At 43.0% G+C, this 72,089-nt stretch overlaps 1 protein-coding gene across 10 annotated transcripts; it reads right to left on the bottom strand.

Annotated features, from left to right (window-relative positions):
- Positions 1 to 3,128: 3,128 nt before the first annotated feature.
- Positions 3,129 to 39,230, bottom strand: TANK (TRAF family member associated NFKB activator). Of its 10 annotated transcripts, none has more exons than XM_083579437.1 (10): positions 39,079 to 39,230; positions 34,311 to 34,413; positions 27,600 to 27,761; positions 23,779 to 23,887; positions 22,886 to 22,986; positions 15,823 to 16,002; positions 14,663 to 14,736; positions 13,497 to 13,615; positions 10,951 to 11,519; positions 3,129 to 5,861 (listed from the first exon to the last, which is right to left on the bottom strand). In XM_083579437.1, the coding sequence occupies exons 3-10, from the start codon at positions 27,696 to 27,698 to the stop codon at positions 5,688 to 5,690; spliced, it is 1,425 nt and encodes a 474-aa protein (XP_083435563.1). In that variant the 5' UTR covers positions 27,699 to 27,761; positions 34,311 to 34,413; positions 39,079 to 39,230; the 3' UTR covers positions 3,129 to 5,687. The 10 variants fall into 10 exon arrangements, with proteins under 10 accessions (XP_083435563.1, XP_083435560.1, XP_083435568.1 ...); XM_083579434.1 differs by lacking the exon at positions 39,079 to 39,230 and adding an exon at positions 37,020 to 37,374; XM_083579442.1 differs by lacking the exon at positions 39,079 to 39,230 and adding an exon at positions 37,020 to 37,174 and having other exon boundaries at positions 13,530 to 13,615.
- Between the last annotated feature and the right edge of the window lie 32,859 nt (positions 39,231 to 72,089).

Consider the following 72,089-nt stretch of genomic DNA (forward strand, 5'->3'; position numbering starts at 1 on the left):
GCATGCAGCAGCGCTCGCAAGCCCGGCTCCATTGTTTTAACACCTCCCCTCTCCTCCGCGCCAATCTGTCACCGTTCAGCAGGCGAACGCGGCTGCCTCGAACGCGGCTGCCTCAAATGAGACGGATAATTAGCTGCCCCGCACGAATGGCGCACTCTTCTCACCCCTGATTGCTATCACCTTCTTGCTCCTGGCAGTTTTGACACCTCGTAATCAGCCTGCTGCTTTTTCCTCTTTTCTTTCCCTATTTCTGATTCCGTCCCCCCCACCCACCCCCGTTTTCCTTCAGGTTCCCCCCTCCCCTTTTCTTCTTTTTTTAAATAATAAAAAATAAATAAAAAAGTAAAATAAATGCAACGCCAGTTGCCATTTGGATTGAGCCTCCTCTGCTGAGTTAACCTTGCATGAATCGTAAGGAAAGAGGAGGGGAAGAGGATGTCGGAGGGCGACAAAAGCGCTTCTCCTCCGGGGCGCGCGCGTATTTTGAGGTGGCGCGGGCAGCTGTGTCGCTCGGCTGCTTGTGCCTGGTAGCCTCGGCGACTCGGGTAGCGGAACAGGCTTTTGTGGTGTCGTGGTGGTGGTGATTGTGATGACCCCCACCCTACGCCCCCTGCTCAGCTTCCCTCTCCATGTTCTGGGGGTCGAAAGAGAAAGGCTTGGGCCTGTGCGCGCCAAAGGAGAGAGTGAGAGCCAGCTTTCCGCAGCGCGCCCCCTTTAGTCGACAGAGCGGCGCTACAAGCGGGGAGAGAAAGGCGCGCGCCCGCGCCTCCGCGCGCCCCTGCACCAAACCCCTGGCAAATGTCAAATGGCTGATTTAATCTAATCTAAAGTTTATTGGCGGGCTCCGAAGGCGAAGGGGGAAAAAGAAGCCCAAGCTGAGTGTGGCAATAAACAGACTGCAGAGGGAACCTCCAGAAAAGGACAGAGCTGAGACCTCAAATTAATGTACTAAATTTCCCTTCGAAGATCGCACCCCCTCGATGAACTAGTGGAATCTGTCACAAGTGTGTTTCCCTCGCTCCTCTAACGAGCGGTGACAGTCTAATTACTGGAGCTACAAGCAGCTGGCGAGGTAGCCAGAGAGAGGGAGAGAAAAGGTGTGTGTGGGAGAGCGAGCTCACACATGCAATAAATACATATATGCTAAAGGAAAGACCTGTGCACGGAGCAGCCACGGTTGTGGGAACCTCACCTCAGCACCAGTCTCTCCTCTCCCACTGATGGGAAGCCTAAGTCAGCTCTGGGAGGCTCAAATCCACTGGCACCTGAAGTGTGCTTTGTGGGTCCAACTATGGTTAAAAAGATGCACATGTCTCTTGTGAGGTGTGGGGAGCAAAAAGGAAGACCAGCACCTTTGAGAAGGTGGAAGAAAGCAGGGACAAAATGTCTTTTTTTGGCTCTGCCGCTCCCACTCTGCTTTCCTCCACTACTTGAAAAAATAATTTGTATCCCTGTTGGGCTCAATCCTCTTTTTCGGAGTATTAGTGTTTCCTACTGCCTGCGCTTCCCCTGGTGAGCATAATAAAGCAGATGTCCCCGCTGGCAGCAGTAGCAGAAATAGTCATTCGCCCTCAAAAAGTTGCGTTAGACTGGAGGGTGCTCAGGGTGCAAATTTACTTGCCCACCAGCACCTAATTGGAGCAATGTATCAACTTTCCCCAGGCATTTGGGTAATGCCAATGATTGAATCCCCCCATCTACTTATGTTCTTAATTATGCTTACGTATTTTTATTATTGTACTTTACTTTCTGCTATAAATTTCTAAGCGACTTTTTATCATGAGAAGCGATTCATAAATTTAAATATGCAGCATTCTAAAAAGATGCAAAATTTGCATTGTATGGAATTTTGTATAAGCTAAAGATGAAGTAGCTGCTGTACCCTCATAGCATCTGATTTTAAGATGCCTAAGCTTACTTATTCTTTGCTTGCTTGTTAGATCCGCTACCAAGTTCACTCAACTGAAAGGGAGATGCCAGAGGATACTTTGAGGCCCAGATTCAACTAATGCAGTGTGCAGGTGGAAGCCTGCAAAAGGGTTCCTGCTAGTAGTGCAATGGGTCTTTCCCCCTCCAAATCTGCTCCAGCGGGGAGAACCCTCCAGAATACATGTGTGTGGGGGGGGGGACCATTCTTTGCAGCATGGAGAAATATGCTGACTGAAAGATCAGAAGAGCACAATGTTGACTTCCTCTCAAATATAAATTAAGTCAACTGCTTTGCAGCCCTTCCTTGATCTTTCATACACTGGACTGTTGGTGTATCTTAAGAGCTGGAAGATGAAGAAGGAATGTGAAAGCTTCTAGAAACTGATATGCAACCAAGTGTTTCACCCCTAACAGAAAAGCTCCAGTACAGAGCTTCAGCTAGTCAGCCTTGCAGGATACTATCTAAGCCAGCCTTTCTCAACCTGTGGGTCCCCAGATGTTGAACTACAACTCCCATCACCCCTAGCTAGCAAGGCCACAGCTCAGGGATGATGGGAGTTGTAGTCCAACAACATCTGGGGACCCACAGGTTGAGAACCGATGGTAGGGAACCTGTGACCCTCCCTTCAATTGTTAAAATACAATTTCCACCAGCTAAGGGAACTAGGCAAGCAGATGGAATAGGAGTCCCAACAAGAAGGTCACAGATTCCCCATCCCTACACTTAAGATGTAAGGGGGCCAAAGCAAGCAAGCTCATTCCAGCCCATTTTCATTTTTTCTACCTAACTCTCAGTGTTTGTAGTACCTTACTGGCCTGTTTCTATTTGTTTTCTTGTTTTGGATGGGGAATCCCCCCCTTTAATGCTGTGTTTTTGAAAAACATTTTTAGTACTTCTGGGGATTCTGCTATCCCACTTGTTTCTGCCAGCTCTGTTCCTTCATGTAGAGAGAGTGATATGTGCCAGCTCACAGGAAATATAGGAAGGGAATATGTGTAGAGAGAAACCTAGGCAATGCAAAATACATGACTTAAAAAAAAATAATCCAGTTAGCCCTTTATTATACTGCCATCACATCTTACTACTTTTAAATTCAAGATGAAGGCCCTTTTTCAAGAAATTTGGTTCGTTCTCTTTCCAGAGTACACCCTGAAGAGCACAATTCATAAGCAAGTCTAAAGAAAAGTCTCAGAACGTGTTATGTCATACATGGATTTGTAAAAGGCTTGGCCTGGTAGTTTTATCGGAGTAAGACCAAACACACATTCTGGGTCACACCAGAGCCAAAACCCTGCACAATGCAGTTTATTTTAGCACAAAGGCAGTTAACAGTTTTTCAGAAACAGATGAGAGGCCGTAACCAAAGTTGTACAGAAATGTCTATATATCCAAATGAGTTAAAATTATGCAAGACATCCGGGTTTTCTCCATCCTTTCGATTTGCAAAATTGGGACTTTTATGTAAATACTAAACATTTGGGAAAAGTGAAGAAATTTAGATATTAACAGCATATACAGACAGTTTTTAAACTCCTAACTATATAAAATTATTACATCTGGACAAAAAAAACCCCCAACAGTCCAAGATTATCACGTTGCAAACATGATCAGCTTGTTGAAAAATATTATACTGTTGGGGGGGGGGGGGCTTGAAGTGTCTCAGGTAAAGCCTGATGGCTATAAAACACTCAGAATTAACAACTTATTTCACCTCTAAAATGGGAATGTTTTGTTTTTTTAAAAACACTCACCACAAACCTCCCCATGCAATACCCCAATAAAGCTAAATGTTTGTGTACTCATTATATATTATGAAAGTCTTATACAATGTTCATCTCAGTCCCACTTAACTGGCAAGACATGTTTTTTGACGCAAACAGGGCCATCTACTGTTCTGACATTAACTACTTATATTGCCAGATCATTGACAAGCCTAGTCCAATATTGCCTCTACTGTCTGGCAGATGATGTTCTCTGCTCTATTGCTGGCTTACGGCTGCTCCCTGCAACTCCTGGGCCCTTCATCTACTGACAACTCTGGAGGCCTCAGGTCCTCCCACTGCCCACCAACACCAAGACTGGCAGCCATTTCTGCCTGCTCAATTGGCAGGAATTAAGGCATGCTTCCAGCTTCCTAAAGCTGGGAGAGGGGGATAAGGAAGGGGTAAAGGTAATGGCGAGGAAAATACAAAAGAGCTGCCTGGGAAATTAGGGGCTTTGTGAAGGATGGACCTAGGATCCCTAGCTTCCCTCAAGATGCCTGGGAAGGTAAGTATAGGAACACAGGATGCTTCCTTATATCAAGCCATACCACACTCAGTACTGTTTGTACTGACTAGTACTTATTTGCCACGTTTTTCAGCCCTATCAGGAAATGCCAGGGATTGACAGTGGTGTCTTCTGCATGCCAATAATATGCTCTGCTATCGCGCTACCACTTTTCTCCACAAAGTTAACATTTATTGCAAGCAAATGCTATTATCCTCTACTGATACTTATCAACTATACCGGATAGGGGAATGGGGAAATCCACATAGAAACAGGTTCCCTGTGTGAGACTGCCTTCTCCACACCCAAAATTAAAGAGCTTGATTACACATCATCGCAAAGTCAGTGACCTGGCTTACACAGTTTACAAATCACAGGGTGAATTTGTTTCAGTTTAGGCACCATCTTCTTCCCTTTGCAACAGGGACTTTTTGTTTTGTTTTTTAGATTGGAAGACACACAAACACTGATTGTGCGAGTCCAATATTTATGGGGTAAACACGACACCATAGGTCAGTTTGAATATTCTATGCTAGCCTTAAACAATGGAATTTATGTTTCAGGAACAGGAATCCGCATTCCCAGAGGCAGTTTTGTTACTATAGCAGTGATATAATTTAAGTGAGATCACCTATGTGAGACCACTCACCAATCCTGAAAAAGGACAAAGCGAAACAGCAAAGCCCTGCTCTAGCTAACTTTTTATTCTGCTCCAAACATCCTCCTAGAAAATTGCTTGATGGCCACTAGTCATGGTTAATGTCTTTACTAAAGGCGCTGATCCATTTATGTGGAGCACTGGCACACTTAGGACCAGTAGCCAAGAAGGATGGGCCACTGGGCCACTAACACTAACTGCAAATGAGCCAGCCCATATGGCAAATGCATTTCTATGTGATAGGATCAGCACAGAATAAGAACACAATTAAGGGTGCAATTCTAAACCAGGTGGAAAGTGAAGCTCCATTCTGGACACCTCTGACTAATTCATCTTCCCAAAGCCCCCCCTCCCCCTTACAAACCTGGTGCACGGGTGGGGGAGCTGAATTGCTCTGAAAGCACTGCATCACATCTGTTTCTAGCTGGAGTTCAGTACTGTATCATTCACGATGGCAAAAGTAAATATTTGTTTCGATGGTCAAAAAGATTGCAGTGAATAAAAGTGAAAGCAAAGGCACAATGGTGTTATAGTTACAAAGTCAAGTCCTTCTCCCCCCCCCCTCGACCAGATAGTCACAATCTTCAGTTCTTCCCAACCCCTGTTCTCAGGAAGATATGCCTTTGCTGGTGGCATTGCAGTTATTTTCCTTTTATGCATTTGAAATTGGCTTAAATCGTATTAACACAGCTCCGGGTCGGTTCTGGTACAGACGTTGCGCAAAGCTCTGGAATTACAATGCGCAGTTGGGCTGGAATCAAAGTACAGCAACACCTGGTTTCAACAACAACAGCAGCAGCAACAACAACAAAAATCTGTACTCCGGTGACACTAGGACTTCAAGTTGAAGTGTGAATTCAGATGCCTCAGAAAGTCCTCTGATGTACTAGATGGCGGAAAAACTTTCTGACAGAATTCACATATTCCAGTCTGATCAAGTTCCGAGTCTGCAGAAGGAAGTGCCAATACATCATTGTCTTGAGTGTGATATGGCTCCCAGAGCGGCTGTAAGAAGCAGAGGGTAGAAAAAAAAAGAGTTATGAACACAAATATTTCACCAGCTAGGGATGGCTGATGTTGCTGCTACGTACATCTAAATATGCGGCCTTTCATTTGACTAAAGAATGTGCTTTGTGTTTAGAAAAACAAAGCAAATGAATGCTCCTAGAATGAAATCTTGCCAATATTTTCATCAGCTAAAACATTTATTCTTGATAATTGTGGATTGATAAATGCATATACTATACTTTCCTATTTCAATGCATGTTTATATCAGGGCACCGATATTCAAATTACATGAGCATTACGACTGAAGTGGTACCCCCATTTTAAAAATAAACACCAAGAAAATATACCTTACCAATCACTTTGATCATGTAACTTATGAGGGCAGACAAGCAACTTGGATTTGGAGCTGGAACAAGCAACTCGGGCTCAGAAGGCTTTTTAAAAATAAAATGTATATAATTTATATATCTAATGTGTGAACGTGTGCATATGTACATGTGAGTGTGAGCATACAAAGCCTCTATGTCATTCATATGTACCAGTATCTGAAAAATTCTGAAGCAAAGTGGTTTATTAAAAAAAAAGGGGGGGCACTCACAATTTCTCTGAGTAATTTTTTTGTCTAAACAATATTTAATACTGGCCACACCACAACGCCTTAGCAGATTTCTATTGTGGCCTTTTTTCTTTTTACTCTGGTCAGTCATCAATCCACGAAGAACACAGGCTAATTAGGTGTAATTACACCAAGTTCTAACAAACAGTCTACTTTTCTGTTGGTGTAAATTGCTTCGGAAACCTGTCTAGGCACTGACGCATGTTTTAAATATCACTGCGGAAGTGTGCTTTTAATTACTTATTTGCAACTCCACCTTGATTTAAACTGGCAGTTTTAATAACTGTAATAGGAGTCATGACTAGATGGCCACAATATGCATGCTGTATTTGAAATATTTGATCAAATTCACACCAGCTGGAGGGCCTTAGCTTGCAAGTGTTTTACTCACTGAGTTTTGAGCTTGATTCAGGCAGGTTCTACTGCAGGGCTGTTGCCTAACACACATTTATTCACGATTTTTATTATTTTATTGTAGATGGCATTCAGCTGCTACTGTAATTTTTATTTTGGATCTCTGCTGGTAATCCCACCCAATAAAAGTATGGCTATGAATATTTGCAAGAATGTTATTGTTAGAAGTGTGAACCAATTAATTATATGCCTTTTAACTGACTGAAGTTGTGGTAACATGAGAACTGATTGGATTAATCAATGCCGGTGCTTATTTTTAAGATACTGAAGAAAGCATGCACTTAAAAACATGGCTTTCAGTTTGTGAGCTAAGCTACAGGCGCTTGCAGTCCTAAAGATGAATTATAGCTCAAAATAAATTAAACTATGCAACCTTCCCCCTGCCAAATAACACTCGTGCAAATGTTGAAGTGTTGTGTTGAACTGGAGCTACGTGCACACATTTACATGGATGAAAATGCTCTTAACGTTTGTTTGTCTCAAAATCAGGAGCCCCGCTTGCTAGACTAGCTCCCCAGACGACACAGAATGAAGGGATGAATCAAAATCCTAATTCTTCAATTCAATCTCTACTCCTGTTTTCAGTATTACAGTTTTCAATCCAGGTGTTTAAGAAACTGCTATATACTAAGGAAGCAGGCTCAAGTTTTTATATTTAGTGTCTGCAAGGAAGAGCTAAATTTATTACATCAGCTGAGAGCCACAGCTCTAATGACTTACGGTTGCCAATTACACTGCATTAAAGTTTCCTCTCCTCGTTGTTATTTGTTAACGCATGTACTAAATGCATGACAGAAAGCTCTTGTCTACAGGAGGGGTGGGAGAGAATATCAGGCAAGTAAGATGGCACTATCAGGATGTCAGCAATGGTGAATAGTATAGAACAAGGACTTATGTGTCTTCAACCTGGCCATTTTTTACCATGCAAACAGGATGGTGGGCTGACCCAAGCTGTCTTTGTGTGAAAGTGAAGCTATGTTCTCCATCAGGAATTGCTGTCACTGTCTTACAAAGTACATTTCAAATCAGACCCTGCAAAGGTTTTCAGGCCAGCTCTACAGTTCGTATGGGCAAGCATGAGGCTATCATCGCAGCTCTCTCAGTAACAGGCACAGAGCCCTTTTAACATGCCTTGTGAATTGGGACCCTTATTTTTAAGCAAGTATTTTGTGACTCCATTTTTCACATTTTCCCTACTGCTGCTATAAAAAAAGGGGGGGGGGGCTAAGCACACATTTTCAAATGATGGAAACTTTCTGCAACCTATTGCTAACTGGACTCGAAGTGATGAGATTTTGCATCTGTTAAAAAAAATCACCCTTAAACTATAAAGGTACGAAAACATTTAGGAAGCAACAAGAAAGGTAACAAAATGTTTAGCAAATCTATGCAGCTGTCAATTTAGAAGATTTTAAAGGAACAGTGGCTTTTTTTTGCCTAGGTGATTAGAGAAAATGCACAACTTTAATCAAAGACCTTCCTGTATACAACGAACCAATATCGGAAGTATTTTCTGTCACCAGTTGTCTCTCCAAATGTAGACACATAAAATATCAAGGCTTCCTGGCTACTACTAAATTATAGCACAGGCCACTTATATTTTAAAATGTAAGCTTTTCCTTATTTTTCAAGTATATGAATTTTTATAGTCTCACGCCCTGCACATTCTGACAGTTCAACACCAATTCTTATGCACTTTTAAAGCTGCATGCTTCTCTATCAACTTGCAATCACATACCAGCTGTTTCACATGCTTTAATATACAATGCAGAGTGCCATCTACTGAGAAATGAATAGTTAAAAAAACAAGCAGGAGACATGATGGAGAAAAAGAGGAAGAAGAACGAACAGATGATTTACAAACCACAGGAATCTCAGTGGTAACAGAAGAAATAGTTTCATTTGCTTTGATCCAGCCCAACTCAGAATTTGGTGCGGTAAAGACAAAAGCAAAAACTATCCAGGCATCAAATAATTCAAATGCAAAATCTAGAGCCCTAATATAGGATGAAAAAGGAAACTAGTATGAATGTATAATAAATAGTGCATTACCAAACTGCAGGTCATCATTATTATTTTAGGATGTAATAGACTGAAGGCACACTCAGGAATTTGGGCATATGTGTCTAAAATTAAGAATGCTACAATGAACTTGGGAAAAAGTAAGAGGTGTAGCTCATTAAATCTTCAATAATTTGTAGCAAGGATCCATTACTCATAAAAGTGGTGACTGTAATTCATGACTACATTAACACTACGCAGTGTGATCAATATGCCTCTTAAAACCTGCGCACGCTTGCACTTTAATTCATCGGCTTTCAACAGGGTTAGTCGATTTAGATGACAGTAACGCCACGGTAAGTATGTTAAGCAGATCACAGCAGAGTTTTTAAGAGGTATTTACAAAAAATGACGGGCATGCTTATCAGTTTTAATATGGATCATTTCAGATCAAATTGTATCCTCTCATTCTGTGACTGCCAAAAATGGCAGATCACCATCAAATAAGTTCACATGGGTTTAAACCAGATGCAGCACATGGGTTTAAACCTGCCAAGTTCCAAGGGGTTAACTTCCTATAAGTGTGTATAGGATTTCAGCCTAAAAAACCCAAAGGAGGTCCAATCTGTCACTAGCAACAGATCTTGAGAGGCCACCTCCCTTTTTCTTAAACATTAGAGAGGCAGTGCCATGAGGGAGGAGAGAGAGAAAGAAAATAAGAAAATTGGGGGTAGGGGAAGAAGCAGCCTGCAGTGCGGGGTGGAAAGAAAGGAGTAGACAAATGGATGGGAGAATAGCAAGTAGCCAAATAACTTTTTTTGGTGAGGTTTGAGGAATCCAAGACGGAGTCACTTCCGAACTGAAGCCATACACATTGCCTGCTCACAAAACTGCCTAATGTGGAAGGATTACATGCACACAAAAATTCAGCAGAAAGCTAAAATAAACAAACATTGGTTTTGTACATATGAAGCATGAACATTTATCAACTTAGAACTGACCCTGGAACACGGAAATGTGCGTGCACGTGTCTTTCATCAGCTTCTCGCTCCATATTAAAAAAGCAGTTGTGTGATATATGCAAGGGCTTTTTTTAAAAAAAAAAAATCCTCTGTGCACATAATCCACAGCAGACTCCCAAAGCATGGATGAGAAGAAGCAGTGTGCAATGGTTAGAGCGACAGGTTATGGCCTGAGAATACATTGAGTTCAAGCCCCCATTCAGCCTTGACTCTCGGTCACTTTCTCAGCCTAAGCTACCACAATGGGCTAGGAACATAGGAATCAGGCTCCTACTAGATCAGACTATTTGTCCAAATAGCCCTGTACTGGCAGCCCTGTACAGTTTGCCGGGCAGAGATGTGTCTTTCCCATCACCTTCTTTTAATGGGAGGTGCCAGGGACTAAATCTGCGAACTCCTGCATGCACTGAGCTATGAGATGATAAAAGGGGTGGGAGAAAAACATATAGGCACAAATAGAGAAAAGGCAGAATAAAAATGTAATAAAAAACCAAACAAAAAGAGCTTCCCTGTTTTCTACAATCCCAGAGATGACTATGCACACGCACCTACAATGTGCACACAGAAATGCCTGGAACCGGTGCACAGCAAGAAAACCTGCACTGACTGGAAGAGAGGTTTGTACAACAGACTGCCTGTGTGGGCATTTGGCCTGGGGTCTACATACAAGACACGAGCTTAAATATACTCTTCAGTCATTCAAATATCCCTAGTTAGAAGGCCCAAAAAGATTAACTTGCAGCTTAGTTTCAAAGCATGCTGCATCAGCAGATGGAAGGCTTAGAATAGGGAATACCGGCTGCCGGTCTAAACACAATATCACAAATTATGACATTACAGTGGTGGCACAATGATATCAGGCCGTTGTGCTAATGCAAACGCTTTGAATCAGAGCAGCGGACTGATGGGATAATAAATATTGCACCGGGTACACAGTAGGTTGAGCAAGTTCAGCTACCTGCTCAGTTTTACAGCTTTACAGAATCATCACCATCATATGTAAACACAAAAGGAAATGGGAAACAGCAGATACCTGCTGAGGGACTCCAACAGGGCTCTTGTTATCTTCTAAAGACGGAAGTTTTATTTCAGGGATATCTTCATCTGGAAAGACAGTGGCTCCAAAGTTGTATGCATAAGGCACTTGAAAACACAGAGGGCTGTCCAAAGGACTCTGAACGAGTGCGTTTGTGTGGGCGGCTGAAGATTTGGCTGGCAGGTTATGTGCGGCTGAAGTGCTTGAGTCAGTGCCATGGCCCTCAAACATGTTGCGCTTCACCTCGCTGTAGCTCTTGTCCTGGTCTCCAAGGTCCCTATGAAACGGCTGATCTGGGAGCATGTTCTCAGTCATCACAAGGCAAGGGATTCTTGGAGCATCCGGGGTGCTCTCCAAGAAAGCAGCATCGTTGTCTATGGGCGGGAACTTGACATTAAACTGAGAAAGGGACTCCACAGAGTTTTCTTCCTCATCCTGCCCCATCCCGCTTGGAGTGGTGGGTGGGAAGTGTGGGGCACCTCTGTTTAGATCCTTTTTAACCCAAGGATTACAGAGGTCATCTGCTTGTTCATCAGTGCACTGGATAGGCGTGGAGAATGGAATTTCTGTAAAGACAGGTGAAAAGGAAATGATTAAACAGTACCTAAGTCTCTGGTTTAAAGCACGTAACTTCAACTGCCTGACAAATTTAATTTCCCCAAAGACCAGCACGGTCAGTTTATCAGTTTGACACACCACAGACTGATACTGTGACTCTTCCATGCCAACTCATTGGCTCTCCTATACAAGAATAAAATTTGCCAGAACTCTTGTTTGGGGCCAAAATTTCAAGCCCTGCAATTGCCCTTGTGCCTTGCCATCCCCAACGCTCTCCACTAACAAGATTTATATACCGCTTAACCAACAAAACTTCTAAGCAGTTTCCCTAAAATGTTAAGATTTAAATTTTAGATACACTATATTTCATTTCCATAAACTATTAGATAATATTAGATATTTAAAAACAAGTTAGGCTAAAACTTTCAAAATAAAATCCATTCGCCAGACTTGTTTTTCAGGAGGGTGGCTGGGTCTCTCTCACTACTTAAGATAGAATATAATGATGATATTTATATTCCATGTTATACAGAAAGCATTTTCTAGACACTATGAATAACTCTACCTATTATTGTGATTTCATTTTGGCAAGAATTGGGTTGCGTCACAGATAATTTGTCTCTAGCTGAGGAATGACAGGTGACTGGATTGGTGTGTGTGTGTGTTTCTTAACAAACTGTGGCTTATGCAACCATTTCAACACACGCCTAGTGTCTAGCCGTGCACATCCATTTGCCACAGGCTGCCTTCAGCCCACTTTTGGCAAGCTACAAAAAAAGCAACTTAAATGTAGGTTAACTGTGGCGCACCGAAAAGGCAAACCTGAACTGAACTGATCCCTCGAGTGAGCGGTACATGGCTATCACCAGCTCAACACATGCTGGCCTCCTCCTATGGATGCTGCACAATGAAGTTAGCTGTAAATGCCAGTACTAGAAATTAGGTGCAGTTACTGTTAGATGGCAAAAGTGTGGCATACAAGGTTTTGAGCAGCAACAAAACCAGTGGTTTAGATCAAAGATGCTCCCCAGAAGCCTCTAACCAGTCGTTGTTGGGAGTGCTGGTGTTGGTCTCTTATGAGAAGGATTGAAAAATGTTTATAAAATAAAGACATTAAACAGAATTAGGCTGCAATCCAATACCCAGTTACCTGGGAGCAAGCCTCACTGAACTCAGTGGGGATTCATTCTAAGCAGACATGCCTAGCACTGCATGCCTTCATCTCCAAAACAAAATGCATTAATTCAAAGTGCATGCAATGAGCTCAGAGCATTGCTGCACAAGCCCTGCCGAAATCAGTTTACATTACAGACAGGTGCTCCGCTCTCCTGCTTCAACAGAAATTGAGCATCTAAGGTTGTGCGGCAAACCGCAGCGAGGCATACACAAAGCAGATATTAAAATGCACTCCGATAGGTATCTGCATCCTCGCCTTTCCACACAACAGGCCAAAAACCTGCCGTATAAATTCCGATCTATATTTTTGCTCCTAGCCAGATAACTAAAGGCAGCGTCACTGATCATGTTGTTATCAAACGGAGGTGATCTCTGTACGACAGATAGGTGTGTGAGAGAGAGAAAACAGGGGCAGCCTTCACTGGCGAAGGGAAGAAAGAGAGTTCACTGTGTTGCAAGCAGATAGGTAAAAAAAAACAAGGCAACCGGCAGCTTCTCAAGACATGCACTCGCAGCAAAATGAACAGTCACATCACACTGCACAAGTGGCGTGTGTGTGTGCGCGCGAGCTCTCTCTCTCTCTCTTTTTCTATCAGACACACACACATTTCTTTTTATATTTCGGTCACCAGGGTTATTGCAATGTAGGACCATTTCATCAATTATAGAGCGCCACACAGAAGTCAGGGCAAGTCCCGGGTAGCGTTGGAAAGCGTATGCATCATATAGATCACATTCCAAAAATGAAGCATGTTTTCCCCCCCAATTGAAACAGCTGAATCACAGTAAGAGCTGCAGTAAAGCGATACCAGTTACAGGTTCTCTCCGTAGTTTAAATTTACTCAGCTGGTCCGTCTGTGCTTTAGCTAGTGCGCGTATGTGATGAAATTCTTCCTTCATGCCCCAGAAAACAGCCTCAAGTTCATCCCTTCCAAAAATAAAATAAATAAAAATACATTATTTCAGATATAAAGCACCACGTTCTGTTCCACTCTTTTGTCTTTATCAAGCCTAACCCTGGGAAATTTTGGCACCCGTTATACCTGAAAGCCAGACTCAGGGAATGGAAAAAGACGTGATGTACGAGATCTGCGACCTGATATTGCAGCATTGTTGTTTTTTTATAGAAAAACAATAATCTGTAAAGCAGCCGGCATGTGTGTTGTTGTCTCCCATTTTGACTGCATTTAACCATTTCCCCCTGCACAGTCTCCTCGATCTAAATGGCTGCTATGACCCCCTCTGGGGAAAACAAACATATAGGCATGGCATAGGTACTGCACTCATCTTTTTTTCTCTCTCTCTTTTTCCAATAGGCCTTAATACCAGGGACTGGGAGCCAGTTTATACTAGGGAAACGGTGCAGATAGATGTGTGCTAAAATCGCAAGCACCGTTGCTCTGATTAAAACAACAACAACAACACAGAGTGCTCCAAGAACGGCTGTGTGCACCTTTCACAAAGCAGTCTCTGCCATGGATGGAGACAGACAAACCCTGAGCAGGGCTGCACAAGAGGCCCTAGTAGGGCAGGTAGTGGCAGACTTTGCCCGTTCCCCCTCCATAGTGATAGAAGCTCTGCATTGGGGAGCTCCAGCTCAGCTCCCAAGTCCCTCCTTGAGAGAATGCCCAGGTGAAAAGAGGTTCATGAACACTAAAGGGGGCAAGCGAGGGCACAGGGAGCCAGCCACTTGATCTTCCATCCTGACTTCACATTCAGGGGACAGAGAAAGGGATGAGGGCGGTGCTGAGGCACAGGGTGCAGCCACTCCTTTGACCAAACCTGCCGATGCTCAAAAGTGGCTCTAGATACCTTTTTTCAATATTTAGCAGTGGCAAGGGAGAACAGGAGCGCTCCTGACTTTTTAAAAATCAGAAAACAAGGGTAAACATGAGATGACTACTAAAAAGAAAACAGGTTCCTTAAATAAATAAATAAATAAATAATAAGGGGGGGGGGAATAAGTGTGATGTACCTTTCACAGGCAGCCGTACCGAAGGCCCCCGGAGATAATTCCTGCCTAGATGAAGCATGTTTTCCATTCCTTGCCTTTTAAAAAAGATCGCAAGTATAAACAAAGGAAGAAGCTTGCATTTATAACAGCCTAACAAAATGAATCAACACATTAAACAGGCGCGTACAGTAGCAGCTTAACAATAGCACTAGCCTTCCCCTCCCCTTTTAATATAAACAAGTAAAATGCAATCGTTCTAAATAATGGCTTGGAAAATGTCTTAGATGGAAATTGAACATGTCCACATCCTCATTTACATGAAGGCACCAGAAGATTCCCAAAGTATTTGGGTGGATGTTGAGATGAGTGGGAGAGGCTATATACACTGATACAGAGCTTACACAGAGGACATAGTTAATCTGCAGCTCCAACAATTAATTCTCTGAGCTTCATTTCCTTTCCATTAGAAGATTTTGTCATTATTCACCCCCCTTTTTATGGAATATTTTTGCTTCAATGTTTTCTGGTATTTGATCCAATCCTCTTCAAACAAATGATAAAACTGGGACAGAGAGCCACATATTCTACACATCAAATCATAGCCATATATATATATATCTATATATATATATATATATATATATATATATATATATAGCCAGAAAACTATCAGCAGAGACTCTACTACATACCTTCAATAAGCTGGGCCAGGGCTGAGACCGTGTGTTTTATCATGCATGAAGAGAAGTTATTATATTTGACTACCACCTTGTGGGTTAGCACAGTATTACATGGGCGTTTTATTCAAAAGCCTGAAACTGAAGTTCTTACGATAATCCGTCTTTTATATGGCTTTCAGAAACTTTGAAAGGTTGTCTGGCAAAATGAAGCTAACGTATTTGTCTCTGAAGCACAAACACAAAAGGCAAGGCTGAATGTGCACTGGCTTTCCAAAACCATACTCCGCAACAGGTAGAAAAGCATTTGAAAAACGACTGCTTCCAAATTATATGCAAAAAGGGGGAGGGAATAGAGCATGTGCATAATACACATGCGCCAAAGAGCCCAAATACATGGCCTAATCCTCATTCTACAAGGATCATCTGCATGAACAATTTCCATATGCATACAGTGTTATTTATAGGGAGAGATTTGGGTCTCCCTCCCTTTGATAATCTTACCTCTTTCTCGTTTCTTGGTCCTGGCATGGAAATTTGTGCCTCACTTATTTCTTTCAGCTGTTTCTTCAGAAGCCGTATTTCATCTTCTTTGATGGCGATAATAGATTCAAATTTCTTTTCTTTTAAATTGCTTTCCTCTTCGGTTTCTTTTAACTTTACACTCTCACCGTCCAATTGTTCCTGAAACAGAAAGAAGCACATACAGCACAGTTGGCTAATTTCTCAGTCTTTGAGGAATGCCGTGACAGAATAGACTACTACAGGCTAAATTAAGTCTTGGCAATCTGTGAAAAAGGCAAATTCCACGTCAGGGATCATTAGGGAAAGGATCGAAAACAAAAGCTGCCAAAATCACTAACACCTTTGTGCAGATGTATGGCCCCACCCAGTACAGTACTTGGAATCTGGCATACAGTTCTGGCTGGTGCACTTCCAAAAGGATATTGCAGATCTGGGAAAGGTTCAGAAAGGGGCAAGCAAAATGACCAGGTGGCTAAAGCAGCTCCCCTATGAGGAAAGGTTACAAGATTTGGGAATTCAAAGTATGGGGGGCAGTGGGGAGATAGGCAAGTGAGGTGTATAAATTTATTTATTTAGTTTGACTTACATGCTGCTTGCTTGTAAAGAACCTCAAAGTGGTTTACAAAAGCATTTCGTTTCTATGGGAAATTTCCAACCAGTGTGGTCTTGTAGCTATTTCGAATTCAGGCCAGTTTTAGCTTACCTTACTTCACTGTAGATGTTACACATGGGTGAAAACAGCACCCACCTCAAACATATAATTAGTTGTGGTACTCAAAATACAGCCTGATCCACACACTCGGATACCCTTGGCATTTTAGCAAATTTCCATCTCGTGTGGTGGAGGAAAATACTCTTTCCCGATAGATACCCTCCAAAAGCCAAAAATCATAAATATTCACTGGAGCAGGGGGACGGGATTTCTGAATCGAAGAAGTCTAATAGTTTGCTAAAAAATAAATACTATGGAGAAAGTAAGACAAAGAGAAGTCTTTCTGTCTCTTTCATAATACAAGAACGAGGAGGCCATCCAACAGAGGTGAACGCTGGGAGATTTAAAACAGACAAAATGTGCTTCCTCATAGAATCCTTTTGTTTAAATAACTGTTTTGTTGCAGATGCCTTTGTCACTTTGTGTGAAACACACAATTGAGCTATGGAATTTGCTATCATGATGGCCACCTATTTAAGATGCCTTTAAAACAGGATTAGACAAATTTGTGTATGATAAGGCTCTCTTTGGGGTTCAGCATGCCTCTGAATACTAGTTCATGTGGTGCCACAATGGGAGAGGGGTGAATGCGTTTGGGGGTTTCCTATAGACACCTGGTTGATACCGTAGCAAAAGAGATGCTGGACTAGAATGGTCTTCAGTCTGATCAAGCTGGTTCTTTCTTTATATATCCTTAAAATGAATTCAGCCCTGTACGCACTACCCCATCAGGTTAGGCTGAAATAATTAATAACCATTTATGGCAGCATGAAGTTACATCTCATTGTGGACAATTATTCAAAACAATTGTGCGTTATTTTGAATACTGAAAATAGTCACCGTAGCGGCGTGCATATTAGTGCCTATAAATGTGGGAAATGTTGTCTCATTCCATTTATACACTCTGCTCACTAATATTTAATTAGTTTTAGGATGTGCTGGAATCAAGATAAAGTACATTTAAAGAAGGTGACAATAGTCTTCAAGGGTTCTAATTTCTGGAACAGTTGGAATGTAGCTATTTAGCACTTAATGACTTAGGATTTTTGCAAGACTCAAGCTATAAAACTTCAAAAGGGGAGAAATTAAGGCTTTTAAAAAGTCGGCTCCTGTAATGTTAAACCATTAATTTTCTATATAGGATGACATTCTATACAAAAAGTGGGGGGGGGGGGGGAAAGACTCAGCAAGGAGTTGGGAAGAGAAAAACCATGAAGTTATAGCAGCAGCAAAACTGTCTTTTTTTTAAAGGCTGAATTTTCCAGCTCTCAAGGGTGTATGACATTTGTCAGTTTTTTGTTTTGTTTTTTACAAAAGGGAAACAGAACCATAATTCACTCAGCATGTGTGTGTAAACTCAATTTTATTTTTTTTGCAGGGTAAGTGGGAAAGAAAGGCACATGCAAGGCATAGTCAGAAACGAGGAAATAAACAGCGCCCTAGATTTTAAAAAATGACACAAAATCAGGGAGCTGATGCTGCAAAGGAAACTTGAGAGGTGTTGTGCTCCCATAGGGTTTTGTCTGTTTATACAATCACAACTAAAATATCTGAAATAAACTTGCTACTGCTCAAACTCTGAAAAATAAAACGATATTATCAAAATAAGCAACGCCCTTCACCAGACACTTATATTTGGTTTAAATAAAAAGGTTCATCTGACCGTAATGGCCCTTGATCCAGAGTGTGTTATTTGGCCAACACCGCTTACAGCTCATCCCACAATGCTGGTAAGTCCCTCCACTGAGAGCTGAGGGAAAGATTTCTTGCAGGAGTTTTGGCTCTCAGTCACACCATGCTAAATACCGTCCTTTTGTTATTGCTGCACTCCATGCCAATGGCAAAAATGACAGTAGCCTCATGAGAGATTTGCTCTTTAAGTGTAACGCAGGACCAAACGTAAAGGTTCTTGCAAGCAAGAGAAAAAGAGGGCTAGCAAATGTTCTTATAGCACCACCCTCTGCCTCATGAACTCCTTTTCCTTTTTGTGACTTCTACTGGGCTGAGGGGCCAATTCAAACACTTCATAGGAATGAAGGCCGCCAGCGTGTCTACCCAGTGTTAGGGGAAAGCGACTCCACGGAGCCAGCCGAGCTTGGTGCATCCCACACCCCACTCCAGGAGAGCCAGAAAAGGACCTTGCTGAGAAATACTGTTCTTTTTTGCGTCTAAGACAAGGTTTTTTCATGTTAAAATAATGTGGAAAAATTGGGGTCGTTGTATACATGAGTAGTGCAGAGGAGACAAGGGATTGTTTCCTACCGCGACCAGGAGATTGTAAGTGGTGATAGTGCGGGTGATTGGTGGCTGTGGCAATGGCTGCTGCTGAGGCAATTGTGTGGGTGATTTGCGGTGGCTGACGGCAAGCGGTCAGACGATTGGTGGCTTCTGTGTCGCATGCTATCGGAAGTGTTGGTCAGGCGGGTCAAGAACTCTGGGCAATCCTCCCCCCCAAAAAAGCTCAACAACTCTGGGCAATCTCCCCTCATTTTCTTAATTCTGAGTCTCCAAAAATAGGGGGCGTCTTATACACGGGGGCATCTTATACATGGGAAAATACAGTAGCTAAGCCCTGCCCATGCACCCAGAGCCCCACTGCCCCAGGCCATTGCTTCTCAGGCTTGTTGCTCCATGCGCAGCCCTGGCAGTCAGAACGGGTCTGGTGCTCAGCCAATTCTAACAGCGACAAAACAAAACAAAAGCGTACTCTCAACAGGAAGCCTCGGCAATCTCATCTCTCTCTCTCGGTGCCATCTCTCTGACAAGTGTAGCTGTTTCTAAACACCTGTTGGCTGCATTCACAATTTATATTTTAGGTGCGCTCTTTAAAAACGCAATGTGCGAAGTAATCCTAAGGCAATTACCTTCAATGACTCAGTGTCAGACGGAAAGAAACTCGGTAAGGTTACTAGGGACAGACGTGGTTTGATGCAATAGATGAAAGGGGCTTTTCTCTACAGTCACCTGTGGCTGCCCACTTAATCCCAGAGGTTTGATCACCCAAGCAATTTTCAGCTGGAAGTCTAGAAACGTGGCATCAAAGCACCACCCGTGTTCCATTAAAGTGAGCACAGTCGGACCTTGGTTGTTGAACGCCTTGGCACTCGGACGTTTTGGCTCCCAAACGCCGCAAACCCGGAAGTAAGTGTTCCAGTTTGCGAATGTTTTTCGGAAGCCAAACATCCGTTTCGCCTGTTGTCATTGTTTCCGGGACCAATCAGCCAATCATAAGCCGCACCTTGGTTTGCATCTGTTTAACAACCAAGGTATGACTGTATTGAAATGTTACAAGATCACACTTTCATCTCCAAAATGTGGTGTAGTGGTTAAGAGTGGTGGACTCGTAATCTGGTGAACCAGGTTCGCGTCTCCGCTCCTCCACATGCAGCTGCTGGGTGACCTTGGGCTAGTCACACTTCTCTGAAGTCTCTCAGCCTCACTCACCTCACAGAGTGTTTGTTATGGGGGAGGAAGGGAAAGGAGAATGTTAGCCGCTTTGAGACTCCTTTGGGTAGTGATAAAGCAGGATATCAAATCCAAACTCTTCTTCTTCTCTTCAAAGAGCCTTTGGCCATCGTGGCAAATTGTAGTCTTACCAGGAGGACTTAAATGGATTGCTCTAAGGCAGGCATATCCAACTGGTCAGTCGTGATCTACTGGTCCATCATGGGGTGTTCCTGGTCAATCTTGGGATCCTTAGCAATCACCAGCCCCCCCCCCAAAGCTTAACAACTCTGTTCTCTCCTCCTAAAAAAAAGCTGGGCAATGACAATGGGTAGCTCACTGCCAGTTTTATTATACCGGGAGTAGATCGCAGTGTCCAGATAGGTAGATGTGCCTGCTCTAAGACATGCCTTATGCGGCAACTCTTCCTATCTCAGTTCAGGGTTTTGTGGGCTACCACGTGATGGAGGTGAGCAGCAACTCCTTCTGGATTCAAGTCATTGTAACTCCAGTTTTATAAATCATATTTAGCAAGAAAGCTGTGACTATGTTAGCCTTCCCCCCCCATTAAACTTCATTGAATTGTTTTCATTATACACATAAAAACCCCAAAAATCTAAATAAAACCAAAACCAAAAAAAGGAAAGAGAAAATGCAAAGTCTGCTATCAAAGGTAGAACTTAACCCTTGTCTCCTACTATTAGCCTTTGAAAGCTTTTGTGAAATTGAAAATGGACATCAAGACTGGATTCAGACGTGGATCTAGCAACTAAGCACCATTTTCCCAATATTGGATTGTATGGGCCCATGTGCAGTCCTCTTGATGCATACAGAGTAAGGTGCATGCACATATCTTCCATCCTTGTCTTCCATCCTTTCTACCTTTTCTAAATTGGGTGCACAGATATCCATATTTATGCCTGTACAGATGTCATACCATGTGTGCGACCTGGGGGTGAACACGTGACCCTTCCAACATATTTATAGTATCGCTGATTTGTAACTGTGTAAAAGACTGAAGAACAATCTCAAAGATAAGCAAACAAAAACAGAATCAGAAGCGAAAAGAAGATTTTGGCACCGGAGTGTTCAAACATTATGCCTTGCAACCCAATCTGAGCACAACAGGTCTTAATTAAAAAAAAACAAAACACGTTGGAAAGAAGAACTTCACTTCCTGATCTGGTGTCATAAGAAAATTGTGTGTGTAGGGGGAAAAGGGGGGGGGGGAGAGATGAACTAGCTATAGTAAGTCAAGTCAATAAAAATTTAGCAGGTAGCACTAAAAAGCAAAAAAATGAGTACCCAGTGAGAACGAAAAAGGACAGAATGCTGGTTATAGGACACACTGCCACAGAGTGTGAGGAACTGTAAATATCACTGGTACCTTGGTTTATGAACAGTCCTGTTTACGAACGATTCTGTTTACAAACTCTGCAAAACCGGAAGTAGTGTTCTGGTTTGCAAACTTTACCTCGGTCTACGAACAGAAGCTGAATGGAGGAAGGGCACCAGCGACAGGAGGCATCATTAGGGAAAGTATGCCTTGGTTTAAGAACGGATTTGGTTTAAGAACGGACTTCAGGAATGGATTTAGTTCGTAAACTGAGGTACCACTGTATATGCATTCGTGAATAGACTTTGCATTTTCACAGAGCATTCTATGCACATCCAAAGCCAGTTGACAGCTTGCCATTTGAAATAGTGCAACTATGTAGGCAACTATTAAAGAACTATGTTGCTCCCCGCTGTTACCCACGTAACTACTCTGTTCTCAACTCATATTGCTGGCTATTCAAAGGTTTTTAGGAGGGCAAACTGATAGACTTCATAGCAGAGTGAGTCAAATGACGAGTGTCTTCAGCAAAACAAGGGTAAGAAAAATACACTTATAAAACGACACACTATCCATATCTGTATGAGTGCTGTGCCAAGAGTCTCTCCTGATTTTTCACTCTTTATCAATCAATGAGAAGAAAAGTTGCATTTGAAAATTATCAAAGGAGATAAAAACGTTGGTGAAAAATCTCGTGGGTGGGGTGCTTACCTTATCTTTGGGGTGACAGAGGGGCGTTTGTGAGCATCTTCTCTTTCATTCTACATCATCTCACTAATGGCCTGCATTCTGAAGTCTCCCCAGCTTCCCAAGTGTCAATTAAAGCCCAAGAAATGTTCCCATGGGACTTTTTCAAACGTGGAAGTGCGGGCAGCCAGGGAGGCTGCAGCACACTGGAGAAATGTTTATGGGAAAGAACAATGCACACACACCACCCCTTGGCCAGCTCAAAATGACAAGCTCAGCTGAAAACCGTGCACCACCTCAAATTCCAAAGAAATTTTCAAGTGCCCAGAGAAGGCAAAGAGAACTGGAAGCCTTTTCTGCAGAAGAAAACCTCGTTCCAGTTCCCTCCATTGCCAATTCTGCATTATCTGTAGCAACAAGATTTCTCATCTGCTGAACAAGCTGGAGACTTCAATGCCATTCAGATACGTAAAAAGAACACTGAAAAGAGTCACAGAACCAGATCATCAACTCTTCCACGTTGGCATAACTTGGGCAACTTCACCGTAAGCGCAGAAATTTACCAGGCTTAATCGATGATAAAGGAACAATAACAGGCACAAATGTGGATGTTGCAATAAGTCCCCCATCCTGACATGACTGCAAGGAGGTTGGAAGTTTTCACTTCCTTTTTAATTAACCATAGTTTGTGTGCCATCCGTACCCTAAGCTGTGCGATCTGTCGAAGCAAGCTCATGGTTTGAAGTTGGCTTGTTTCTAACAAACCATAATTACGATTCATCACAGTTTGTCTAGTTCAAATGTGATGCTTATCATGCCATTATTATTTTTATTTTAGAATTATCTTGTGAAAAGCATCCTACCTTTAAAAGCTTCTCTCTTTGCATTGCCAACTGCAGCTTTTCATACAGCTGATCAGCATTCAAGTTCAGTAACGTACCATTTCTTCTGGTTTCGCTGTCTTCTGGTAGGTGGTCATGCACATATGAAAAAAACCCAAACATAATGGTATTATCATACATGGCGTTTCACACATGGCATACAATAGGGAATCAAATAATGCAACTTCCACAAAATCAGGTTGGGATTGTTTTCGGTACACGCAGATAATCTCTATATAGGAAAATAAGTGCACACTAACATTTGAAGTACAGTGCAGTTTCCTCCTTAGATAGACAAGGCAGCAGTTTTGAGACTTGAGCATGCTTAACACAGTATAGCACTGCAATCTTCTTAAAATGATGCCTTCTAGGAACTGAAGAATGCCATGTGATATAAGTATTTATTTTCAACCTGCTCCTCTTAAAACTATTCAAACCCTTCATCCCCCATTCCTTTTTTCCTATGGAATGCTTTTTCTTTCTTTTTTCTCTCCCCCTTTATTATTTAGCTTTTTATACTCCCATTTTCTCTTTTCATACAACTGCCCACTCCTCTCTCCCTTATAGCTTCCTTCTCCAGAAGCAGGACTTTGCCAGGACACCCCAAGGCATGGTTCCAGAAGCAGGTGCTTGAAGGTATGAAGTGACCTAGACATTGTTCTCCTCAGCCCTTCACTACTGAGTAATCACAATCAGCAACCATTCACTGGCCCCTTAGTCCAGATACATGATAAAAAAAGCAGTTTGTGTTGGGGAAACCCAGTGGATTGTGGTGGTGTAGATAGATAGATAGATAGATAGATAGATAGATAGATAGATAGATAGATGATAGATAGATAGATAGATAGATAGATATAGATTTGAAAATTACCTACCTTTGTTGCAGCTCAAAGAAGCCAACTGTGAGTTAAGTTTTGTGACAGTGCTTGTAAGAAATACAATTTGGTTTTGTTGTTCACATATCTGCTTTTCATAGCTGTCTGTCTGTAAAGATAATTTAATTCGAAGTAGTCATTTTGTGACGACAACAGGCTAACACAGGGAAGTACAACACCTGGCTTTGTCACAGCAGCTATGCCCATTAAAAAAGTTATCACCTGTGTCATTGCTCTGGCTCTCCCTCTGTAGAAATTCCTATTTCCCTCCCTCTGCCTCTTTATTTATTTACTGCATTTTCATCCCGCCCTTTCTTCAGGGACAGGATCAAGGATTTCATTCCACCAACATATTGTCCTCACCACAACCCAGCGACGTAGGCCAACAGATATAGACTGGCCCAGGTTCACCCAGAGAGGCTCGTGGGCTGAATGCAGGCCTGTCTTCACAATTATCCAGCTCTCGTTTAGAAGTTAAGCCCTGTGCCATCACAGGGGTATACTGTGATGCCAAGTTATTGCCAAGTAAAAAGTCTGCCCTCTTGCATGATCAAAAATATTTGCTTGGGACATAGGAAGTTTGTCTTACACTGAATTAGACCATTGGTCCATATAGCTCCGTATTTAACTACACTGATTGGTAGTGGCTCTCCAGGATTCCTGACTGAGTTATCTCCCAGCTCTACTTTGAATTAAATGCCCCAGCCCCAGCCCTTCTCCAAAAGCTGGATAATGGAAACCCCATGATTTATTTAGCCACTTTCATTCTTCAGAGGGGAGGCAGAGGGGGAGAAAAATACCCTTTAAAACCCCCAATACACCCAAGAGTCTCCCTACAGCCTGATTCAAAATAAAGCACCAAAAAGCTGTTGCTTCACCAACCCATTAAAAAGCCAAAGAGCTCAGCATTTTCCAGCAGCCAAGGAGACCTCAGGAAACAGAAGAAGAAGAAAAAGTCACCAAGACCCAAATTGAAAATGTACAACAGCAATGTCTTGTCAACACTTCTGTACAGAGCACAGGCATGACAGCTAAAACAGACAGAAGAGAAGATGCTTTTGACAGCCAGCGTGCACAAATAATTCTTTTAAGAGTCAGATGGCAGCAACAAGTTACCGACTAGAAGATATACTTGACAACCAAACATCCCTCTACACCGAGCGCCATCTGGCTGAGATGACTCCGGCTTCTATGCATGACACAGTTCCAATCATCAAAGAGTAGCAAAACAAGCAGCCAATCAGCTACTTGCGGAATCAGCCATTGGCCACAAGCTGGAGGGTATGCCAACACAGAATCGAGAACATGGAGTAAAGGTGTGTGTGTTGGGGGAGAGAATAAGAATCAGAGCAAAGTCAACGTGTGTGGGTCATCTGAATTCCAAGTTTTCTATGGTTTCTTCCATAGTGTTTATGGTTCCGTACCCAATTCCGGAGGCCATTTGCCAAAGAAGCAGGCTCCCTGCCTTGAGAATAAACCTGGTAAGACTGTGTTGAGTATGATTTGACAGGATTTTTTATGGTGGGGCTGTGAATCATTATAGAATAACCAGAACATTAAAAAAAGGTGGCCAAATAAATTTAAGGTTATTCACTTGTATTGGTGAAAAAAGTTGGATACTGAGGCAAACTTTTATCCCTTTTATCTCCATGAGGAGAAGAGATCAATTTTAAGGTGTGTTTTTTTTAATAAAAAGGAATGCAACCACAGAGGTGGCCCTATCCCATTTTTTGAAAAATGAAAACTGAAAATTTAGGGGGGGAGTGTGAACTATCCTGGCAGGGCCTCACCTCCAAGACTCCAACACTGTGAGTAAGCAGAGTTTGTACAAAACCCAACAGGGAAGCTTGCAATTGGGAGGAAAGTGTCAGCACTCTTCTCCATTTAAGCCATCAAGTGATGAAGATCGCAAATGTGCTTTAACTACTGCAAGCACTTAGGCTTCAAGGCAAAGGAGACCTGGGTTCAAGTCCATGCTGGGTGACCTTGGGCCAGTCACTACCTCGCAGGGTTGTTTTAAGGGTCAAACAGGGAGAGAGAGAGACAGCACTCAGGAGTGCATTATACTATCCTCCTGCCTGTCCTTATGCCATTCACCAGCCTAGTGATGGGAAGGAGGGTGTAAATGAAAGCTGTTAAATGTGCTATAAAGGTTAACTTTCAAAGTTGCAAAGCAAAACAACGACAGCCACATTTCAAGGGGAAGTCTGTGGCCACACTCCATATGTTCTCGACTCCCACTAGTCCCAGTCAGCATGGCCAATGGTTAGGGAGATGAGAATTGGAGTTCAGCAACACCTGGAGGGCCAACCTTGTTTTAAGGGAACAAATATGTGCAGAGGACAGAGTGAAGATCTGATTTCCCTTAGTACAAGGGTGGGGAACCTCAGGTCCGGAGACCAATGCAGCCTCTCAATTTGGCTCTCAGAACTCTCCCCAGGGCCACAGCCCTCTCTGGCCCTGTTTCATCCCCCGCCCAAGTGACTTTGTCTGGCTGGAATGTGTCTTGGGATGATGCCTCTCGATTGCTGGGAGAGGATGGAGAGGGCCATACATAGAAGCTAGCCTATTGGACGAAGGTAAATTGTTGCATTTGCTGCTCCGCGCACTTTAGCCTCTGGCCCCACCCACCACTGGCACACATTGAGGGGAAGGTTGCCCAGAAGGGAATGCGCGTCCCCATCCCTGCCTTAGCAGGCTCAGCCAATCGGAGCTCAGCCAATCCCAGAAGCGGCAAGAGTTGCCATCTCCTCAGCCATGACACTCTCTGCTTCTGGTGCAGCAAGCAGTCACACAGTCCACTGCCGTAGCTCTCAGCCGTTTCAAGTCCTTAGGTTTTTCAATCTAAGTGCCGGGCCGATTCATCTCTGAGGATTCCTGGAAGGGACGCAGAGCATTAGTGCCGTGCGTCTTGAAAATGCTTGCTGGGGTTGTTACAAAAGGCTTGCCAGCACATTCCTCCTCTTGTCGCCTTAATTATTCAGACAGGGTCTAAAAGTGCAGTCAGTTCCAAGCATCCGGAAGCCACAAATGGCTTCCTAGCCCAAAGTGCCTTACATGAAGACAGTCTGGGGAAAAATAAATCTGGCTCTTTTTAACAATAAATGCTGGTGCTTTTTAAAAGCCTTTTAAATTCTGAATTTTATCAGAAAACGCTGTTTCTGATAGTTAGGAAGAGCTGGTCTGGTTTTTGTTTTAAGTAAGAATTTTTCAAGCTGCTTGGAATTTGGGGTTGCCGGCTGGTTAACTACCCAACAGAACAATCCAGCCAGAGTAAATCTTATTACTGGAGAAATTAAGCCCATGCTTAACTGTCCCCCATGGAAACAAATGGGGTTAGTTCACAGGGTGCATGGCATCCAAGCAATTTTTCTCTTTTGAAATAACGCACCAGCTATATTTAACACGAAAGTGGGGAAGTTCCAAACGACTGCTTCTTTTCGCACTTCCTCTTGCAAAAAGGAGGGACCCTGCTTTGCTTTGCTTCCGGACAGGCACTGCTTGCTTTGGGGAGAGCAACCAGAGAAGCAGTATCTATAATATGCATTTCAAGGCCTCCCCACAGTTAAAAGCTGGTAACAACCTGCACCCCAGACAGGTGCAAAAACCTCCATTTTATGGACAAGGGTAAACAAGCCGCATGGCACAATTTCACACCTGCAAGGAGCAGATCACCCCAGATAATTAACAGAATTTCCCTGGCATTATCCAACTGTGTTGACCATTCCTCTTTGTGTGTGAAATCGGGAGTCGACTTTTCTTCGGGAGCCATCAGAAACATAACCTTAGCCTGTAGCGCTAGACATAAAACAGCCACGTACCTTTTGCTTTAGCTCTTTCACAGCAGAGTCTCTATCCATGCACGCCTGTCTGAAGGCTTCGTACGCCTTATTGAGCTGCTCTGCAATATTCTTATCCATGCTTCCTTCCAGCAGTGTCTCATCACTGAAGAAATTACAAATGCAGCAGACCTGGCTGCGTTACTGAAAAAGGAAAGAAAAGCACTGGTTGTCTACACAGCAGTTTGGCCCAGGGCAAGGAGGACTTTCCCTCAAGCTACCCCAACCCAACACTCAGCTGTGACCCAATGTACACCCGAAACGCAGCATTAAGTCCTCCAGTGTCCACAATACTTTCTCCACAAATATAGAGAGACGCCAACACAACAGTCATCGGTAAAAGCTACTACTAGGTTGCACCAGTTATTGACCAAAACTTTGCAGTTTGCCGTAGCCACAGACTATTGCTAGCTGCGAAACCAAATCCAATTATCTTTCCTCAGATCTAATACCAAACAAACAAGAACAGCTTCCAGAACATAATTAATTAAATGTGACAAATTTCTAATTTAAACAGTCAACTTTGGCACTAGCAGGCTTCTGCTCCCCACCCCCCACTTTTCTATTTATCATCTAAGGCAAACCATTATGATTATTTAAGGAACCTTTACCAATTTCTACAAGCTACAGAAGCTCGGATCCTTCGGAGGCAGACACATTCCCTTCTGCTGAGACTGCATTTTTTTTCCCCAATTAAAAACGGGTTACTAAAAATAAGGATTTCTGCTAGTCGAAGAGATTTAGGCTGCGATTCCAGGCATGTTTACCTGGAAGTAAGCCCTACTGAGTTCAGTGAGACTTATTTCTGAGTAGGCCTCAGTAGCGGCTGGTGTGAGAGGGCAGAGTCGCCTTTCCAACACTGGCATCTCTGTGGAGGGGCAGAGTTGGCAGTGAGGTCAGGGGCTGTGTGGGCACACTTGCAAAGTCAGTCTGGGGCACCTACCCACCCCAACCTCACCAATGCCCCTCCCCAGCCTGGTCCTGATAAGCTGCAATGATTCCAGTGCTAGGTGGGCAAGCTGCTAGTGGGAGACATGCTTGGAACTGGATGTCTGCTCCGCCATCTTGCCATCTTTTAACTACCTTTTCTTTTCTTAAAATAAATAAATAAATAAATAAATAAATAAATAAATAAATAAATCCCCAGCTGCACTATACACTGGTACCTCAGGTTACATACGCTTCAGGTTACAGACTCCACTAACCCACAAATAGTGCTTCAGGTGAAGAACTTTGCTTCAGGATGAGAACAGAAATCGTGTTCCGGCGGCGCGGCGGCAGCAGGAGGCCCCATTAGCTAAAGTGGTGCTTCAGGTTAAGAACAGTTTCAGGTTAAGAACGGACCCCCGGAACGAATTAAGTACTTAACCTGAGGTACCACTGTACATTTAAAGCAGTGCTATACCACTTTAAACAGTCATGGCTTTCCCCCAAAGAATCCTGGGAAATGAATTTTGTCCAGGCAACTGAGAGCTGTTAGGAGACCCCTATTCCTTTCACAGAGCTACAATACCCAGAGGGGTTTAACAATCTTCCTAGGGAACTCTGAAAACCTAACAAACTACCATTCCCAGGATTCTTTGGGGGAAGCCATGACTGTTAAAAGCGGTATGACGCTGCTTACAATGTACTGTGCAGATGGAGCCAAAGAAAGACAAGTTCAGAATGATGTCAAGGCTACACTATTAACTGGGAGTATATTCCGCTGAACTCCGTGTGACTTATTTTTGAGTAGGCATCTATAGGATTGCCCTGTAAAGGCTCTGCGTAGCAAGCAGATTATTCCACATGTAATTAACCTATTAGTACTTTAAAAGGTTTAGAAACGGCTTGCAATTAGGGTTCCTGGGCCATATAAGACCTGCCTCCAGGCAATGAATTATTTTACAAAAAAATAACCAAACCCAGAAACACCCCCTGCCATTTAAACCAAAATAATTTTTCTTCTGTACAAGATGGCAAATGACTACTCAAATCTTGTGGACCTGTAAATCTTGCAGACTTCCTTGCATGGCTGGAGTTGATATGTGTATCTCATAGCTAAAAGCCTAGCTTAGGAAATTGGCCAGGGATAGCACCTCCCTTAAGCTGTTCTTGGCGAAGTGAGCTTCTGTTGCTGAAGGGAGACAGAGGACAAGTCAGTTTCGCTTTTCCTGAGGAGCACGTGCCAGTTAAATGCAAGGAACCAGCCAAACAAACAAACACCCACACAGGCGGAGTGATATTTCCTCAACTCTAAAGCTGCCTGCCCTAGAAGGTGAAGATGGGGGTTCGGTTGGATTGGATATTATCTCTGTAAATTATGTTGGGTCTCCTCTTGTGTTAAGCTATGTATATATTAAACAAAACATCTACAGTGGTACCTCGGGTTAAGTACTTAATTCATTCCGGAGGTCCATTTTTAACCTGAAACTGTTCTTAACCTGAAGCACCACTTTAGCTAATGGGGCCTCCAGCTGTCGCTGTGCCACTGGAGCACGATTTCTGTTCTCATCCTGAAGCAAAGTTTTTAACCTGAGGTACTATTTCTGGGTTAGCGGAGTCTGTAACCTGAAGCGTCTGTAACCTGAAGCATATGTAACCTGAGGCGCCACTGTACAGTAAAAAAAAAATCCATTATAATGAAACAGGTATACTGTAACTGCCTACCCGACATGATAAAATAAACCACATGCCCACACGTACATCTGAACAACGAAAGTAAAACATCCCAAAGTCAGGCCATTTTTACTGTCCAAATGCCTGGCAGAATAAAAACACATTTGCCTGGCACCAGACAGAAACAAAGTCTGTGCCAGGCAAGACTTCCTGGTGAGGCCGTTCCACAGTCTGGCATGGGGGCAAAGGCTGTGGTTAGCAAACATTATTATAGCATCCTACCTTTCCTAGCAAGGAACTCGGGGCAACTCAGCCACATTAGTAAAGCAAGAGGGGGAATGAGATAGAACCCAATGTTGGCAAGAATGTTAACCACTCCCTCCTCTGCCATGTGTTTGTGGATTTAGCATAAATGGAGATGATGGTCAGAAGCTCTTCTTCCTACCAATGCCAAATATGCAGCCTGGCATGATCCCAGGATCCCAGTTGCTGGTGGGATTGTCCAAACACCTCCCTAGTGACTTGTCAAAAGTCACCTAGCAATTTGCATGGAGACCTGCTGAATTAGGTAAAGGTAAAGGGACCCCTGACCATTAGGTCAAGTCGTGGCCAGTATGACTAAGCCGCTTCTGGCAAACCAGAGCAGCGCACGGAAACACCATTTACCTTCCCGTCGGAGCGGTACCTATTTATCTACTTGCACTTTGACGTGCTTTCGAACTGCTAGGTTGGCAGGAGCAGGGACCGAGCAACGGGAGCTCACCCCGCCGCGGGGATTCAAACCACCGACCTTCTGATCAGCAAGCCCAACGCTCTGTGGTTTAACCCACAGTGCCACCCACGTCCCTACCTGCTGAATTACTTCACCCCAATTATACCACACTACTCTGGGTACCACACCCAGGGCAGACCATGTTAATTCTACAGCACCACTACCCCTGGATTGAGGAAGGCATGCTTCATTTTATCTTGCTACCGTTCCCTCCTGATGCGCTAGCCAGTTTCCACACTCTGGTCAGATTTCGCAGCTTAGAATCATAGAACTGTAGAGTCAGAAGGGACCCCAAGGGACATCTAGTTCAACCCCCTGCAATGCAGGAACTTGACCAGGCAATGTTTGAGGGCAGCTATTTGTTTCACATATGTGGCCATTGTTGTCATGGTGCTTTTTCCCTGCAAACTCTGCATCTGAGTAAGGCAGAATCCGAATGTGTCAGAGTTTTGCAAATGCCTCAAAATACTACAGTGGTACCTCAGGTTACACACGCTTCAGGTTACATACGCTTCAGGTTACAGACTCCGCTAACCCAGAAATAGTGCTTCAGGTTAAGAACTTTGCTTCAGGATGAGAACAGAAATTGTGCTCCGGCGGCGCGGCAGCAGCAGGAGGCCCCATTAGCTAAAGTGGTGCTTCAGGTTAAGAACAGTTTCAGGTTAAGAACGGACCTCTGGAACGAATTAAGTACTTAACCTGAGGTACCACTGTATTGGCATTCTGGTGTGGCAGAAAGAAAGTGTATCTGCTTAGGCCACTGAGTCAATGTTTGTTGCCTTTAACACGGGGATGAGATCTCTTCCTCTCCTAACACAAATGCAGAGCAAGGCATGGCATACAGGTTACTCAGGTAAGGAAGGTTACAAAACCACCTAGGCTTGAGACAAAATTATAGCGGTACCTTGGGTTAAGAACTTAATTCATTCTGGAGGTCCGTTCTTAACCTGAAACTGTTCTTAACCTGAGGTACCACTTTAGCTAATGGGGCCTCCTGCTGCCGCCGCGCCGCCGAAGCACAATTTCTGTTCTCAACCTGAAGCAAAGTTCTTAACCCAAGGTACTATTTCTGGGTTAGCAGAGTCTGTAACCTGAAGCGTATGTAACCTGAAGTGTCTGTAACCCGAGGTACCACTGTAATGCTCTGCCTCCATCACTAAACACCAAGAGTTTTGACGTTAATGCATGCCCTGAAAGCACGCTCTTCCAAAGAAAGATTTAAAAATTTCACAAGAAAGAGAAAACACCGTTCTTTACTCATCACTCAAGTCACTACATATTGTTTCTCCCTGAAAGCTTCTGCACACAAAACAGTGGCGATGTCCCAAGACGTTTTGATGTCTGGAGTTCAAAAATACAAACAGGGCCCCCTTGGTGGTGAGAACATCACCATATCAGGTAGGACCAGCCTTGCTCATTCCTAGCATTCTTTCGGTATTATTAGAAAGTTAAATTTTAGGAAATCCTTTAGGAGTGGGGGGGGGGGGGGAGAGAATCCTCAATCCAGGAGCAGCAACGGAGGATATGGTTTTAAAAACTACAGGTGGGCTTAGAACTTTAGCCCTATTTCAGGTGTTCTAATAAAGTTATGACTGAGCACATGGGCAGGGGGCATTGTGAGGACAACCCGGCTAACTCATCTTCATATACTCTAACTATATTTTCTGCATGTTTTGGAACCATGATTTTCCACAGTTCTTGTGCACAGGGACCCTAGGGAGGAAAGTGATGAAAACAAAGACAAGAGTGGGCGGAGCTAGAGTTCTCATTCCTACACTCCCCACCCACTTCGCACATTTAGTCAACACATTAAAACGCCCAACTGGAGCTTTCCTTTACAGTGGTACCTCAGGTTACATACGCTTCAGGTTACAAACACTTCAGGTTACAGACTCCGCTAACCCAGAAATAGTACCTCAGGTTAAGAACTTTGCTTCAGGATAAGAACAGAAATCGTGCTTTGGCAGCGCGGTGGCAGCAGGAGGCCCCATTAGCTAAAGTGGTGCTTTCGGTTAAGAACAGTTTCAGGTTAAGAACGGACCTCCGGAATGAATTAAGTACTTAACCCGAGGTACCACTGTATTTACAATTTGTCTGTTAAGGACATGCGTACCCTACTGCATCAGCTTAGCTCTCCTGGTGTTTTACGATCAAACAAAAGTCTTGTTAAAAAACCAGCAAAACAAACAATGCAAGGAAAAACAGTAACAGCAGCAGCATAGTTAAAGCAATTGCAGGACACGACAAAAACATTACATGACCTGAAAAAACATAAAGGCCTTTGCCTAGAGTAGGTGCTGGTGACCCTGTGTCCCGACTACTTCCCTGGAGATAGAATTTATCGCCCGTTTCCCCTACCACCCACTACCCACTTTGACCCAAGAAGAATTGTTTTCACACTGCACGCAAATTACGGGCACAGTAAATATAATTCTGTACGACTTAAGCTGCATACAGCCAGGAAGTTCTCCTACACAAGTCCCATAGAAATGAATGGAGATGCAATAGCTCGCTCTTGCCCATTTCACAGGGGGAAAGGGGTAGGCGAAATCCCTGTGACCTGCGCCCCCTACAGCATTCATATTTGAAAGCCAGCTCTACAAGACTATTTCATGGTTTTAGCCTATCATGTTCCATATGAAAACTTCTTAATTCGCAAACATTGATTTTTCTACTTCTCCTTAATGAACTGCAGTCTTTAATGAACAGGCAAACAAAATGCTAGCATCCAAGCCCAACACTGTTCTTTCTTTCTTTCTTACTGGAAGTGAACAGTTTGGGTCAACTCTATGCACGTAAAAAGCATAATTTCAAAATCTCAAGTATCTTGATAAGTGTGCTGTGTTGTTTGCATACTTACATAACATACTTTGAAGCTTACTTTTTCACCTTTTCTGCATTTACACTGAAGATGCCTACGCACTGTTTAGCAAACTGTTGCAAGTTATGTCTTGCAGAATTTTTATTTTTTTTTAAACCAAGTGTCATGATTGGCTGCAGTGAAGTTTAGAACCTGCTTTTCCAACCTTACAAGGAAAAACAGAGAAACCAGTGGGTGGCCCAAATGCATGCATCTAATGTCTGGATTGAAAAACAATAATCTTTTGTTTATTTATTCCAAGGACAGCATTCACTGGGATAGTCAACCTCAGGGTGATCCTTAACATTCTTTTAAAAATGTTTTCTAAAACTCTGTTAGGGTTAGAGATGTTTCTGAGATGGACTGTGTTGCAAGAAATTAGATTTCTTGCAACACAAGGAAATACAAACAAAGCTTTAGGCAGAGAAGTCTGCATTTCTTACAGCATCAAATTGATACAGACCATTTGCAAATGCTCTGGCAGGAATAGCAAAAGTGATCTTGAACCATGTCATCTTCTCTCAGTGAAGTTTTTTCATAGTTCCCCTGGAATCAAGCTTTTGGTCCTGCAAGAAAGAAGTGCCACAGGTTCAGATCCTCCATAGGAAGCTGCCTTACACAGAGTCAGGAATGGGGTTTGGATGAGGATGCCGGTCTCTTCCAGAACAGAGGAGTACCACTGGGACAATGGGCCTGTTTCTCTCTCCACTCTGGCTGGAGGCCCCTGTCAGGAGGAAAGCCACTGTCAGCAGGTCTCTCCGCCAAGCACCAAGTGGGATGCCACAGAACAATACGCCCACCCCCTGAGAGACACAATCCTCAGGCCACTTAGCTATGCCAACCTGGAGAAAGTTTAGAGAAGTGGAAGAACTGCCTCACCCACCACCACAGCCACCTTCTGCCCTGGCCAGCAACGATGGATCCTGCTACATCACTCCTCCTCAGTCCCATGTTAGGACTGCTCCGTAAATGTGCACAGGGTTGCAGCCTGAGAGAGCAAACCTGTGCCTGTCTTCTCTAAGTCAATCCCACTGTCTTGCTCCCTGGAATGTGCATTTAGGATTGCAAACCTGTCAGTTGAATACAAAAGTTCAAGCTTGATCTTCTATTTACAGCTTTCCATCAACATGACTGTAAATGTTTCCATAGCATGTTTTTCCTGTCCTCAGCCGGTGAAAAAACAAACCAACCCTCCAATATAGAGTATGCAGCCCCACTGATTTCAATAGGACTTAACCCCAAACTACGCTGCACAGGTTGCATCCTTAGGGAGACTCCGGACACCAGAGCTTGTGCGAAGAATGGAAATGTTAAAGAGACCCATGCTGCTGTTTTTGTACCTCATTGTGGAAAATGAGGCCTACTACATCTCACTACAGTCAACCTCACCCCCTTCCCAAAGCAAGACCATGTAGCCATCAGCAATCCAGGTCAGTGGGATACATCAAAAAGTAGACATAGGGCAAAAAAGAGAAAGCAATGATTGAAGCACGCCAACCCACTCAATATACGGGAAGAAAAGCACTTCTAATCTGATCTTAATTATAGTGACCAGTTAGCCCCAAAACTAAATCAGGGGTAAGCAGAAGGTAGAACTGATCTACTAAATAATCTCTGGGTGATCAGCAAGGATTGATGACCCCCAGTTGTTCACAATAGTAGCAAAAAAAAAAAAAAAAAAGTTTCCTTCTTTCACACCTTAAACTATGTACAGTGGTACCTCGGGTTAAGAACTTAATTAGTTCTGGAGGTCTGTTCTTAACCTGAAACTGTTCTTAACCTGAAGCACCACTTTAGGTAATGGGGCCTCCTGCTGCTGCTGCTGTGCCGCCACTGCACAATTTCTGTTCTCATCCTGAAGCAAAGTTCTTAACCCGAGGTAGTATTTCTGGGTTAGCGGAGTCTGTAACCTGAAGTGTATGTAACCTAAAGCATATGTAACCCGAGGTACCACTGTATTTAATATTTTAGGTTATTTACTCCATTTATGTCACATATTTCCTCCAAGGAACTCAAGGTGGTGTACATGCTTCTCTTCTTCTGCATTTCATCCTCACAACACCCCTGCAAGGTAGGGTTCGGTTGAAAGGTAGCAACTGGCCCAAGATCACCTAGAGAGCTTTGTGGCCGAGTCATGATTGGAAACCTGGCCTTCCAGGTCCCAACCAGACAGAGTTGGGGACTACAATGCAGCCAGCAGACCCCCCTGCACTTGTCAATCTGACATTACCATGACATCAGGGGAGACAACTTCAAATGAAAGATACTCCGGACGAATTCAGAATTATTTCATTCTAAGTGTTTGTCTTTCGTCTTGTCAGTGGACCTGTCCACTTTTACAGTCTTCCACTCCTGATTCTAGTTCCAGTTGTGAGCGATGACATGATGGAGAAAGGGGGATGGGAGGCACACTTGATGTCATCTGAGCTCACAAGAGATGAACGTGATTTTCTCACAGGGCTTTTGAACAAAACAGCCTCGAAAACAACCAACAGGAAGCTTTCCCTGTCCCTTGTCCTTCTGTTCCTGTGAAGGGCACACACACATTAAAACACCCAGTTCCTTTTCTCTTACTTAAGGGGCCAACCCAGAATCCACCCAGTCCTTTCTTGTTCCAGGTGCAGCTGGCTCTGGACAAAAACAGCCACCTAAACGCCTGCCTGTCCCTCTGTTTGCATGCGTGTGTTTTCTTCCTCCCTAGGCACTTCCGCCCTTCTAAGGAAATGCATGAGCGACAGACGCACTGAAAGTAGCCCTTCAAACTTCTTCAGGCCGAGTTAGTGAGCAGAAAGACGCCGGGAAGTTTTTATTTTTTTTGGAGGGGGTGCGCGCGGAGAAGAAAAATCAACACTAGTTAGGCGGCATTCCCATGCACACTGAGTTTGGAAGCAGATCCCTCCGACTAAATCCAGGCTTACAAAAAGAAAAGGGAAAGAGAAGTAAACAAGTTTATGATCGCGCCGTTTTGAGAAACACGCGCCAGCTTTTCTGAGATGCGGCTGAGCGCCACACTTTTTTTGTCGCGGAAATGCTCGTTCAGAAGCGTAGAGGGTTAAAGGAGGGCAAGGGACAACTACAAAAAGAAGGTGAAGCGTTTGGCAATAGCTGGTAACAGAGAGGAGTAGGGCGATCGCCCTCGTTTGCTCAGCCTGGGATACAGCGGGCTACTTACAAAGGCAAGGAAACTCACGGATTTCGCAGCCACCTCCGCTCTGCTCGCCTCTCCAAGCGCCCGGGCGCAAAGCGGCGGCCCTGACGCGCAACCCAGGAACCACAATCCACTTCCTGCTGCCTTCCGCGGGCCATGTGACTGGGCGCGTAAAATTGCGCGCGGCGCCTCCGAGATCGCCTTGCCCAAGCGGGGTCAGCGGGGTGAGGTCCCAGAGCCGGTCCCCGCCCATCTAGGGCCGCCTCCTCTACACCCCTTGCCGCTTTCCACGGGCCAGAGCCCCCGCTGCTGCTGCCTTCGCCTAAGAAAAAGAAGAGGGCGACTGCCTGGCTGCTCCTGGCCGCAGTCCGCACACCGCTGGCTGCTTTCCAGTCCTTTCCCTGCGTCTCCTCCCTTCTAGCCAAGTTCGTCGGACCCGATCCAAGCCCGACTGGAAAGCGTGGAGGCGAAAGTGCCTTGTTTGCCCCCTTGCTCTTGAGTCAGGGGTGGATGCAGTCCAGGCGCTTCGTCCTTGGCTGTTGGCCCTGCTGGCTGGGGCAGATGAGAGTCTGAGTTCAATGACATCTGGAAGGTCCAGGTGCCTGGAAGTTCCCCTGCAGTGCTGTGTAGAGGAGAGCCTGCTAGGCTCAGTCCTAACTGATGCACCGTCCAATGGGGAACAGAAAAGAAGAAAAAAGAAGGGAGATGTGGGTTGGGGAACCAACATCTGGAGGCCACACATACCCACCCCTGCTATGTAGTGCAGAGATGTAATTATGCCCTGGTGGGATTTGAAACGCGGTTACTTGCTTGCTTCCTGCTCAGTTGTTGCTCCCCGCACCATCCTTGCAACTGTTTGACCAGCCAGATGAGTCTTGATAATGTTAGTAAAGGGTAAAGGGGACCCCTGACCATTAGGTCCAGTCGTGACCGACTCTGGGGTTGCGGCGCTCATCTCGCTTTATTGGCCAGCATGACTAAGCCACTTCTGGCGAACCAGAGCAGCGCACGGAAATGCCGTTTACCTTCCCGCCAGAGCGGTACCTATTTATCTACTTGCACTTTGACGTGCTTTCCCTGGCAGGAACAGGGACCGAGTAACGGGAGCTCACCCCGTCGCTGGGATTCGTTACATCTGCATTAAAAGCTCAGTATTATTATAGATGTCCCCCTAGTACTAAATAACTGTAAAATATCATTACTAATCCTAGTCCAGGGATGTGCTGTTATTATGGGATGGGTTGTACTTCTCCACCACTGTTAAAATGTGTGCGTTTTTAAAAAGTGTTTCTTGAGCATAAGCAATTTATAGGACACCTTTGCACACGTCAAGTGCACTGTTAGTGAGACCTCAACCACCAACCACCTTAATTTTCCAGGGGTATCTCTATGTATAAATTATCATGTGATAGTTTTATGTACATTTGTGTCACGGGCCTGGTCCTCTAGTTTTTTAAGTACCTAGCAAGACCCCTGTGCTCTAGTACTAAACTACCATAAGGCACCACCATAAAAACAGCACACAAATCATGTCCACAGTGTTATGCATGATTGTACCAGAATTGTGATGACTGAGCAGAACACATATATAAGTCTCAGTGCTAGAGGATGAGTAAAATTTGATTCCAATGGAGACCCACAGGAAGTTCATGTTAGGAGGAGAAGGGATATATGCAGTCTTAACAAAAATCATTATAACTTGTTTAAAGCAGAGAATGGATTTACCCAGGCAACCTATTGAATTTTAACATGCTATATTTGTGAGGCTGCTGTCAATGCACAGCCCCAGCTGTGTTTACTGAAAAGTAAATCCACTAAATTCGATGGGACTTCCTTCCTAGTCAAATGTGTTTAAGACTGCAACCTCATTTTCATAGCCTATGGGTGGGCACAAAGGTTAAGAATCAAAAGACGAGCCCAACTTTAATTACTTAAACAGAAGCACCAGATCAGTTAAAATTAATATTAGAATTATAGATCCCATGCCCTTTCTTCAAAATACAAGGCAGCTTCACACCGTATATTTCAGCAGCACCAAACAGTCTTTGTTTATGGGTTATATACAAAGAAATATTTTGGTTACCTTGTACGTAATCTCTTGATGAACCTTTTAATTTTGCCTCCGTTCCTAATAATAACAAAGTAGATAATGTTCACAGAATCGGAAAGCTTTCTCCCCAGGAACTTAAGAAAAGTACGACTCAGGCAGTGTCCTGTTTGGTTTATGACTGACGTTAGATGGGAACTTCCACTGAGAAATCCCCCACTTGAGAACTTCCTTGTATGTAGCCACAGACAGCCAATCATTATGAAACATGTTCTCTCTAAATGAGAATTTAAAGTGAAAACAAGCTGTAAGTAGACGACTCTAGACCAGGAAAGAATCTCATGCACTTCAGAAAGGCCACACATAACAGCAGTGCAGTATTACAGAGGAATTACCCCACCCCCTACATATATGTATTATCAAAGTAATCACAATGCTCTCCAAATCAGACAACAGGGAAATAATAATTATATATTAAGGTCAGATTCACATATTACATGTTAAAACCTGCAAGTACTTGTAGACGACATTTTGGAATATGTGATACTGAAAACTTTGATGCAAACTTTATTTCTGCAGTGCTACGTTTGCCAAGGGTTCATTCACACATGCAAGTCTTCATTTGATGTTGCTGCCAGCAAGTGATGAACATGAATGTGTGAATTACATTTCGTGGGAAATGGCACCTTTCCTTTAGCACATGTAAGACGGTGAAGGTGTTCTAAATTAGCATAGTGAGAATAGCTCAGTTGGATATCCTGTATAGCTCAGTTGGTTAGTGTGTGGTGCTGATAACACCAAGGTTGCAAGTTTGAGCCCTGAATGGCAGAATTTTCAGGCTTTTTGAGTTCACAGCTCCCTTGACCAACGGCATTCTTTCTGTGGCACCCTGTGGGGCTCAGGAGCCCAGTTATGTCACCCTTTGCCTGCAGAGCTGGCAGCCTCTCGCCTTTTTTTGAACACCCTCCCTTGTGGAGTGTTCCCTTGGCCTCCTCTCCTCTTCCTTCTCCTTGGGAGTCCTCTGGGCAGCTGCTGCTGCTGCCCTTGATCTCTGAGCTCGACCCCCCGCCCCAAAGAGAGGTGCCTCCTCACACTGCCCCATAGGGACATGGGATGTGTCTGTCCATTCCCAACAGCAAGGGCTGGTAGACTGGCTGGCTGGGCTTTTTCGCCCGCTTGCTTACTCTTAGGCCGCATCAGCTCCTCTGCAACCAGCACCCCCTGGCCAGCCCCAGAGGCACCACTCGCCTGGGGAGCTTGTAGCCAGGGCTGCTGCAACAAACAGTCGTGCAAGCCTTTGGGAGGCAGAGATGTGAGAGGGCATAAGGAAAGAAAGAGGGACATAGGCCAGGGTGCCATGACACGCTGGTTGAAAACCACTGCCATATGGGATAGTTGCATAGTCCTGCCTTGCAGGGGGTTGGACTAGATGATCCTCAGGGTCCCTTGCAACTCTACAACTCTATGATATCTCAGGGTGGGGGGAAAGAGACTGTAAATGAAAACAAAGTCCACACTTTGCATTTTTTCTTTTTTACCAACCCTTCAATCTGAGCACCTGGACGCAACTCCCAAATTGGTCAGTTCAGATATATAGTGCATTTGGATTTGTTAGACATTCTTGGTGGCATTTCAAAGTCAGACAATGCTCCTGCTCTTTATATTGTTGGGTATAGAAGGAGTCTTCCTTTGGAATTGTTTAAACATGTAAAATCTGTTTCTTTGAGATTTTTGAGTGGTTACTGCTTTTTTCTGTCTATTTGATTGCAACCGGATCATCGGGCCTACTGGCAATTGTTTAAATTGGCAGGCAGCCCGACATTGCAATTCTTTTGAAGATTTAGGGTTTGGAAAATAGCAACTGTTTGGCTCTTCAGTGGTGGGTCTCCAGGATATGGTAATTTTCACCTTGCCTCTCCTGTCTCCTCTGCCGAAGATGTTTTCGCACATTAAAAGCCTCTCTTGCATGATTTGTGCATTTAAATGTCCATGTGGAGGAAAGCCATTTAAAAATCTAATATGCATCCTGGCCAATATAGACTTCAAATTTACATTACAGTTCTGGGAAATGCAAAAGCCATTAAAACCTCCTCTGTGTTTTGTTTGGGTTTTTTTAAAAAAAGTGGGGTGGGGAACCAGTAATTAGGTGGAGCACACTTTGAATAAGCCCTATATTGCTTCCAGAAGGTACTAATGCTTGGCCCCTTCCAGGGCACAGAAGATGCCTTATATGTCGCCATGGTTCAGAATTAGTCCTGGAGGAAATCACCAAGAGGCCACTTTTAGCTGACAATGGATATTGCAGTACACACATCATTTGAATGCACACAACATTTGAATGGTTATATACTGTATTGTTTTGTCAGCCAAATATATATATTGGCAACCCAAGCAGTTGGCTGGGTTATAAATGTTGAGATGCTAATGGTGATGATTAGTACAGTGGTACCTTGGTTTACGAACTTAATCCGTTCTGGAAGTCCGTTCTTAAATCAAAGCGTACTTAAAACAAGGCGTGCTTTCCCATAGCAGCGGAAGCGGAACATGTTCTGCTTCCAAAACAAAGTTCACAAACCAAAACACCTACTTCCGGGTTTGCAGCGTTCTTAATCCAAGTTGTTCATAAACTACCGTAAGCTGTTCTTAAACCAAGGTACCACTGTAGTAGTATTGAATAGGATGCCCCAATTTTCATTGGAGAAATGTTGGAGGGTATGAGATTCTGGTGGTGGCTAACAACATGTCTAAAACAATAATATCACAAAATCACGGGCTAATCTAAAACAAATGAAAATATAATTGATTGGTGAAGAAGTCATGGTGCAGTGTGTTGGTGTAGAGCCTTGCTGATTTTTTTAAAGGCCTAAATGAGTGCTCACATGTAGAACGCTAGGGGATTAAAAAAATAAAATGGGTATGGGTATGAACAGTGCTGGCTCCAAGATTTTAGGGGCCCTCAGGCATGGCACCCTCAGTATCGCCACTTTACCTGGAAGCTCTGTTGGGAAACTTTGTTGTTTCTGAACTACAATAGCATAGCTGGGTACGTGGCAACCCACGGTGGAAATGAATTTCCTGTTTGGAGATTTTGCAAAAAAAGAAAGGGAAAAAAAAGAGAGCAAAAGCTCAACAACTTTTGTGTCTGGATTTTCACATATTTTTATGAAAAATGGCAACCCAACCAAAACTACTCTGTCCCCTGCCACAGATAGGATGCAAGAAAAAACGCATTTCAGGTTTATTGTGTGCTGATGAAATGCAACAGCCCTTTAACAGATGCTAAATTGTTCATCTGGAAGGCTTTAAGAGCTTTTTGCTGGGACAAGTATTGTGTAGCTGCTTATGAGCAGCATTCTTTAGTAGCTGTCTTCTACAGTATATCTAAGCAGACTATAGACAAAGTTATCTAGAACATGACTCCATCTTTGCCAGAATGAGCTTCTGAAGACTGACCTACTTACCTGGAGGGTAGATAGTGCCAATCCCCATAAGGATGTACCCGTTTCCAGTGGTAAATGTGAAACAATGGGGCTGATGAGTCACACTAGCAGAAGCCCATACAGTGGTACCTTGGGTTACATATGCTTCAGGTTACATACGCTTCAGGTTACATACGCTTCATGTTACAGACTCTGCTAACCCAGAAACATTACCACGGGTTAAGAACTTTGCTTCAGGATGAGAACAGAAATCGTGCTCTGGAGGTGCGGCAGCAGCAGGAGGCCCCATTAGCCAAAGTGGTGCTTCAGGTTAAGAACAGTTTCAGGTTAAGAACGGACCTCCGGAACGAATTAAGTACTTAACCCGAGGTACCACTGTACTGTACAAGGATCTCCATTAGCACAACAGCAGCCATGCAGGCCAGTTGAGATTCTGAACTGTAAAAATTGTTACAATGGCAAATGCAGTATAATAAATAGAGATTTCACTATATAAATAAAGGTGTCTCACTGATTCAACTATGGATTATTCATAAACATGAGAACCCTGCCCAAGGTAATTTGTTTTTTTACATACAGTATTTGCATAAAGGTCTGCAAAAGAGGAAGAATTGTGAACATGCCTCAACACATTTGTTGAGTAAATGTCTTCTTTGTTTAAGGGGTTTGAGTGTGTTTTGTTTGGTGCTAGGCAGCCAGTTGCTTAGCCATCCATAGATCTTCAAAATATATTCTAGATAAATGCTATGCAGAAATTTCACTAGGCTTAGTGACTTTCACACAGCTGCACAGTTCGGGGGTGGGGGTGGGGAGCTGTGGCGGAGAATAGAGAATAGAGAGTTTCTTCACAAGCAGCCTTCCACTCAGATCAGTTTCATCAACAAAAAGTTAATCAGTTAATTTCTCAAGCAGTCATCATGCAATTTCCATATTTCATTCCTAGACTAAGTGAGGAGAAAACAACAATCAGTGGAATTAGGGATTTCCTATAATTACTTGATTCTGGACAGAAGGTTTTGCAAGTGACAAGCAAGTGTGCTTCATGCTCTCAGCAGCAAAGAGCTGCCACGGCTTTGAAATTGCAAACCATACCAGCTGCAGCTCTCTAGGGCAAATACTGTAAAATCAGCTGTGAATTGTGTCACCGCAATTGTGGGAAGGGCAATTGTGGTGGATGTGCTCTAAAGTCTTTTACCTTCCTTGACGTTTGCAAAAAAATGATAGAAGTAGTCATGATCTAGATCCATTGCTTTCAAGTGTATGTTCACAGCTACAAGTCCTAACCTGTGTGTCTCTTGCAACCCTTGGGGTGAAGGGAGTACAGTATTTTGTGTCATGAGAATACTCCTGCCTGCCCCAACTCCTGCGATTGATGACTGTGTTTTATACATGCAGCTGTCTTTTCTTAATCATTGTATTATTGCATATTTTACTTGCTTGTAAATCACTCTGGGACTTTTTGGTGGGAAGTGGTATAGGCCCTACATATTTAATAAACCTACTTTAATAAACCTAGCTTAAGCACCCAAGATATTACAAAGCTAGCAAATATCAGAGTGTCACTGTTTTGTTACATGATTGCTTATGGCATGATAATTTTGCAGCACGGTCATTTATATTTTTGATCTTTTAAGATTTCACAATGGTTTGAAATTGTGACTGTCTTAACTGGGATCTTTGGCTTTCACTGGTGAATAATTCCATCATTGCATGGGTCACCTGCAAGGAACTGGGACTGTGCTGACCCCCAATGATAGAATGAGGTTTGCTAGGATCCACACAGGTTGCGGAATCCAAAAGAAGGAATGAGCCACAAAGCAATGAGCTGCTTGCTACCTATTTCTTGCAGTTATTTCCCCGTCCCCATTTCCGATTTAAACCAGACATAGGGGAAGATGCCATCTGGGCAAGCCCTTCGCAAAGGAAAATCTCTCTCTCTCTCTCTCTCTCTCTCTCACACACACACACACACACAAACGTTTGCCTGGCACAAGTTCAATATCTTTTCCTCGCCAGCTGTTAAAGTCATTTTCATATCTCTTGCTGCTTTATTCCAAGTGAAAACACACCTGTTCTTCTAACGCAGTACTCATTTTCTGTTGGCTGCCTACATGCAAGAGATGCAAGAGCATTTTTATGTGAGGCAGACAGAACGGATCGTCTGATTTTCTTATTTTTCTTATTCAAAAGAGCTAGGAAATGAAATGAGAAGAATGGAAAGGAAGGAGGGTGTATCCGCTGTAGCTTGTATTCTTCAGAGACTGGAGGCTCACACACTGACAGCAGATAAGAATGAATGCTCCCTTATTACTGCTGTGCCAAACATTTCCCCTGCGTTCCCTCCCGCCGCTGCCCACCTCAAGCATTCTTCACCAATTTATGAGAAAAGAAATTGCATCTGAAAATTATGAATGAGGAGATAAAATTTCAGAAAAATTCTTACAGGTGCAGGGCTTTTGTTGGGCTTACCTTTCTTTCAAGGTGGTCCAGGGTAGTAGTAGTAGTAGTAGTAGTAGTAGTAGTAGTAAGAATAATAATAATAATAATAATAATAATAATAATAATAATAATATAATATTATTTATACCCCGCCCATCTGGCTGGGTTTCCCCAGCCACTCTGGGCAGCTTTCAACAGAATATTAAAATACAATAATCTATTAAACATTAAAAGCTTCCCTAAACAGGGCTGCCTTCAGATGTGTTCGTGATGCCATTTATTTTGTTCCACAAATCATCTCTTTGGTGATCTGTCAGCGCCAGTGGTCTGCACTTCCTAATAATAATAATAATAATAATAATAATAATAATAATAATAATTACAACAACAATACTTTTATTATTTATACCCTGCCCATCTGACTGGGTTTCCCTTGACTGGCGTAGCGGGGAGGGGGCAGTTGTCCCCCCCCAAATCAATACAAATCTGAGGTTCTGCCCCCCCTTAACAAAAACCCTGGCTCTGCCCATGCTTAAAAGCAAAACCAGTGAAAACATCAGTTTCAGGCACACAGTAGCCTGGTTTTCCTCCGCCTCAAATAAAAGCTCAGGGGAAGTCAACTTGAGGTAATTTCTCCCAGAGGACTTTATTCAGATCAGGAAGTGCAGGCAGCTGGGAAAGCTGCACAGTGCTGAAGAAATGTTTGACAGAAACACACGCAGAGTTCGTACACAGGCACATCACAACAATAAGTTAAAGCCCAACCCTGATCTCACCCCGCAGCCCCAAATCTACCTCTTGTGTCAGGTCCTCTGAAAAGATTTCCTCCAATAGGGGAATGTCAGTTAAGGCCAGTTTGGAAAGGTCTGGTCCGCCATCTTGATTCAAAATGGTGTCCAATAGTATCCAAACATAGATGAAAACATGTTCTTTCATATCAGGAACCATCATGCCCAATTCGGTTATGATATCTTTAGAGGTGTGCAAATGCATAGTGAACAGACGGACGAACAACGTTCCAAAATAGATAGTAGATACGAGTAGCTGTAGTATTTTTCTTTTAAAAAGCTATCAGTGCAATATTAATTCATCTTTCACCCTGTAAAATCAGAAAACTCAGAACGGAAATGCAGCAATTACTGCCAAAGCCTCACTCGCATTTCACTGTATTGCTATGAAACAACAGGGGATTTGATTACTCAGCCTTCTATCTGTGTGTAGATGTTTGGGAATATTTCTTCATTTAGACCTGTTGCCCTTTATGAGCATTTTTATAGCAATGGGCAAAATAATGGAAAGAGGTGGTGGTGGTGAGTGAAGCACCAATGAGGTCACAGTACTTCTTTAGAGGGTTGAGCTTGGGTTCGAACAGGGATGGGTAACCTGTGGATTAATTTCAAAAGCCCTCTTCAAGCAGTCAAATTGGACTTTTGGCGAGAGCAATCTGTCTCTCTCCTGGCAGCCCACTGGATGGAAGGAAGAGGACCAGATTTAGGTTTGATGAGGCCCTAAGCTACTGAAGGTAATGGGGCCCTTTATATGTCCAGCTGTCCTTTGTCAACAAATTGTCGCTGTTTTTTGTGTTGAATATATGCTATATGGTAATTTATGGACCTAATAGGTATCTAAAACTATTTGCACATAACAAAATATGTATTTTATCAAAGTAATTGTTGAACTGAAATACAATTAAGAAGAGGTATATTAATAGTGAAACACAGTGGTACCTCGGGTTACATACGCTTCAGGTTACATACACTTCAGGTTACAGACTCCGCTAAGCCAGAAATAGTGCTTCAGGTTAAGAACTTTGCTTCAGGATGAGAACAGAAATTGTGCTCCGGCGGCGTGGTGGCAGCGGGAGGCCTCATTAGCTAAAGTGGTGCTTCAGGTTAAGAACAGTTTCAGGTTAAGTATGGACCTCTGGAACAAATTAAGTACTTAACCCGAAGTACCACTGTACAATTAAGAATTCTTTGGGGGCTCCCAAGAGAGTGGAGCCCTAAGCTATAGCTTGTTTTAAAAGGTAAAGGACCCCTGACTGTTAAGTCCAGTCACGAATGACTCTGGGGTTGTGGCGCTCATCTCTCTTTACTGGCCGAGGGAACCGACGTTTGTCCGCAGACAGTTTTTCCGGGTCATGTGGCCAGCATGACTAAGCCACTTCTGTCGAAACCAGAGCAGTGCACAGAAACGCCGTTTACCTTCCCGCCGGGGCGGTACCTATTTACCGGTATCTACTTGCACTTTGATGTGCTTTCAAACTGCTAGGTTGGCAGGAGCTGGGACCGAGCAACGGAAGCTCACCCCGTCGCGGGGATTTGAACAGCCAACCTTCCAATCGGTAAGCCCTAGGCTCAGTGGTTTAGACCACAGCGCCATCCGTATCCCCCTATAGTTTGTTTAGCTTATATGTAAATCCGGCACTGGGGTGAAGGGGGGAAGAGAGAGACACAACAAGAGAAAGCAGGCATCAGAAAGAGAGAAAAGGGGTGTCAAAAGGAGAGAGAAGGGTGGACCAGATTGTACAACCTCTGTCTTCAGTCTCATCAGCATGCCAGCATTCACAGCTTTTGAGGAATCTACCTGGTTGCAGTGGCCTAGCATGGGTTGTCAGCACCCGGGGCAAGACAAGTAATTTGCGCCCCCTAACTCGTGGATTTGCGCCCCCTAACCCTAACCCCCAGATGTTGCGCCCGGTGCGGCCGGCCCCCCCTGCACCCCCCACACTACGCCACTGCCTGGTTGACACACAAAGCACTGACTAGGACAGGGCTGGGAACAGGAGAGGCCTGGATTCAATCTTTCCCCAAACTGGAAGTTGGCTTTCCCAAAGATGACTGCACCAAACTCTTAGCTCTTCATGCAGTTCAACATGCTGGATAGAATGCTTTAACTCATGCAGCAGTTTTTTCCACAAATAGAACCCCATCCAGCAAGGGGATCTGTGACCAGAATCTGCATCTTTCTGCATATCCCTCTTCCGGGCAGGTTGCAAGCTTCTGCTGCTTCTCCTTACCTAATTTTGTGTCGTATGTAATTGAGCTCTTTCCATAGCTTTTGATTATTCTAGCAGTCTGATGACCTCTTTCCGATATATCACAAGTGCCTACATTATAATTGTTTGGATATTTTTATTTTGGTGGTGTGTCCCCCCCCCCATTTCATTCGAGTCTTTTTTAAAAAGTTCCAATCTGTATTCCGCCCATCTGGTTAGTCCAGCACTCTTCTTAATTAGTAAAATGCCATCCTGTCAGATTCGCTCCTGCCAGGAAAGTCATTCAGTTACCAGATCACTTCTTCACCTCCATCATATATCTGAACATTTTAAAACTGAGATGCATCACATTCTTCTCTAGCGGGGGGCGGGGGGCGGAGGGAGAGAATAAAAATCAGGGCAGCAATGCTAATTAAGAAGAATTTTGCATTAGCCTTGACTATGAAACAGTCCTTGGATTGTATGCCCAGAAGTGTAATAAAACGCATACCTGTGTTCCATTTCAATTAACCTTAATTTATTTAAGAACAACAACAAAAACATCAACAGAAATAACTTATTTCTCACTCCCCCACCCTCTATTATCTATTCTCATCCCAGGCAGGCTGTACAATATTTAATGCATATTGCAAAGAAATGGTCTTCACAATAGCTGGGGAATATCCAAGGAAATAAAAACACCATTATAGGTCCTTTCATTATTATTATTATTATTATTATTATTATCATCATCATTATCATTATTATTATTATTATTATTTTCTTTTAGCCTGTTCTTCCCTTCAGGAGCCATGTAAAGAGAACATGTTGGCTATTAAATCAGAAGCCTTATGTTGAATGTATCAGTTATATTACAAAAACATAATTATTTTGCTTCCATCTCCCAATTATACCAAATAGAATGCCAACCATTTTCAAATTACTGGATGAGAGAAGTTTATTTATTCATCAACTGAAGAAATAAAACTTCAGCCAGTCAAACAGCGCAGCATATTGGAAAAACAAAACATTATTTCTAAAAAAGTGTCTATTTTATAATAAAACGATAACACCATGGCAAACATATGGGGGCATATGGGGGACATTCGATTGGTCTGTAAACAATTCGCACGGAGAAGGAAGCCATGCATCAAATAAGAATGAATTGGGACTCCTGTTCACCAACACTCGCCTTTCCTATATAACAGTCAGTGATGGTGATTTCCAACACCATTTTTAAAGCCGTTTTAGAAGACCCATAATATTGGGACATACAAAATCAATGATTGCTTGGGGGCAGGGGTGGGGAATGCTATCTTCAGTGGCCAGTGAATAAACATCCCTAGGCTTTAGCTGGCAGACATAATAAAGACCACACATTTAAAACCCTGTCAAACTTGATACTAATACATAGCATAGTTTAGGAATGGCTGTAAATCCATATTTCTGTCCATACATTAATTTCTGGATGACAGAGTGCAGCACGAATTAGCCTACTGCGGGGCCTCAGAGAAGATCTGCAATTTGCCTGCTTAGGATCATTAGAAGAATTCTGCTAGATCAGGTCGAAGATCCATCTCATCCAGAATCTTCTTCTCATAGTGACCAGCCAGATTCCTATGGGGAGCCTGCTAACAGGACACTGTCCCCCTCTGCAGTTTCCAGAAGTTGGTTTTCAAAAGCATACTACCTCTTACATCACTACCATGTCCACCTCTTACTTGCCTCTTTTCTAAAGTAAAAAAGCCTTTCCTTGTAGGGGAGTTGATTTTTTAGCCTCTCTTTGACGTTGGTCTCCCCACCTCGCTACAGCTGCTCTCAACACACTTGATACTAGGTAATGCCCTGTCTAGGACCACCTCTTGCAATACGGTGGCTTTTGTTTCTAGTTAGAGAAACTGCACTACAGCAGCAGCATGTGGACTGATGGACAGGCACCATCCCCTTCTAGGGTTTGACCAAGCACTAGCCCTTTGAAACTTGGCCTCCCAGTTTGCCAAGAGGATTGATTTTGTAAATCACCCCCCTGCACCTCCACAACGTTAACATCCTGCTTCTTTTAGTCATCAGTGCACCTGCACAGTCTGTTGAACCAGTGCCAGATATCTTGGAGCAACCAGAAATACAGGTGCTTCTGAAGGATGAGTGTGTGATTTATGAACACTTTTTGTGTGCGCATGTGTATGCTGAGGTGGTGGAAATATTGTACTTCCTACCAGCGGCAAAAGCGAAAAGGACCAGATAAGTGTGGCACGCCAGCAAAATATCTCATCAGTGTTTATTTCTGAGCTTAGAGGATCTGCCTAACTTTGCAGGTGTTTCCAGAAGCATCCACATTGCCCATTTTCTTCATGTTGGCCCCTTGGCGTGAGTGTCTCTTTCCTGAAGAGGCCAAAGGGATAAGACCTGCTGCTTCAGTTAACATGCTATGAGACACTGGGCACAATACCAAGCAATGCACAACTTGAGCCACAAGTACCGTATGGCTAGGATGTAACAGTTGAAAAATATTGCTATGAAAACATACTGGTCTATATTTCATCATCTTTTCGGACAGCACATTTCCTGCTCAGATGCTTAGGCCTCATTAAGGCGCGCATGTCTGGAGAATAAAATCTGCATCAGGGCATATTTTAATAGAACAGCACTTGACTTTAGAAAACTGTGTTATAAAGGAGAAAAACTTATTTGTTCTAGTGGTTTTGTTCATGACACAAGCAAAAGAGTGGAAACAAATCTTCCATCACAAAAGATCTATTGATTACCAATGTGATACCTTATTGCAGGCCTGAATAACTGGTCAAATTGAATGCAACCCTTGTGTGTATGGCCAATTTGTGGAATAATTATATAGTCACTAGATGGCACTGGACTTAGTTATATCTGAGTGGAGTCAGGAGTTTCCTCTTTCTGTTCTGGTCTTGCTTTAAGAGAGACAATAAAGTTCTTGACTAGCTTCCAGACTGGTGTGCTCCTGTAAAAGCCTTCCATGGCAACCAGTAACCTCCTGTTTCTGCTGTCTGTGACTAAAAATCAAGGATGTTATCAGGTTTCAGGACATGACTGGTGGGCAACATTCACCTGGGTGGGTCAGAAGTCATGCAGGGTTTGCCTTATTGGCTAGTGGGAAATGAACAGCAAATCCTCCAGCTCACTGACATGAAGGTGGAAATGGTGGATGCAGTTGTTTCACTGGGCTCTTATCTGCTGAGCAGTACCCTGCTCCCAGTGCTATTTTTCTAGAAAACGAGGTACCAGAACTCACCACGAATGCTTTCCTTGTTCTCTTATACAGTAATAGCAATGGCACCCACCTGAGAGGTGCTGGAATCAAGTTCCGGCGAGTTTTGCCTGCTCCCAAAATGAATTTAGTTAGTTTGTTTTGAAGATGTGTAGGCACCAGTCCAATTTCAGGACAAAGATGAGACAGAAGATCAAAAACCCAATAAGCAGCCAGCACCAAAAGTGATCAAACCCTAGTTCTCAGGATAGGACACCCATCTCCCCCAGCACCAAAAGTCAAGAGCAGCGTGACTAGGCTCTCCTTCCCTGAAGTTTTTGTTTATCTTCAAAGTCTTTTGTGGACCAGAAACAGAAACGTATTAGAGGCTGATTAGGAATCCCTTAAGAATGACTGGTGGAGAAATGAGCAGCAGAAGCTTATGCATAGGGAGCATGCTCTCAGGCAAAACTCCCAAGCTAAGTGTGAGCAGGCAGTGGAGGAAGGGAGAGCCTTTTTCTCCAAAGTAGACGCTTGCCGTGCTGTGTCTGCACAGAAGCCTCTAGCAGCCTGTACCAGCTTGTACGAATGTCACTGGCCTGCGCAGTACCTCCTCGCTCTCATTCTGTTCTTCCTTGCCCTCAGTTGTTCACTTTCCTGTCTCCGGCTGGACCCGAATGGAGAATCATCTTTTAAAAGCACCGAAACTGTCAAGATTCACCAAATCAAACTGGTCCTGTAATACAGACCTGTCTATTTTAGGAAAAGTTTAATTAGAACAAGCATGCCTTCCAGATGAATATAAAGCGTTGGGGATAGCGCTACATCCATAGCTATAGCTCCTCTCCCCCATATGCCAGCTTGGTAGTGGGTGATCCTGGTATAATTATTGCAAGAACTATTTTTTCCAGCTCTCCTGGCTGTTGTTAACACGTGTAGCAGCAAAGGGGGGGGGGGAGAAGAGCACAGAGCTAACATTAGACAATAGAAAGTCTTTGCAAACAATGAGTCAATTACTTCTAAAGAACAGGGACACTGGAGGCGAGGGAAAGCAGGGGGCATTCTGAAACTTCAGATGGTTCAGAAAATAGCCGTCAGGTTATTGACTGCGATTGGCTCTTTTGTATATATCTCAGCCTCACTTGGTTTCCAGCTTGTGCTGGATGGCATAAACTGAAGCACAGGTTCACCTGTCCATCTTTTAAGTTCACCACCACAAACCCTTTTAGGTGCACCTTTTCTTTCAGGGGATAGTTGAGTGGTGAGCAGATAGGGTCTTTTCTGGGGCGGTGCCTGGGTTATGAAACACCCTCTTCAGAGATACTTGCCCACATATGCTACTGAGTTTTAGGCACCAGGTCAAAACCTTTTTGTATATTCTTGGTTTTAATGAGCAACAATTCTTTCTTTTTTATTGTTGCTGCTATTGTTTTATTGATGGCATTTTATGGTTGCTTGTGTTTTGCTGTCATTGTTCTTTGTTTACATTATTGTTGGAATCTGTTTTGGGGCAGTTTAAGAAATGCTGACCCTCTCTCCCTTTCTCCTTTGTTTTCCCTCTGTGTAATTTTAGACCTTGGGACAAAGATCTGTCTTCTTCTATGCTGTAATGTGTGACCTAATTAAAAGGCTTGTTGCGGGGATTGTTGTTGTTGGCCTCCATCTGTCTCAAGAGACAATGGAGTGTGCCTCCACTGCGCCAAAGTGACCTCCCCAGGGCACAAGCCAGGCAAGTGTGTATGGAGGTCCTGGGCTGCCCAGACGAGAAGACCTCGCTGATGTGGTCCAAAGGAAAGTAGAGCAAGATGTTTGGCACCAGCATGGCTGCAGAAGTTGTTGGAAGGAGGGGTACAAGATGCCATCCAACCGCCTTAGGGACTCTGCTCCAGATTTGTGTAGGGTTTACTCCTGAGCCTTGTGGGGATAGGCAGTTAATAATAATTTGAAATAAGATTTCAAAATCAATAGGTCCCTCTGCCAAAGAAGCAAGAAACTAAGTTTATTCCTTTCTTTAGAAACGAAAAGATTACCAAGACTTTCTTTAGCCTGAGATTTATGCATGCTTTCTGGAAATTGCTTTCATGCAATATGCTATCCATGGCATTCCAACCCCTTTCTTTTGTTTTTCGTACCAGAGGTTTTTAGAATACAAATACCATTGTTCAGTGCAGAGCAACCTGTTGATATTGTTGGAGGTCTTCATACGTTGTTTGACTACAGTCCCTATCATCCCTGACCATTGGCCGTGTTGCCTGGGGCTGATGGGAACTGAAGTCCAGCAATGTCTGGAGGGGCTGAGGTTCCTCATCCCTGGTTCAGTGAATCAGCATCTGCTTAGTAATAGTGACATAAAGAAGTTAAAAAGAAATTGCAGCAATGGGAAGATTTGAAGTGCTGTGAGACACAAAAGATATTTTGAGACATCTGTTGGATTTTCATCATCTTCTTTTCCATCCTTTTTTATCTTAGCCAGAGACTGTAAACTGTATGATTCATTAGATATATAGACATCTGGCTTTACTGTATATTTTGGTATGCTTGAAGGCAGTATAGAAAGTTTGAATTTCAATCTATTAAAAAAAAAGCCGGAGCACCTAGAACAGAACATTACAGGTGGTGTTGCTGATAATATCAAATTGAGGTTCTTATGTTTGCATAAATATCAGAAGTAGCTCAATGGGTTTATGTGCTAATCCCCATATGGACGGACCCTGTCCATTAGCAAAACAAATTAGGAGTTATAGATAGTGCCAGGCTGAGTATCAGCTTAGGTATCACACTTAAACAGACAGATTTCTTCCTTTATCTCTCTCTCCTGCTCTCATACACATATATACAGGCTGCATCAAAATTAATCAGATCATTACTAATTCAAGTCATAATTACGTATATCCCCATCAGGGACATTGTTAGGGGGTAGCCCTGGAGACCAGAGACTCAGATCTTTCATTCCTGCTCCTGATTTTCCACCCCCTTTCCTTCCTTTTTCTAAACTTAAAACTTTCTTACATGGCGGCCAGTTCACAGCACAGCGCCATGACGGTGAGGCCCGAGCCAACGAGGCTGGTTCATTAGGGCAAATGGGGCACTGCCCCACCAACCTCAGTCCGTCCTCACCAGCCTCCACCTGTCTTCTTACTTACAACCAGTCAGGTGGTTGCTCTGCCTGTCATTGGCTCTGGCTCCACCTACTTTTGGATCTCTCTGCCTTCTGCCCTTCCAGCCCCAATGGGCACCAGCCTCCATGGTCAGCCACCCTCTATGATATCCATACATATAGACTGGCACATGCAAACATTATGCAGATGTCTGCCATGGGTCTATGCCCTGAGTTGTGTATGCCCCTGATCCTCATGGTCAGTGTAATCAGCTGCTGCTTATATTACCATATCTATTCAATACTATTATTTTAATCATTTGATTAACATGAAAATATGACTGCTTACATTAAGCACTGGTGTACAAAAGGCAAGTATCCATCACCTTAAAAATCAGGGTTGCGGCTGCTTTTTTTTCAAAAGGCCAATTTTACCAGGTCAAACCAGGTCAGCCAGCCAACCCAACATACTATCTCTGAGAAGGGCCAGTGCTTAAATCTTTAGTGTATTCCTGTTGCTGGACTATGACTCCCCTGAGTCATAGTCTCTTTGGGACTGCTGAAAGTTTTAATACAAGAACATCTGGGCTGGAAGTTGCCACCATTTTGGCTACCCTTGAAATATATTATCTACATCAGGCTGAGGTGTTGCAGTGGAGAACTGACAAGGATCACAGAATGACTCTGTCATGCATTGTGCTTCATCGCTGTGAATTGTGGGCACACAGTGGTGAACTTCATACTTCTTCTCAGGGCATTTTTAAAGCCAGAACTTGCTGGAAATGAGTTCTGGCACCTCTCAGGTGGGCACCATTGCCATTATAAGACAACAAGAGAGGCGTTCATGGTGAGTTCCGACACCTCTTTATCTAGAAAAATAGCACTGCTGCTTCTACATTTTTATTTGTTTTACACCAATATTCCTTCTTGGTACCTTTTTTTTTTTTGTTCTTAGACTCTTGTGGTACAGTGCCAAGCTCTGCATGATCAGCCAGTTGCAATCCAACAGGCCGTATGGGCTTCCAGCTGCACAGAGGTATTTTGAGTGGTACTTCCCTGCTACTGTTTATTTTGCTTTCCTTCCAAATATTGAATGGTGTGGTAGATTTATTTACTAAACAATGACAATTTTCAGAATTGTCTAAAGAGAAGTACGGTATATTCTGGTTTCCTAGCTACAACAATGTTGAACCAGAACCTTTCAGCACTTTGCGCTGACTAAAGGAGATTAAACTCATTACTCAGTTCTGATGCTGCCGCCAAATAGAGCAGTGCCTTTGCAGACCCTCCGAGTGTCCCTATTTTCCAGGGATGTCCCTGATTTAGAGAAGCCATCCTGGTTTCTGATTTGATCCTGGGATGTCCCACTTTTCCTTAGGATGTCCCTATTTTCAATGGAGAAAGGCTGGAAAGTATGGAGCTATGTGATCTCCGAGCTAAAGAGATAAGTAACTATACAACCTTTAGAAGACATCTGAAGGCAGTCCTGTATAGGGAAGTTTTTTAAATGTTGGAAGGTATGGTAGGAAATCTTTGGAGCAACATTCCTCTTCAACCAGGTCTTTGGCTGATCAATATTCTACAGACTTTTAAATGTGTCTGTGGGAAGGGGGGCATTATTGTTTTGCTGTTTTGTTTTAATTACAGTGGTACCTCGGGTTACATACGCTTCAGGTTACATACGCTTCAGGTTACAGACTCCGCTAACTCAGAAATAGTGCTTCAGGTTAAGAACTTTGCTTCTAGATGAGAACAGAAATTGTGCTCTGGCGGCGTGGCAGCAGCAGGAGGCCTCATTAGCTAAAGTGGTGCTTCAGGTTAAGAACAGTTTCAGGTTAAGGACGGACCTCCGGAACGAATTAAGTACTTAACCTGAGATACCATTGTATTTACTTGTTTTTCTCCGGTATTTTATTCTGTGAACCACACTGAGATTTACTGATGAAGGGTGGTACTGTATATAAATCTACTAAAAATAAAGAAAGAAAGAAAGAAAGAAAGAAAGAAAGAAAGAAAGAAAGAAAGCACTGTCATATCACTTTAACAGTCATGGAGAATCCCGGAACTGTGGTTTGCTAAGGATCCTGGGAATGGCAGAGTTGGTACCCTTAACAAGCTTAACTTTCCAAGACTCTTTGGGGAAAGATGTGACTGTTAAAACAGCAGGAGTGCTTTGAATGTATGGTGCAGAAGTGACTCTGCAACCCTCTGCAGGCCACTTTGACAGGTGGCTTGGGCCACTCTCACCTGCCAGTCATGTAACTGCATGCGAGGTCAGGTGACTGAAGCTTCAGGGTGTAGCTGTAAAGAAGATTCTTCATCTAAGCTGCAGCTTTTTTTAACTTCTCCCACTCGAACTTCCATGTTACATGATGTCAGTGGGTGTGGTTTATCCAAATCCTAACTATGCGCATGGGCTCAGGGTTTTGTACCACTGGTGTAATGGCTGCTAATGTCATAAAGACAATGATAACTTTCTAAAGCAGTGACATTCACTTTTGAAGCAAAAGGTAACCTATGGCACCTTGGACATAAGTATCCCCAGGGGGAATTTCCATATGTAAAATCCACAGGTTCCAGCTTTCTTTAAAAAGAACAATAGAGAGAAATTTCGTGAGATATAATGCGCAATGTACAGACACCATTATTCTCATTTTTTCTGACTAGCCTACAGAGTTTCATTTTGGTCCCCACCAGCCCCCCCCCCGGAAAGGTTCTTGCAGGTACCATGCCTTAGGATGAGTTTGTACTCCAGTTCCCATCATCCCTGACCATTGACCATGCTGGCTGGGTCTGATGGGAGCTGGAATCTGATAACATATAGAGCGTTACAGGTTCATCACACCCATGCCCTAGTAGGTGGAAGAATTTGTGGCCTTGTCACCTAAACAAAAGATTTCCCCAAACGCAGCATGTTACCCTGCCTTCAGCTCTCTCACCACACTTCTTCTTGCCCTGCTGGCAAAGCAGTACAAATGGGGAAGGTGGACAAGTAGCCTTGTAGAAAAGACTGACCCAGAACTATCTGATCAAGAATGATGCTGGTACGCCAACTGAAACAATGCCACAAGGATATGAATGTCCCTCAGCCAGCCACAATGTTTTTATTAGCTTAAAGAGGAGTCCCCTGTGCCACTTGGGAAGCAGTTCTAGGATGTGTTGTGGTAAATGCTCCACTGGAAGTACATATAGAAAAAGCATACAAGTGCAGAAACCATATTTTGATCCCACTTCTAGCTTACAGCAGGAAAAAAACAATGGTTGGATAGCACTAGGAGGGTAATTTTGGACTTAATGGCTTTATAAGGTCGCTGTGTTGAAATGGTCATGTGTATTAATTTTTCTTTTGGTTTAGTTTAGTTTTAGTTTGTTTGTTTGTTTTACAAAAAAAAATGGTTTTAACAGAAAGAGTACAACATGTAACAGGCAACACGGAATCCGTGATTGAAAATAAAGCAATGGCTGTCCAGAGAAACAATGCTTGACTTCAAAATGTGGTAAGTCAGGGCTCTTGTGATTGGCAGCCATCCTGCTCCTTCTGTGCTGTGGGGCCCTTGACATCTCCCCCAGACATCTCTCCCCGACAGCACCACTGCTAAGAACCTCCCACTTTATTTCTTATTAGAAATATGGCTGAATGCAAGTGGAAGCAGAGCAGGGTATTTCCCCTCACTTGCCAAAGAATGTAGTTTTACTTGTTTGCAATCCAGCCTATTGCTGCCTTTGTTTTAACACAATGAACATCATTCTAGTGGAGAGCAATCTAATTTATGAGGAGGGGAAGGGATCTGGGTGCAATCTGCACTTCGCCTGCAGATTCAAACAATAGCTTTGATCACGCATCCATCATTTGTACTTCTCTAGACAAGGCCACGGAAGGAAAAATCCAGACTTCAGAGAAGATGTGTGAGGGATTCAGAAATCCTTATTTTTTTAAAAAATGTAATTTAAAAACATACAACATATGGTTTTCACTGGTTTCACTCATCTGGCATTTGCCATAGTCTGTTTATAATCTGTCTTCAGATTCATCATGCTAGGTTTTTCTGCAGCCCTAAAACTATCAGAGGCATGATCTACCATGAAGCTGTCCTGCACAAGTCCCACTGAAGGGAATAAGAGTGATACTCTCTGCTAATAAGCTGGTTGTCAGGAATCATGATTCCTCCAAATTGCCCAAAGCCTGCCTAACTTCACCTGATTACTTTGGAAGGTTGTGACAGTCCCTGAGAAAACTAGAAATTTATCAGGCAACTTTTGAGCTCTACATATGTACAAATTCAATGGGGAGCCCTTTCCATGGGTTAAGGTTCTTGGTTCAGGTCCTACCTTCCAGAGCAGGAGTATTATGTACTGAAGTTTTCACCCTGGGCCAGCAGGCGGATACTGTAGATAGTTATGCAAATAAGGGATCAAAAGTGATGTTCAGTGATTGGATAGTTTTAGAAAATCGTTACAGTTACGTTGTACTGGAGCTCTATATAAGCAGGCTGATTGAACCCTTCAGTTCAGTTCTGTTCTGGCCTGTGAATAAACAAGAGCTGTTTGAAGAATCACTGTGTCATCTGATATGTTCACCCACAACTTAACAAGGAGAAAACAAGCTTGCTCCATTTCTCATATGACAACCCTTTAGATATTTGATAGCCTCCTCTTTTCCAGGCTAAACATAACTCCCTCAACCGTTCCTCATAGGGCTTGGTTTTCAGACCCTTGATTGGTTTCTCCTCCTCTGCACACATTGCTGGACTCCAACTTCAGTTAAGCCCCTCTCCCCCACAAACACACTGTGATTCTTTTCATGGATTTCAATGTGTAGAAAAATATTTTTAAAATGGAAAGGTTCTCCCCAATTCAGCCTGGTACAAAGACAAGGCCATCCATTATTCCCTTGCCACAAATCATGTGAAAAGTGACATGTTCAGGAGATTTAAACAACAAGCCACTAAGGTTCATTCTTGTAGCCTTCTGGCATCTCAGTCTCCTAATACTGAATCTGAAGTCTCCTTCTATAATAACCTCTTAAAGCTGCTCCATATTGGCTGCAGTTCATAAAAAGACAGGTGGTAACCCTCAAAAATAATAATAGAAGCAAATATTTGTTTACTTTAAAAAAAATTGCCAATATTTCATACACAGTGTAAAGGGAGTTTCTTCTTAAGGATGAAAATGCATGTTTCTTAATTGTAGCTTTGAGATTTGTTAGCTATATCTGTCTTGATCTTGATCGGTCTACCTACCTACTTACTTAGCTGCCTATCCATCTATTTATCTATGAGAGAGAAGAAACAGCACCTGGTATTTCTTGGGAACAAATCAATAGCTTCTAACGCTTTCAGAGTAATTCTGTACAGGAGTATCTCCCAACTCCCTGGAAGAAAGGTGTTCTGTAAACAAGGGCAATGCAGAATTATCTTCATCTCTGCCTTTTGAGGTGGTGGTAGCTCTCTCAGTGGTGGGGTATGGGTGGGGAGAGAGCCCTACTCTGGTAACATTTTGATCAGAAAAAATAAGGCAGGAGGACAGGATTTAAAGCACCATAAAGGTTTATAAAACCAAAGTAACTATCGGCACGACCATGGACTTAATTTCTTGTAGGGCATTCTCTTTCTCATCCTGTTTTTACTGATGGTTGCAGAAGTAATTTGGAAACGCATCTTTCTTTATACAAATTATTGATTCCCCAGAGGAATAGTTTCATATATCCTTGTTCTTCTAAGGTCATTCATTCTGGTTTTTTTATGGTTTTAAAATTTTATGGTTTTCTAGTTTTATGATTTTATAGAATGCGCTGCCTCAATATTTCTTATGAGCTGACGGTTTATAAATAGTCCTGTAAAATAAAATAAGATGTTAGAGATCTGAGTTGGAATTTTTGCTGCCCCCCACATGCACAAAGAATACTAATTTTGATATTAACTTTGGGGCATGAAGTCAAGTGTAAACAATGTGTGTGGGTTTTTTTAAAGAAAAAGAAAAGCTGTATCAGAAGCGGAGAATTTAGAACAAAGAAGAGGCAGGGATGCTTCACCTATTCCTTGGCTGCTATTTCTGCATGTCAGATTGCCCCCTCCAGCTGCTTACCCCCACAAGCTTCCAAAAGGGCCGTAGCTCAGAAGTGGAGCATTATTATTATTATTATTATTATTATTATTATTATTATTATTATTTTGCATACAGAAGGTCTCAAGTTCAATCCCCAGCATCTCCAGGTAGGGCTGTGAGAGACCCTGGAGAGCTGCTGGCAGTCAGTGCAGATGATTCAGATCAGAGCTAGATAGACCAATGGTCTGATTCAGTAAACAGCAGTTTCCTACATTCCTACAAGTATGTTGCAGTCTCTGCTCCTCCAAAGCAGCTTTTCATTTTTAATAAGTGAGATTAGGACCCAGCTACATGCATTTGCACATAACATGTCATTATTCCCCCTTAGTATATGTAGCATTGTGTTTTTAAAATCTTAGCAAATGATACTGTTTAGCTCCTTTACCTAAACTTTGGAAATGTGAACGGATTCCCTCTTCAGTTTCAGCCACAATTATGTTCAGAAAAACAAATAAGATGTTCTTCCAGCATGCCCGTGAACATGGCAGCTTTAGATGTAGCAGGATCTGTTATGTGATTTTTCTCATCTATTTCTCTCCAGTCCATAAATGTACTTGACCTCTCTATTTTACTTACCAGATGGCAGCAGCAACTACTTTTTGCCTACTTTTTTCTAAATTCATGCATCTCAAACTGCTTTTTTGGTGATCTTGTGGCCCCAGCTAGTAATTTATCATCATTGAACAGATTTACAGAATTTACATGGAAAATGCTCTTTTCCACTCCCGCTCCAAAACAAATGGAAATATTTTCTTCTGCTAAAACTGACTCCCACACCTTATGGTGATGATTCTCCAGTCTCCATATAACAATTCTATAGCAGTGGAGTTAAGCGGAATCAATAATCTTATGCCACAACTTACTTTGACTGTCAAAAATTTGTCGAACTATATACTATTTGCATCCTGCCCGATGCTGACCTGGTCCTAACAAACCTTGAATTTGGAATGAAGAGAGAGTTCTCTCTTTTGTTGCCCAGGTTCTTCCTTCTATGCAGAAATGGGTCTTGGTCTGAGGGATGGAAACAAAGGACTGATGGATGGGATGGTTTTCCCCAGTTTGGCAAGAGAGAAAGAGCACAGTTGGATTAAATGCCCCAGCTCCCCAAAGCATTCAGTACTGTCAGTGCTGATGGTAGAATCCATCAGTTAGGTGCTTAGGTATACCTATATAGCCACGTACCCCACAAAAAGATAAGGTAATGTTTATAGTCCAAGAGTCAATCAAAATCCTTGTTCAAATGTCTATGTCATTTCACATTATAGAATTTATGAAATGTCTGCTTTGCCTTAAGCTACACAGTTTTACCTTTGAATGAATGTGGACGTGCTTGGATTACCTTATTGATTTATGTTAGTTTCTTTTGAGTTTTTAAACCTTGATGAAGATGGTTATATGGAACTTAGTTGTACAGAAACTAAGCAATGGTAACTACAATTTTCTGGAAATACAGAAATATACCTGAAGGAGCGTCTCCATCATTCTGCCAGGACACTGAGGTCCAGCTCCGAGGGCCTTCTGGCTGTTCCCTCGCTGCGAGAAGCCAAGTTACAGGGAACCAGGCAGAGGGCCTTCTCAGTAGTGGAGGAGCGCCCTGTGGAACGCCCTCCCACCAGATGTCAAAGAAAAAAACAACTACCAGACTTTTAGAAGACATCTGAAGGCAGCCCTGTTCAGGGAAGTTTTTAATATTTGATGGATTATTGTATTTTAATATTTTGTTGGAAGCCGCCCAGAGTGGCTGGGGAAACCCAGCCATATGGGCGGGGTATACATAATAAATTATTATTATTATTATTATTATTATTATTATTATTATTAACCAGAGATAAAGTTTTATTATGGCGTTTATATAAATTAAAAATTTTTTGGAGGTGTTTCTCCCCCCACTCTTTAGTAGTCTCTCTCTGTGTGTAAATCAAGTCCTTCTAAAACAAGAGGAAAGCTTTTCATCAACTCAATTCAGGATTTGTTGGCTTGAATGTAGCATAATCAGCAGCAACATCTCTGAACACCCCCCCCCCCCAGCAAACACAATTTTGAAATGGCCGGTGGAATAAATTTGTCTTAACCTGTTTCTTTAAAAAGTCCAAGGAAGAAGGCAGCAGCCTTCCCTAGCCTAGGACCTTTTAGTTCTACTGTTTTGGACTTGTGGCCCAAAGCATTCAGAGGTCACAATATGATCTGTGGTTTCATGCTGTTCAAGCTGGCTGCAAGCGAAATTAGTGATTTGTAACTTGGTTGTGTTCAGATCCCAACTACGAAATTCAAGGCCCATTCTGCAATGATCTTTCAAAGACTGAACCAAGGCAGATGCAGTGTGTGTGTGTGTTGGAGTTTTGGCAGCTGAAGCTTCTTGGGACAAGGGCAGATTGTGAAACCCTTTGTTTTTGTGTCTGCCTCGTCAAGACGTAGTGATCCCCTCCATCCTTGGTTTAGGTCAGCACACGTTTAATACCAGCTGTGATGTGCTGGACGCGGGTGGCGCTGTGGGTTAAACCACAGAGCCTAGGAGTTGCCGATCAGAAGGTCGGCAGTTCGAATCCCTGCGACGGGGTGAGCTCCCGTTGCTCGGTCCCTGCTCCTGCCAACCTAGCAGTTCGAAAGCATGTCAAAGTGCAAGTAGATAAATAGGCACCGCTCTGGCGGGAAGGTAAACGGCATTTCTGTGTGCTGCTCTGGTTCGCCAGAAGCGGCTTAGTCATGCTGGCCACATGAACCGGAAGTTGTACCCCGGCTCCCTCGGCCAATAACGCAAGATGAGCGCCGCAACCCCAGAGTCGGTCACGACTGGACCTAATGGTCAGAGGTCCCTTTGCCTTTGCCTTTTTGTGATGTGCTGGATGATATGCTGCAGTAAGATGCAGCTCACGGAAGAGATATATGTCTCAAGTTGTTCTCCTGTGCTCTAAAAGCAACAGTAACTCACCATCGATATTTTAATTCCCAAGGTAGAAATTCATAGGGAGCAGGTCCATTCCTGTAAAGATCTAGAAAATCAGAACATACATTAAATCACAATTAAAGCACATTGCTTCCCCCAAGGAATCCTGGAAACTGTAGTTTACTCTTCACAGAGCTACACCCTTAACAGACTACCGTCCCCAGTATACTTTAGGGGTGGTGGTCTTAATTTGTGCTGTAATTGCATGGTGTGGATATGAAGCAGGGGTAGCTGCTGTAGGCAAAACACCCTGCTGCTGCCCCTCAACAGCAACATCCCACAGATCCAGGCCTGCTCCCTTCCCCTGCCACCATGCCTGCGTCATTGTCAGTTCCAGCACTGCAACTGCACCCTCACTTGTGGCTGCACCTGTGCTGCCACCACGATGCAGTAAAGGTGTAGCACTAGCTGTGAGGATGTAGCGTTAGTGGCGAGGGCTGGGTGCTGTGGTGGCAGTGGCATGGGTGAAGCTGTGGTAAGGCTGGCGGAGGTGCAACAGTGAGTGGATCTGCTGCCTGAGGCAAGTTTCTTCACCCTGCTCCATGCAAGCACCGGACTTGAAGTTTGAAGAGTTAGGGCAGAATGAGGTAGCTGCCACATACAGCTGGTTTTGGGTGTCATGAAAGGGCATGCTAGTTATTTAAATCATTATTATTGTATTTTTACTGCTGTGGTGGGTGGGGCAAGAAAGAGCTTGTGGGGTTTTCTGCTTCAGGCGCTACAATAATTTGAGGACTTGATGGCAGCAGCGATGGTGGTGGTGATTTGCCTCTGTGCTTTAGGCAGCAAACGGCCTTAGATCAGCCCCGTTAGGAGATCACACAACCATGTCCCTGATAAATGAAGTTCTCATGTTGACTGGCCCTTTGATCAATCATGAATTGGGGGCAAATTCATTTTGCTGGTACTCACAAGCATCCTTAGCTGTATTTTCAAAAGGCACACCTCTGCATGTAAATTATGTCTTCACTTCCTGCCTAGGACAGGATGGAACCCAAAGAAAGAGCAAAAAGGAAATCTGAGCGCTAACATTGAGTAGGCAGGCTTTTATACCACAGGTCAGCAGTCTAACATTTTCTGTTTTATAGCCCCCTGTCTTGACCATGCTATGCTCCAAACTGAGTTGCTATGTGCCTTTCCATGAAAAGAGCATCAACACATTTTCAGCTTTAATGATCTCCACTTTAGATTGTGAAAGTGATAGCATCAAACAGCTCTCATGCTTTCACACTTAAGTTGCAATATGGGTCAAACTGAGTTTGTGTGCCGCAAACTGATGCTGAAGTGCCACAGAGTGTTTGCTGCACACTTCTTCCATGCGTTTGCTTCCATTCATTTTAATGAGTGGTGCTGACCTGGTTGTGGTTTCTCGCCAGGAGAAATTCCACTGAAATAAGTCTATTGAATTTTGCCCTGACACTGAGCAAGACTGTGTCAGCACCACACTGTTTGATTGAAGTACTTCAGTGCTTCTTTTAGCATGAACTCTTCATGGTCCATTTATGAAATACTTTCCCCTTGCTTCTCTGAGTTGATCAGATGACAGATTCTGCAGAACAAAGAACTGTCCACCTTATGTGAGGTGAATCAAACATCAGCACTGCCTGTGGAATTTCTGCTAATATGTCATGCAAATGATGCCTTGGCCCACTGTGTGTTAAATATTTTAAACAGCTGAAGATGTTCTAAGATCAAGAAAAGTTGTCTATTCCTTTAAGGCAACAATTTTTTTGTTTTTTTGTTGAACAGGTCTGATAAAGTTCAGCAAAATGTGTGTGAGAGAGAAAGGTCCTTTCAGGGTGTTTTATAGCTGATATACACCATAGGAGATACAATCTGAAAGGGCAGGTCTCCATCTATAACTAGAAATGATAAAATTCAGCAGTTGGAAGCATTCACACATGGTAAGGTCAAAGTCCATTTGTAGCCCCAATTCTTTGGAAATATAGATGTGATCACAGACCCTTGGTTGACATTGGGATTGATTTTTTCAGAGCGGCATTTACTATTAGCTGGAGGACCAGTACAAGACCTGCACACTTCATTTTACACAAGGGAAAGTCACACTTTGTTATTTCTACAACTTCTACCACACTTTATCTGACTGGCAGCCAGAACAAATGAAGGAGGGTGGAGGGGAAACAAACCAAATAGAGAGAGGTCAAAAATGTAAAATGTGCAGAAGGGAAAATGTGAAAATGCCAAACATTTTGGATAATGGAACAACTTAATATAGGAAGTTGTGAGGTCTGCTCTGGAGGAAATTTGATAAGCATCTGCCAGAGAATATTTAAGTGTAGCAAATCTTGCCAGTGTGCACAGACTTGGATGGGATTGTTTTCGAAGTTCTTTCGAACGCTGTGATTTTAGCAGATCAGAATATGTGAGCTGCGTTCTGTAAAGCAATTCTTCTTGCTTAAGATCGGCAGGAAGACACTTGTCCCGGATGCTGTCTTTGGATGATATCCAACGTTTGTCAGTAACTTAAGTTCATTGATTTTAACAGGTCTACTCTGAGTATCATTTAGTTGGCTATTACCCTTGGACATGGATGGTGCCGTGGTCTAAACCACTGAGCCTAGGGCTTGCTGATCGGAAAGTCGGTGGTTTGAATCCCCGCAACGGGGTGAGCTCCCGTTGTTCAGTCCCAGCTCCTGCCAACCTAGCAGTTCGAAAGCACGTCAAAGTGCAAGTAGATAAATAGGTACCACTCCGGCATGAAGGTAAATGGTGTTTCCGTGCACTGCTCTGGTTCTCCAGAAGCGGCTTAGTCATGATGGTCACATGACCCAGAAGCTGTCTGTGGACAAACGCCAGCTCGCTCAGCCAGTAAAGTGAGATGAGAACCCAAGAGTCGTCCATGGCTGGACTTAACGTTCATGGGTCCCTTTACCTTTACCTTTACCTTTACACTCTTGTAGGGCTCAGAGTACGGTAGAACCATGGTGATGAAATCCTTTCCCCACTGGGCAACTATGGTAGTGTCTGCCAAGTTGCACCTTTGCTTTGCTTTGGTAGGCAGGTAAACACTTATTGTTTTCTGGCTTTCCTTTAGTATATTTCTATTTTGTTTATTTATTTATTTAAAAACATTTATCATCTGTTTAATGTTTGAAAAATCTCTAAGTGGTGAGATAAGTTAGATTTAATATAATTTGGGGATTCCGCCCCTTACTTTCTAGACAACAATGGTAGAACATTGCTAGTAGCTAGCAGATAATCCTTATCATCAAAGAACTCCTGAATCCGAAGCACCATCACACGTTCAAACACCTCACCTAGAAGTGAATGATTTGGAACTGGTCAGAAAATTTCCAGAGAATGTTTATTCAGCAAAGATCTTACAGCAGCCAGTTTAAGGCTACATGGATGGATATCTCCTTCTAAGGAGGCACTTAACCACTCCTATCACCCAGGCTGTTTTATGCATGAAACAAATGTTATGCACAGAATTAAGTTTTCTTAAGTCAGTTTATTTTAATGACGTTGAGTATATGTAACCGTCTGGTTTGAGTGATGGCCTCTGTTGTACAGGGATACTGTGTGGGCCACACAGAACCTCTTGCAAGCCATATACAGCCCACCATTAGTCACCCCTGCTGTAGCAAGTCTCTTCATCTAAGGATTCCTGGGCTGGGTCTACATTGATCTTCTAAATGCTATTAAATATAACATTCTATAATGTTGAATGACAGTTTCCCTCTGCCAGCGGCTCACAGTTCTGACATGCCCTCTGGTGTCACATTTTAATAACACATTTTAACGTTATAAACCACGAGTGTAGATCCACCACTGGTCTGCTGGTACGGTGGCAAGCACCCTGGACAGCTCAGGTTTGATATTCACAGTTGTTTCAGCAGCAGCCAACCTCAAACAAAGGCTTAAATAGGAGCTGCACCTCTAGCTGAGTACCTAGCTCTTGTCTTCTGTGAGCCAAGCCCCTGTAGAGGGTGAGTCCAATTCCAGGGTCGTGACAATAACTCAGTGTTAGATCATGGCCATAAGGCTCAAAGGAGACTCATATGGAGCTTTTAAGATAATGCCTGGAGAATCCCCTTGTCTGCAATTTCAGTTGAAATCAATGGAACTTAAATTAAGGCTCACTGAGGGTGAAAAGCTCTTTCCCTTAATCATCTGCACATACTGTATATCTCATAGGCATATGTGCCCAATGAAACACCCATGTACAACTTTGAAAGACCAGGCAGCTGAGGAATGTTAAGGTTTCTTGCTTGCATCAAATGCAAACTGATTTTGACAGATCGATAATAATTTATAAGGACCCTTTCATTAAGTCCTTTTACAATTATTACACGGCTAGTCCTTTGAGCACCTCAGCAAGAACATGACAAAATATTAGCTTTCCCCCCCCAAACTAATAACGGTTTGTAAGCTGCGACCCAAATAGCTCACAAAAAAAGAGAGTGAACTGTGCTGCAAAGGAAGATAGTAATTCCCCTCCCCCGCTCAATAAGGCTAAAAAACTGCTACGTACTTAACTTAATGCTTAATTAAGCCAGCCTTCATTCTAACACTGATATAACATTTACAGTAAGAAATACTAATTTAAACATTTCTTCTCATTAACCACGATACCCAGAGAGTTTTTCAAGATGCTTGACAAATATTATTAGCTACATAACTCCTTCCTCTCTGTGTGTTTGTGAAAGAGAAGGAAAATATCAACACCTGAGGCAATTTCTGGCCATCATGATCCTAGCAGCAGAAATATCTCCACTCCCTACAAGAAGTGCTCCTTTTCAGGGTACCTTGAGCATAGAACAGGAATTGTTGTTGTTGTTCACTACAGGCCCTTCACCCTAACGTTTCAGGGCAGATCACAACAGTTTAACATACAACTTAAAAGCAGTTTAAAACAAATGTCAGTCATAAGAATAGGCTGGGTCCTTAAAAAGATACATCTTAAATGTCAAAAGCCAGGGCAAAGAGGTACAGCTTCAACATATACCGTTCAGTGATTTAGTGCTGTTCAGGATTCTCCTGAGGATGGAAAGTATACCTTCCAATATTTCTTTTTTTTTCTTCAAATTTTTTTATTCATTTTATAACACAAATACCTTCCAATATTTCTCTGATGAAAATATGGACATCCTATTCAATAATAATAATAATAATAAATAATAACTTTCATCATCTGTTGACCTATAAAGCAGTTTTATGATAATATCCTAACATAAAATGTAATGTGTTGATATAAATTGCTGCATAGATTATAAATACATAATCTATGCAGTAATTTATATAATCAATGTCTTTCATTCTTCATCAGTCTAAAAACCCTGGTCTACAATAGGAGTCTTCCCTAATGTTACCTGGAGATGTCAGGGATTGAATCTAGTGCCTTCTATATCCAAATCATGAACTCATACCCTTCCCGTGTGGGTATGCAAGGACAGATTCTTAAGTGTACAAACTGGCAAGTCCCTGGTTCAAATCTCACCACAGCCAGCATAAAGCATAGGCGGCGGCCATTTTGCACAAGAGTTCCATTCCTGCCCCGCCCCCCCACATCGGCAGAATGTGCATAAGCCCACTGGGCCTCACTCAGCCTTGCTCAGCCTCGTTCCACTTCATTCCACCCCCACTTCTCCCTCTTCTGGGTCCAAAAGGACCTGCACATCGGCAGTCGCATACAAATTAGCCGTGCCTAAAATGGTTGTCGCCTGTAACCGTTTCTGTCATTGGAAAAGTGTTATACAAAAAAAGGATGAAAAACAATGGTATTCACTTTGAGAGATATGGATAATTATGCACCACTAATTGATTCAGAAATCTGTTTATCAACAGAAATCTGTAGCTGCAGCATTTTGTCCCAGCGGCATTAACAAAGGCTTATCACCTGCATTCTTGTTGAGATTTGCCTGCAAATCATATATGTGTGTGTGTGTCTAAATTCCCACAACTAACGCTTCTTAGAACTTGCAAGAACTTTTAGTATCTGTAAACAATTAGCTGTTCTAGCTGAAATTTTAGACACTTCTGGGTGATGGTGAGATATGCTGAAAACATCAACATTTCCTGTTTTCAGTTGCATCTTATGACAGACATTTTATATTGCGAAGAAACTGTTTAATTATGACTTGCACACCTGAAGATGTGGGTGGTTTCTTCACTTGAACAAGTGCAACTTAGCCCTACCGGCATCACTTTAGCATCCTGGGCCCTTTGACACTCTTAAGCCAACCATTTCCAGGTCTCCTTTTCCACACACCTTCAGCCAGTGGCCTTTGTGAACCTTCCCTCTGCCCTCTTTCCCTCAGTTCTATGCCTCTTTTGCCATCCCTCTGTCTGTCGGTCAGTTCTCTCTCCCACCTTCACCCTTCTTTTGCCACTGCACTGCTACTTCTATCATTTCAGGACATTTTCATTCAGAAATTTTCCTGAATTTTGGTTCAGCCGTGTGTCTTTGTTGTTGGTTTTATTGCTGTTCTTCCCTTTCTGCATTTTACAGCTCTGTCTTTCCTTCTCCTTTTAAACAATGATGCTTTTCAGTGTAATCCTTTTCATGTCAAGTGTAAGTCTTGTTGAGTTCAGTGGGACTTACTCCCAGGTAAGTGGGCACAGAGGTCCAGCCTGAGTATTTAATTACTGTACATCTTGATTGCATTTTCATTGTGGCTTTTTATATATACAAATACATCTCTATTGGTTTAAAATACAGTCTTACAATAAAGGTAAGTACAACAAAGTTAAGCACAGAAAAGAAGAAAAAGAAAAAAGAAAAGAGGGGAAAAAAACTTCTCCACATCATTTTCATTATGGTTTTAATCTCACTATGCATATGGCATTTCTGTTTCTTTGTTAACCGCCTTGAACATTTGGAAAGGTGGCATATAAATGTTTTAAATAATTAACAAACATATTTCATAAATACACCTTAGCTCACTACCCTGAAGGCCAACATGGCTACTCCAGCTTCCTTCATAGTCATGGAAGAGGTTTTTTTTCCACCTGTGACACAGAATCTGATTTTAATCTGGGGCTATTTGTAATGTGCTGTATCTTTGCTCAAACATTTTAAGGTATGTTATCTGAGCTTTGTAATATGTTTATTGATGCTCTAACAGGCTTTTCGACTGTGGTTTAGACCACGTGTAAGGAACATTTTGCCCTCCAAATGTTTCTGAACTACAACTCCCAGTGGTTGGGGATGATGGGAGTTGTAGTTCAGAAGTATGTGGAGGGCCAAACACTTGGTTTTGACTGTTGGGGTATGTACTCCCCTCCTACCAGGGGCAGTCTGAGGTGTTTTGGCACATGGGGAGGGCATGTGAGGCTCTGCAAGGGGTTCCCCTCAAGGAGAAGCCCTTGCAAAGCCTTGCCCCCTTATCAGATGGTAGTGGATGAAGATTTGGCAAAGGCTTCTCGACTCTGCCGTGCAGCCCATCCTGCCTTTGCCATGCCACCTACCTCCTCTGGTACCCTGGTGCCAATTTCTGGTAGGATCTCTCAAGAACGCTCTGAAATTTCATGAGATCACTTGTGCTCCGTGAGATCTCATGAGATTGTGGTGAAAATCAGTGCTGATTCCAGCATTGCTTCTCCAGTGATGGCAGAGGCAATGTGGCAGGCCTCGGGGGCTTCTGCCACCTGAGGTGACTGCCTCCCCATGCCTCATTGTTGTGCTGGCCCTGGTTCATACTGCGTTTCTTTTGAATGCTCACTGCTGTTAATGGAATCAATCAGCCTAAGGCTGAAGTCTTATGCAGGCTTTCTTTGGGAGTAATCCCTAATCAGCATGGAGAAAGAGATGTCTGAAGATTGGGCTGCACAACATAATCCCCATTTTGTTCCAATTAACTCAGTGTTTGAAAATGGGAGTATATCTTGGGTGCAGTCTGTATAGATCTATATATCGGCATATAAATATATAGCCTGCAGTATTTCAGTGCATCAAACTTCTTTTTTTACTTTACAAAGTTCCTGTTGTACTTCACCAGATCTTAACCTATTACAGTATTTATAAGACTGGATTCCAAATATCACTGAATTTGTCCATGGTAAGTCTGTGTTTATATGCAAGTTGTTCATATGTTGTGAATTTGTATAAGTCTTCAATCCAATCGTAGAAGGGAGCCACATTTTTATTTTTCCAATTCATCAGTATCAGTCTTTTTGCTGTGGTGAGGGCACAGAGAGTCCACTCATATTGTCCTTTTGTAAGGTTCCATGTGCTGGGTATATAATTCAAAAGGATATTTTGCTCTGTAAATGCAAGGTTGTTCCATACAGCTCTGTTGATAGTTTCAGTTACCTTCTGCCAAAAATCTTTCAATGTAGGACAATGAAAAAAACACATGTTTTAGAGAAGCATTATCCCTACTGCTTCTCCAGCCATTAGATACCTTAGATAGCCCTTTTAAAAACAAACATAATGGGGGTCCAGTATATTCTAAATATTATTTTTTGTTGTATGAGCCTCAATTGTATGAGCGCATCAAACTCAGTCAATTACTGGAGTGCTGAAAAGTTGGCAACGTATGAAAACTTCAGTCTAAGAATTTATACTTTAGATAAAGCAAGCTGTGCACGCTGCGTATATTAAATAGATCAGCATATCAGTATCAAAACAGCATGGAGGGTTATTCTTACCAATGACTAAATGTAAAACAAATAGCACAGGTATGGATGTTTCAATGGAAATGTAACTACCTCCTGCACTATCCACTGCCTATGTTTCCTGCTCTCGGGGTGGGGACACAAATCAGGGAAGAAAGGTGCGATAAAAAGAAGCGATCACGGAAGGGTTAAATCCCCCAAGTTTTTCTGATTAATTTCTTATCGTCTTAAGAGATTGTTAAATG

Source organism: Podarcis filfolensis (assembly GCF_964270895.1).
Source record: "Podarcis filfolensis genome assembly, chromosome: 1".
NCBI lineage: Eukaryota > Metazoa > Chordata > Lepidosauria > Squamata > Lacertidae > Podarcis > Podarcis filfolensis.

Bases quoted from the DNA above. Each gene is read 5' to 3' on its own strand.
- TANK (XM_083579437.1), bottom strand. From the start codon at position 27,698: ATGGATAAGAATATTGCAGAGCAGCTCAATAAGGCGTACGAAGCCTTC. The intron at 22,987-23,778 runs GTAGGTAATTTT...ACCACCTACCAG, and splicing joins TTCTTTGAGCTGCAACAAAG to AAGACAGCGAAACCAGAAGA. The intron at 14,737-15,822 runs GTAAGATTATCA...CTTTTTTAAAAG, and splicing joins GACCAAGAAACGAGAAAGAG to GCAAGGAATGGAAAACATGC.